General features: G+C 43.4%; 1 long non-coding RNA gene, 1 other non-coding gene and 1 pseudogene across 2 annotated transcripts; 1 reads left to right on the top strand and 2 right to left on the bottom strand.

Moving 5' to 3' along the window:
- The first annotated feature begins 12,463 nt into the window (after nt 1–12,463).
- On the top strand, nt 12,464–32,246 carry LOC139363567 (uncharacterized). Its single transcript, XR_011624211.1, has 3 exons — nt 12,464–12,597; nt 16,098–16,212; nt 32,195–32,246. It is a non-coding gene; the product is annotated as an uncharacterized lncRNA (long non-coding RNA).
- A 3,319-nt stretch (nt 32,247–35,565) lies between these two features.
- Nucleotides 35,566–35,755, bottom strand: LOC112426795 (U2 spliceosomal RNA). The gene has a single exon (XR_003018207.1). It is a non-coding gene; the product is annotated as a U2 spliceosomal RNA (small nuclear RNA).
- Nucleotides 35,756–44,286: 8,531 nt separating this feature from the next.
- On the bottom strand, nt 44,287–46,384 carry LOC105482358 (hsp90 co-chaperone Cdc37 pseudogene; annotated as a pseudogene).
- Nucleotides 46,385–70,062: the final 23,678 nt, after the last annotated feature.

The following is a 70,062-nucleotide window of genomic DNA, read 5'->3' as shown; positions in this document are numbered from 1 at the left end:
AAACCCACTTGGGGCCAGGCACGGTGGCTCACGTTTTTAATCCCAGCACTTTGGGAGGCCGAGGCAGGTGGATCACCTGAGGTCAGGAGTTCGAGACCAGCTTGGTCAACATGGCGAAACCCTGTCTTTACTAAAAATATAAAAATTAGCCAGGCATGTTGGCAGGCATCTGTAACCCCAGCTACTAGGGAGACTGAGACAGGCCAATTGCTTGAACCCAGGAGGTGGAGGTTGCAGTGAGCCAAGATCATACCACTGCACTCCAGCCTGGGTGACAGAGCAAGACTCCATCTCAAAAAAAAAAAAAACCAAAAAAACCCCCCCAAAAAAACAAATCTACTTGGATTTTTTTAATGCCTTAGAGACAAGGCATACAAATTTATTTAACCCATATACACAGGCACCTTCAGAATGAAGATCCACTCCACTTGGATTTTTATATTTTGAGATAGAATTTCGGTCTCCATCTCAAAATATACATTACATGCCTGTAATTCCAGCTACTCGGGAGGCTGAGGTAGGAGAATCGCTTGAACCCGGGAGGCAGAGTTTTCAGTGGGCCAAGATTGTGCCACTGCACTCCAGCCTGGGTGACAGTGCGAGACTCCATCTCAAAAAAAAAAAAAAAAAAAAAAGTAGATGTATGACTTTGACAAGGGATCAAATGAAGTCAGGAATTGCTCAACAGAGGAAAGTTAACTGGCCCAGAGGGATTAAACCCATAGCTTTGACCTCAGCATTACAGTATTGGAAACAGATGCTTCTTAGCTTGATTCAAGTAAAATTTGTTTGGTCAAAATTATATGCACAGTTTTGCATAATACAAAAAGAAAACGTTGATCTCTATTGACCGTGATTAGTGGAACACATCTAAAACTGACTGACCCCCTAAGAGGACAAATATGTGAGATTATCCCATTATTCCCTTGCATCTCCCTCCTTACCATGGCAGAAATCATTAATGGATCACAGCACTGTTTCTCAAAGAATGTGTATACAGGTACTGTTTTTGTTTCTTTTTCAGGCACTGTTTATTGATGAGTGGTGGCCCTGGGTGAGCTCAGTCTGCCTTTCTTGAAGTAGAGAGAATTCCTCCACCTTTGATTATGGGGTTGAGATAACCTGCAAAATACTTTTATGCTAAACTGTCAATCTTTGCATTCCAGTTACCTGAGTCTACTGGGCCAAGAATTTTTCATTTGTTTTTCCTACTCCAAGTCTATGGACAACTTTTTTTTTTTTTTTTTCCCCGGAGACAGAGTTCACCGTGGAGTACAGTGACATGATCTTGACTCACTGCAAGCCCGGCCTCTTGGATTCAAGCGATTATCCTGCCTCAGCCTCCTGAGTAGCTGAGACTACAGGAGCGCACCACTAGGCTCGGGTAATTTTTGTATTTTTAGTAGAAATGGGATTTCACCATGTTGGCCAGGCTGGTCTCAGACTCCTGACTGACTACAAGTGATCCGCCCCCCTCGGCCTCCCAAAGTGCTGGGATTACAGGAGTGGGCCACTGTGCCCAGTCAACAACTTTGGATTTGTACAAGAAGAAAGTGTTTTGGTTAAGGAGTTTTCCATATTGACTCTAACTCATCTCAGATTGGGGATTAAATCAAAATCAGTACAATAGGGGCATTAAGTAGGGTATAATAACTAAGTTGTGAGGGTTTTAAATTCAGGTAGAAGCCCTGATCCCACCTCCTATAGTGAAGCCTAAGGCCTTAGGCCTTTTGCTGTCTTGTAGGTGCAGCTGAGAGTGTATTCATTTTACTGAGAGCCCTGATGCTGAACCCACATCAACAGAACCTATAGTGAATTTACTCTCAAATCAAAGGGGATACATTCTGAAGTTCTCTGAAAGCCAGTATTTATAATTACAAGAGTGGTTACAACCAAACTAATGTTGATGTTAATTCCTTACTTTTGTCTCTCATTTTCCAGTCCAAATAACTTTATATCATCCATATCAATTATTCAATATTATATTACTTATTCACTATAATAGATGGAACTGAAATTACCCTTCTCCCTTTGTAAAGTCTCCTTTGGTTACATCATTTTACATATGATGTAACCAAAGTTCAAAGTGGCAGTAACTTGTCCAAGGTCACAGTTAAGTCTGCCTCACCAGGTAGAGTTAGGAGTTGAGATGAAGTCTCCTCATTGAATTTAATCTACTCTACTTTTTGCCCAGTCTGCCTGTCACCCTTTGAGGTCAGTTTTCCCACCACTGGTTTGCTATTTCAGCTGTTTCAGACCCACTGGCCTGATCCAATGCATTAAGGATACTTTTCTTTGTGCTGAGCCATACAGAACTAGTTTTTTTTTTTTTTTTGATTGCCATGATATTTGGAAGGATGAAAGACAGAGATAGAAGCCCTGGTAGGGAACAGCTGCTTCTATTACTGTTTATAGGATTCATTGAGCTGAAAATTGTGATGTATCTTTGGTTTCTCCTTTGTAATTGCTCTCAGAGAATAGATGCCACAAATTCTGGATCGTTTGGGAGGATAGGGTGCTTGATGGATTCTACTTTAGAGTTGTTGGGTTGAGATAAGGTGGCAGGGGTATGTCCTGGTGGAAAAGAGATGCAGATTTGGAGCTTAGGGGAAAGATCAACATTAAAGATACAGATTAATAAGGCATCTATATATAGGTGCATGCTTAACAGGGAATAGTAGCTGAGATAGTCAAGTGGAAATGTACACAGAGAGAGACTTACAGCTGGACCTCAGGGATGCTCACATTTTGGGGATTGAGGGAAAATCAGGACGAGCCAGTGGAGGAGGATGAAAAGAAATGGTGGGGAGACAACCAGCATCACTGCACTGGGACCCTGCCAGTTCCTGCTTGGCCATCAGAGGTTTGCACCTTCAGCACATAGGATCGTGACAGGCTCATAGTTGGTGCTCGAACAACTTTTGTTGAATGACCAAATGTGTGGAATCCGAGAAAGATTTTCTAGGAGGAACCTTAAGGTCAACAGTCTCCAATGTGGAAACAAGGCTGGAATGATGAGGGAAAATTTCATTGAGAAGGAGATTTTGGATCCGAGGACTAGGAAATCATTAGTAACTTTATGACATGCAGATTACAAATGCGTCACTACACACTTAGGCCATAAGAACTTGTGAAATGTTGCAGCCATAAAAAAGGATGAGTTCATGCCCTTTGTAGGGGCATGGATGCAGCTGGAAACCATCATTCTCAATAAACCACTGCAAGAACAGAAAACCAAACACCGCATGTTCTCACTCATAGGTGGGAATTGAACAATGAGAACAGTTGGACATAGGAAGGGGAACATCACACACTGGGGCCTGTCATGGGGTGGGAGGAGGGAAGAGGGATAGCATTAGGAGATATACCTAATGTAAATGACGAGTTAATGGGTGAAGCACACCAACATGGCACATGTATACATATGTAACAAACCTGTATGTTGTGCACATGTACCCTAGAACATAAAGTATTAAAAAAAAAAACTGAAAAAAAAAGAACTTGTGAAATGCAGACAATAAAACTTAATTCCTTGGATTAGCATAAAGATTCAGTGATATAACTAAATTGTATTAAATACTTGGCCCACCCCCTATTGCAGAGTAAAATGCTCATTCATTTATTTATTCAACTAATATTTATTGAGTGTTTACTCTGGGCCCAGGTATGGTTGTAATATCTGCAGATAGAGCAGTGCATCAGACAGAGTTTGTACTTTTGTGAACCTTATATTCAATATCAGGTGGGAGGAGGTAATAATAAACGAAAAATGTGTGATAGTGACAAATGCTATGCAGAAATGAGATGGTAGTAATTCTGATGGTGATGACTTGGCCACTTTAGGTAGGTTGGACAAGAAGAGTTGATATGGACTGTTATTGTTGTAATTATTATAAGTTCTCCTTCTTTTCTCTTCAATTGCTCACTGCATTACACACCATGTCATCACGTCACATCACATTTTCACACTCAAAACACTTCCATTCCTTCCCGAGTAACTTTGTAAGTTGTTATCTCCACTCAGCCAGCAGAAAATTATGACTCCCCTTTTAAAAACTGGCTTGCAGCTCCGTGAGGTGCTGTAGAAAAGGCATCCTTGCCTGAGGCAAAGGCATTTACACCTTCCAGGGAGATACATGATTAGAGAAGGCAGACACAGTGGAGGGGGTCGGTAGGAGGCTAACTGGAACTTCATCTATTAGAAGAGGAAAGGCCTTTGAAAAGTGAATTAACGATATTTATAGCTGCATCAGGTAAGTAGCTGGCGAGAGCTTGCTGATAATGAGGCCAAGGTTGAATTCCCATATGGACCAGAGAATTTTCTGTGGAGAAACTATGCTATTCAGTCACTGGCACTGAAACTTAAGCTAACACATAATCTCTCTGAACTTCAGTTCTCCAGTCTAAAATAGAGACGTGCATCCCATCTGCTTGCCTCACAGGATTATTATGAGGAACAAATGAGAATGGATAATAAAGTGCTTTTTAAAGTCATACATTTCAAATATGATCTATTATAATTGCTGATTACATTATATTTCAGTGACCATAAGTACCCTCTTTCCCCACTTCTGTAATGTATCAGTGTATCTGCTATCTCTCATAGCAGAGATTCAACTGCACCTTGAATGATGCCTTGTAAATCAATGAGCCTTTCAATAGGCTCATTATATTGCCCCTGAGTCAGGAAGATCTTCCTTTCCTTTTCTCTTTCTTTTTTTTTTTTTTTTTTTTGAGACGGAGTCTCGCTCTGTCACCCAGGCTGGAGTGCGGTGGCCGGATCTCTGCTCACTGCAAGCTCCGCCTCCCGGGCTTATGCCATTCTCCTGCCTCAGCCTCCGGAGTAGCTGGGACTACAGGCGCTCGCCACCTCGCCCGGCTAGTTATTTGTATTATTTTTTTAGTAGAGACGGGGTTTCACCGTGTTAGCCAGGATGGTCTCGATCTTCTGACCTCGTGATCCGCCCGTCTCGGCCTCCCAAAGTGCTGGGATTACAGGCTTGAGCCACCGCGCCCGGCCTTCCTTTTCTCTCTTTCTTTCTTTCTTTCTTTCTTTCTTTCTTTCTTTCTTTCTTTCTTTCTTTCTTTCTTTCTTTCTTTCTTTCTTTCTTTCTTTCCTTCCTTCTTTCCTTCCTTCCTTCCTTCCTTCCTTTCTCTCTCGCTCGCTTTCCTTTCCTTCCTTTCCTTCCTTCCTTTCTCTCTCTCTTTCTTTCTTTTTTTCTTTCCTTCCTTCCTTCCTTCCTTCCTTCCTTCCTTCCTTCCTTCCTTCCTTCCTTCCTTCCTTCCTTCCTCTCTCTCTCTCCTTCCTTTCCTTCCTTCCTTTCTCTCTCTCTTTCTTTCTTTTTTTCTTTCCTTCCTTCCTTCCTTCCTTCCTTCCTTCCTTCCTTCCTTCCTTCCTTCCTTCCTCTCTCTCTCTCCTTCCTTTCCTTCCTTCCTTTCTCTTTCTTTCTTTTTCCCTTCCTCCCTTCCTTCCTTCCTTCCTCTTTCTTTCTTTCTTTCTTTCTTTCTTTCTTTCTTTCTTTCTTTCTTTCTTTCTCTCTCTCTTTCTCTCTCCCTTTCTTTCTCACTGTCTCTCTCCTTCCTTCCTTCCTTCCTTCCTTCCTTCCTTCCTTCCTTCCTTCCTTCCTTCCTTCCTTCCTTCCTTCCTTCCCTCTCTCTCTCTCCGTCTCTTTCTTCCCTTCCCTCCCTCCCTCACTTCCTTCCTTCCTTCCTTCTTGCCTTCCTTCTTTTTTTTTTTTTTGACAACACCCAGGCTGGAGTGCAGTGGCGTGAACACAGCTCACTGAAGCCTCAACTTCCAAGGCTCAAGCCATCCTCCCACCTCAGCTTCCCCACATAGCTGGGACCACAGGAGTGTGCCAGCACACCTAGCTAATTTATATATTTTTAATTTAATTTAATTTAATTTAATTTATTTTGTATTTATTTATTTTTTAGACAGAGTCTTGCTTTGTCACCCAGGCTGGAGTGCAGTGATGGTCTCGGCTCACTGCAACCTCTACCTCCCGGGTTTAAGCTATTCTCCTGCCTCAGCCTCCTGAGTAGCTGAGACTGCAGGCACATGCCACCACACTCAGCTAGTTTTTGTATTTTTAGTAGAGACGGGGTTTCACTATGTTGGCCAGGTGGGTCTCAAACTCTTGACCTCGTGATCCACCCACCACAGGCTCCCATAGTGCTGGGATTACAGGCGTGAGCCACTGTGTCCAGTCTTAATTTTTTTTTTTTTGAGATGGAGTCTCACTCATCGCCAAGACTGGAGTGCAATGACGCAATGTTGGCTCACTACAACCTCCACCTCCCAGGTTCGAGCGATTCTCCTGCCTCAACCTCCCTAGTAGCTGGGATTACAGGTGCCTGCCATCACACCCGGGTCATATTTGTATTTTTAGTAGAGACGGGTTTCATCATGTTGTCCAGGCTGGTCTCGAACTCCTGACAGGTGATCCAACCTCCTCGGCCTCCCAAAGTGCTGGGATTGCAGGTGTGAGCCACCGTGTCCGGCCTATTTTTTTTTTAGAGAATGTGTTTTGCCATGTTGGCCAGGCTGATCTTGAATTCTTGACCTTGAGTGATTTGCCTGCCTCAGTCTTTGAAAGTGTTGGGATCACAGGCGTGAGCCACTGTGCCTGTCTATTTTCTTTTTTTTTTTCTCCTTTTTTTTTTTTTGAGATGGAGTCTCACTCTTTCACCCAGGCTGAAGTTCAGTGACACCATCTCGACTCACTGCAACCTCTGTCTCCTGGGTTCAAGCGATTCTCCTGCCTCTGCCTCCCGAGTAGCTGGGATTACAGGCATGCGCGACCACGCCCGTCTAATTTTTGTATTTTTAGTAGAGATGGGGTTTCACCATGTTGGCCAGGCTGGTCTTGAACTCGTGACCTCAGGTGATCCCCTTGCCTTGGCCTCCCAAAGTTCTGCGATTACAGGTGTGAGCCACCACACACCGACCTCCTTTTTTTTTCTGAGACAGGATCTCGCTTTTTCTCCAGTGACACCATCTTGGCCCACTGCAGCCTCAGACTGCTGGGCTTTGGATCAACCTGAGGGCAATCCTCCTACCTCAGCCTTCTTAATAGTTGGGACTAGAGGCATGTACCACTATGCCTGGCTAATTTTTGTATTTTTTGTAGAGGAGAGGGTTTCTCCATGTCACCCAGGCCGTTCTCAGACTCCTGGGCTTGAGTGATCCTCCCACCTCGGTTTCCCAAAGTTCTGGGATTATAGGCATGAGTCACCACAGCTGGCCAGGAAGATTTTTTTCGTAGAATGAATACAACATATATTCTCAAGTGCCATGCTTGAGCCTACTACTGCTAGTTCTGGCTAAATCTTGGTTTTACTTATTTTAAGTATGTCATATTCAATTGCAATGTTCCTAACACTCCTTGTGTGAATTTCCTGTGTTCCCCCCTCATTCCCCCCTACCCCATGTATAATGAGTCTAAGGCTGAGTTACCACTGAATTTTTTCTTTTTGCCTGTTCTGTAGAGAACTAGAAATTAGGTTATTTGGTATTGCTGATGACAACTATATGGCACAAGTACCTTCACTCCAATTCTCTGCTTATCATGGCCACTGCTAATTAATGATTGCACAATATTGTTGAACAGTGCTAATATGGTAACCGCAGGTCACATGTGGCTACTGAGCATTTGAAATGTGGTTAGTCCAAATTCAGGTATGCTACACAGATAAAATACATACCAGATTATGAAGACCTGGCACACAAGAAGAGAATGTAAAATATCTCATTAATAATTTTTTTGTATGGATTACAACTTGAAATGATAACGGTTTGGATATACTGCGTTAAACCAAATGTTGTTAAGAACAATTTTATGTATTTATTTTACTTTCAAAAAAGTGATGACTAGAAAATGTAAAATTCTGTATGTGGCTTGCATTCGTGGCTCAAGTTGTATTTCTACAGGACAGCACTGCCTTCAAATCCTACTTAAGACAGTTCCCTAGGCAGTCACTACCAACAAACCAGAAACAAAAGCAGTAGTATTTTATGGGAATGGGAGAGAGGTCTACAGATTTTGAGTTTTCAATCTTAGAATAAAAAAAAAAAGAAACTTCGGCTGGGCACGGGTGGCTCATGTCTGTAATCCCAGCACTTTGGGAGGCCGAGGCAGGCGGATCACTTGAGGTCAGCGTGGCCAACTTGGCGAAACTCCGTCTCTACTAAAAATACAAAGATTAGCCAGACGTGGTGGTGCACGTATGTAATCCCAGCTACTTGGGAGACAGGCAGGAGAATCGCTGGAACCCGGAAGGCGGAGATTGCAGTGAGCGGAGATCGCGCCACTGCACTCCAGCCTGGGCGAAAGAGTGAGACTCCGTGTCAAAAAAAAAAAAAAAAAAAAAAAAAAAAAAAAGGAGAAAAGAAAAGAGAAAAAGAACCTTTGAGTTTATCTAGTTGTTTCCCAAACATGTCTGTGCATTAGAAACTTCTGCGATCTTAAATTATGAAATTGCAGATTTCCAGGTTCCCTCCCTGGGGATTCTAGTTTAATAGATCTGGGACGGAGGCCCCGGATTATGTATTTTTAATAAGTAGCCCAGGCGTTTCTGATGTGCAGCCAGGTTTGAGAACTCCTGAGCTAAAACATTTTCACATTTCAAGGATGGGACTTTCCTGGGGTGACATGTTGTTATTGGCAGAGTTAGGACCCGAGCACATGTTCCTCCTGGATTATATTTTGTGCTACTGCGACCTAAGAGTCTTTGCAGAACTCAGGATGGAATGATCGTCAAAGTGCCTCTCAGCCTGCAGGCACAGTGCTCTTCCTTATTTGGAGAAAACTCAGTGTGTCTCAGCAGCCCCCTCTGCTGTCAAAAATCCCTAGCTCAGTCTAGCAGAGCGGGCTTTGGGGAAGCGAGCAGGGAGGAGAGCGAGCACAGAAGAAAGTGGCATGAAGAATGCTGCCATGGGGAAACCCGTTTGCAACCTGGAAGTGATTGGAAGAAATCTTGCAATAAGATCCTTAAAGCTGGATGACATGTGGAGGAAATCTACCTGACTGCCTCCTGGTCTGGAGGAGGGAATTTGTTTTGTTTTGTTTTGCTACAGGGTGTTGCTCTGTCACCCTGACGAGAGAGCAGTGGTGTGATCACAGCTCACTGCAGCCTCCAAATCCCGGGCTCAAGCGATCCCCCCACCTCAGCTTTCCCAGTAGCTGGGACTACAGGTGCCTGCCACCCCGCCCTGCTAATTTTTAATTTTTTTGGATAGAGATGGGGGCGAGGGAGATAGGAGTTAGGGCGGGGGGTGCTTGCCTTATTGCCATGGCTGGTCGCGAACTTGTGAGCTCGAGCAATCCTCTCTCCTTGATCTCCCAAAATGCTGGGATTATAGGCGTGAGCCACCATGTTTGGTCTAGAGGAGGGAATTTGAACAAATCATTTCACTTCCCTGGGCCTCAGTTTCCTCATCGGAACAAGGGCGATAATGACACGCTCGGTCCCTTTCCTTCCTCAGAAACTATTTTAATAGTCTAATTAAATAATGGGGATGGTGTTATCAGTGTTTTGGTCCAAAGATGCACAGCTATTTAGAGATAGAGCCAGACTTGGAACTCCTGATTCCCAGTTGAGATGTATCATACAATTTCTGCTAACCAAGGAGAGGCGTGTTCAGCTGCTTCCAGAGGGCCAGAGGCAAGAAAAACTTACAAGGGAGGTTGAGGCTGGCCTCGTGCCTAAATGAATTAAAGCCAGGTGGCCACTCTCCCATTTATATATTCATTCCTTCACTCATTTATTCAGCTTACTTTTATTGAGCACCTCTTACATGACTGAAACTGTGTAGGTAGTGGTGATATATGAAATTAGACATAGTTCTTCTTATGTCGATGGTTCTTGCTATGTTTCCCTGAATATTTCCTTTGCCAGAGATATCCTCAACTAGCTGTCACAGTGCACAAGTACTTTGACTGGGTGAAACAATAGTAGCTACCAGGCATTGAGAGTTAGCTATGTGCCAGATACGGTGCTAGGCTCTTCCCATGTGCTGTCTTGTTAAACCCTCAAACCACAATGAGATACTGTCTTTTTTTTTTTTTTTTTTGAGACGGAGTCTTGCTCTGTCACGAGGCTGGAGTGCAGTGGCTCGATCTTGGCTCACTGCAACCTCCTCCTCCCTGTAAAATTCTTTTTTCTTTTCTTTTTTTTTTGAGACAGACTTTCACTCTTGTTGCCCAAGCTGGGGTGTAATGGCATGATCTCGGATCACTGCAACCTCCACCTCCCTGGTTCAAGCAATTCTCCTGCCTCAGCCTCCCGAGTAGCTGGGATTACAGGCGTGTGCCACCACACCCAGCTATTTTTTTGTATTTTTAGTAGAAACGGGATTTCTCCATGTTAGCCAGCTGGCCTTGAACTCCTGACCTCAGGTAATCTGCCTGCCTCAGCCTCCCAAAGTGCTAGGATTACAGGCGTGAGCCTATGTAGATTATACAATTAACATTTTTTGACACTTGCTTTATTACCTGTCTTTCCATTCCTCTCTTTCTCCATCTTATTTTTTGATGTATTTCAGAGTAGGTTGTAGACATCATGTACTTTTCCCCAAATACTTCATCATGCACATTGTTAAAATTCAACATTGGTGTACTTTCTTTCCTTTGAGGTAAGATTTACTTATGATGAAACACACAAATTTTATAGGCCGTTTCATGGGTTCTGACAAATGCATTCACCAGTGCAATCCAAGCTCCTTTTCTTCACTTCCCCTTCCCTTTCCCTCTCTTCTGCTCCTCTCCCCTCCTCTCTCTTTCCTTTTTTTTTGAGACGGAGTCTCGCTGTGTCTCCCAGGCTGGAGTGCAGTGGCGTGATCTCCGCTCACTGCAAGCTCCGCCTCCCGGGTTCACGCCATTCTCCCGCCTCAGCCTCCCAAGTAGCTGAGACTACAGGCGCCCGCCACCACGCCCGGCTAGTTTTTTGTATTTTTAGTAGAGACGGGGTTTCACCATGTTAGCCAGGATAGTCTCGATCTCCTGACCTTGTGATCCGCCCGCCTCGGCCTCCCAAAGTGCTGGGATTACAGGCTTGAGCCACTGCGCCCGGCCTCCTCTCTCTTTCCTTTCCCTTCCTTCCCCTCCCCTTTCCTCCCATCCCTTCTCCTCTCCTCTCCTGGGGGGCGGAACGGGGTGGGGGTGGCTATCCCATATATCCCATAGGCAGTGTGCCCAAAGTAGCCATGTTCTAATTTTTTTTCAGCATAGATTAATTTTTCCTGTTATAGAACTTCATGTAAACTTCAGTGTGTAGTTTTTCTGCGAGGCTTCTTTTACTCAACGTAATGTTTCTGAGATATGCCCGTGCTGTTGTGTGTACGAATTATTTGGTCCTTTCTATTGCCGAGGGTGGTATGAACGTACCACTGTTTGTATTCCCATTCTCCTATTGATGGACACCTGAGCTATTTCCAGTTTTTGGCTTTATAACAAAGCTGTTATAAATATCCTTATGTAAGTCTTTTTGTGGGTGTATGTTTTTATTTCTCTTGGATAAATATCTAGCAGTGGCATTTCTGGAATTTCTAGCATAGAGGTAGGTTAAGTTTTGTGAGAGACTGCCAAACCTTTTCCCAAAGTGGTTGTACCCTTTTATACTGTCACCAACGAGGTAAGCAAATTCCAGTTGCTCCACATCCACACTAATACCTGATGGTGTCAGTCTTTTTTTAAAAAAGTAGCTATTCTCATGGGTATGTAGTGGCACCTCATTGTGAATCACATATTGTTTTTATAATCAGAACAAAAAGCTTTATAAAAAATAAAACAAATGATGCCAAGGAAAAGAAAGACAGGACCGGAAGTAAATGAAACAGGATTAACAGTTCATTTCTCTTGAATTTCTTTTTTGTCCTACTTTGCTTGTTTCCAAATAGTACAAACTAAACTTGCATGTCTTTTATGTAGAAGAAAACATATTTGTTTATTTAAAAATGTACCCACAATAGTTAATACATTATTCTGATATAATTCAGTGACATTTTAGTGGCTGGTGACTTTAATGTGACAACTTAAAAAGTGGTGGGTTTTGGGCTGAGTCTGGTGGCTGACACCTGTAATCCCAGCACTTTGGGAGGCCGAGGCAGGCAGATCACCTGAGGTCAGGAGTTCGAGACCAGCCTGACCAACATGGAGAAACCCCATCTCTACTAAAAATACAAAATTAGCCGGGCATGGTGGCACATGCCTGTAGTCCCAGCTACTCGGGAGGCTGAGGCAGGAGAATCACTTGAACCCGGGAGACGGAGGTTGCAGTGAGCCAACATCATGGCACTGCACTCCAGCCTGGGCAACAGAGCAAGACTCCATCTAAAAAAAAAACAAAACAAAACCCAAAAAACAAATACCCCCCCCCCAAAAAAAAAAACAATTGACTTAGTTTCATCCTGGAGCTGCTCCATGTATTTGACTGTGATTTTTCCCAAACTCAGGCACCAACTTCACTGAAATGTACAGGCTGCCCACTGAGGAATTTTCTGCGTATTAATTTCATCTATGAGGAGTTTCCTGTATTGTCCTGGGTTGCAGACTGAGACTTACTTTGATAACTACAAGATTTTCTCACTTTCAGAAGGTAATGAATACCCCTGCCATATTAATTCACCCTAATCAATTTCTTTCAAGGTTGTTTACCACTAGCAGGGTGGCATTAACTTTTCTGCTTAATTTTAGAAAGAAAGATTTATTTTCACAAAGCTAAAAATAAAGAGCAATCTCTTGGGTGATTTTACTGTCTGAGGGAAAGAAAAGAAATTAAAGGAAAAATCATGCTCCAGCTTGAATTTTCTTTTGCTCCTCAGCTGGACCACTGTAAGAAGTCTTCTGGCCGAGTGTGGTGGCTCACGCCTGTAATCCCAGCACTTTGGGAGGCTGAGGCAGGTGGATCACTTGACGTCAGGAGTTCGAGACCAATTTGGCCAACATGGTGAAACCCCATCTCTACTAAAAATACAAAAGTTAGCCAGGCGTGGTGGCTCACACCTGTAATCCCAGCTCTTCTGGAGGCTGAGGCAGGAGGACTGCTTGAACCCAGGAAATGGAGTTTGCAGTCAGCCGAGATTGTGTCACTGCACTCCAGCCTGGGTGATGAAGTGAGACTGTCTCAAAAAAAAAAAAAAAAAAAAAAAGAGGAAAGAAGTCTTCTGTCCCTGCACACTACACACCTGCCCAGACTTTGCAAAGAATGCTCATGTGTCAGCAGGAAGTAGGAATATTTAACTACGCAGGGGAAGGCTATTTTGACAGGAGGATTTTAATTTGGACTCATTCACCTCTTACGAGTAAACCTCTTAGGAAACCTCTAAATTTTCCAGAATGTTTGATTGTAGAAAAGAGTAAAAGGACTCTAGGATGCTATGAAGGGAGACTGTGAATCCTTCTCTTTTCTTTTCCCCTTCCCTTCCCTTCCCTTCCCTTTTCTTCCCTTCCCTTCTCTTCCCTTCTCTTTTCTTTCTCTCTTTCTCCCTCCCTCCCTCCCTCCCTGCCTCCCTCCCTCCCTGCCTCCCTCCCTCCCTCCCTTCCTTCCTTTTTTTCTCAGAGTTTTGCTTTTGTTGCCCAGGCTGGAGTGCAATGACGCGATCTCAGCTCACTGCAACCTCCACCTCCCGGGTTCAAGCGATTCTCCTGCCTCATCCTCCCTAGTATCTGGGATTACAGGCGCCCACCACCACGCCCAAATAATTTTTTGTATTTTTAGTAGAGACAGGGTTTCCCTGTGTTGGCCAGGCTGGTCGAACTCCTGAACTCAGATGATCCAGCTGCCTCAGCCTCCCAAAGTTGCTGGGATTAGAGGTGTGAACCATCACACCCAGCTCCCATCTTTATATATCCCTTAGGACCAGGGTAAGCTTCAGGCTGGGAGGAACAATTTCTACCAAGATCCTTCAATCCAAGGCATAGAAAACACAGAAGAAACATTGATGCATTCTTGTGCTTTCCAACACAAATTTATTTCATAGAGTCTTTGCTACTATAAAGAAATTCTTTGAAGGCAAAACATAAGAGAGCTTTGTTCATAGCAAGTCTTTTCTTCCCTTGGCTAAAGGCTCCTTGTTCTTTTGCTATCTCTACTCCCTGTTTGGACAGCTTTGTTTATATGACAAAGTCAATATTGTACTCCACTTACTGACACTCATTATGGTAGGGAAGATGGAGTTGTAACTGGTGGCCCCAAAGGCAATGTGGCTGAACAGAAATGCCCAGAACTTGGTCTGATGCCATGAATTCAGGTTCTGGTTTTGCTAATGACTCCTCAGACCTCAGCATCATCAATCATATCTAAGAAAAAGATTTTGCATTTCATAATGCACATGAAACATTTAATACATGACCGGTCATAGAGTTAGTTCCCAGTAAATTCTAGCTGTAGTGGACATGAAAGTTTGTTTTACCAAATGTTTTCTTCCTTAATAGGTGTGCATGGTAGGGGAACTGGACTCTTGTAGGAACATGAGAAAGATGGTTGCTGAAAGTGGGAGAGGATGTAGGAAAAACAGTAGAATTTTGAGGACAAACATTGGCTGGTTCTTTGTCTGAGGGCTGACTGTTTAGCTGTGGTCACTGTGTGATGTGATAGAAATGTAGTGGACTTCGAGGAAGACAGATTTGGGCTCTAGTTTCTATTCCGTTGATTTCAGTTGTGTAACTTTGTGTAAGCTTCTTAGTAATAGCTCTCTAATAAGCTTGTTGTGAAGATCAAATGAGATAATGTAGAAACAGATTTAGTAGAGGGGCTGAAGTTTCTTGTGCCCTTCTCAGTCTTCCACACCTGATATTCTGAGAGTTTGATTGGAACACTGGAAAGGACTCCATTCCCCGTGTGAAACCAACCCCTACAGAAGAAATTAAGGCAGTGTGAATCGTGAAGAAGTTGGCAGAAGCCTAAGAAACCGAAGAGGTGCTGTATTTGGGATTGCTAACATTCCTCACGATTGGATTATTCTATTCACAGATTAGCACCAATAGTAAATAAATCCCATTGAAGAGAATGGCTATAATTGGTTCCTAGTGGTTGCTTTGGGATAAAAATTGACCCATCTATTCTGAGAATAACCTATTTGAGGCAGTATCTACAATTTGCCCAAAGGAACTGATATATATGTGAAAATTCACTCTTCATCTTGGTTGTGGAGTCTGTGGAAAGCCCACTCAAGCAATCTGGCAGGTTTTTGTTTATGAACCCATAGAGTATTTTGGTACCATGTGAATACCAATTTCATGCACAGGTGTCCACATGCAAGAGTGTGTGTGTGTGTGTGTGTGTGTGTGTGTGTTGGGGAGAGAGCGAGATAGTGTGTGAGTTTGAGTTTAAAATCATGATGCAGCTGGGCGCAGTGGTTCTTTCCTGTAATCCCAGCACTCTGGGAGGCTGAGGCGAGAGGATCACTTGAGCCCAGGAGTTTAAGACCAGCTTGGACAACAAAATGAGACCTCTGTCTCTACAAAAAATTAAAGAATTGGCCGGGCCCAGTGGTGTGTGCCTGTGGTATCAGCTACATGGGGAGGCTGGGGGAGGAGGATCACTTGAGCCCAGGAGGTCAAGGCTGCAGTGAGCCACGATCACACCACTACATTCTAGCCTGGGCAACAGAGCGAGACCTCACAGGAAGTAGCATAGTCTCTGTCTTTATTTATTTATTTATTTATTTGATTATTATTATTTTTAAGACAGAGTCTTGCTCTGGTGCCCAGGGTGGAGTGCAGTATCATGCTAACGGCTCCTGCAGCCTCAACCTCCTCGGCTCAAGTGATCCTCCCAAATTGGCCTCCCAAGTAGCTGGGACTTAGACACATACCACCATGCCTGGCTGATGTTTAAAATTTTTTGTAGAGACAGAGTCTCATCATGTTGCCCAGGCTGGTCTTGAACTCCTGAACACAAGCGATCCTCCTGCCTTGGTCTCCCAAAGTGCTGGGATTATAGAAGTGAGTCACTACTCCTGGCCTCACTGAATTATTCAACTGGTGTTAACTGGGTACTGATGATGAGCCAGGTACTATGCTGGGATGATGTTAAACAGATCAGATGGTCCTGCCCTCCCTATCTTACAGATTTTTCTCTTCTTATTGTGGTAGGCAAAATCATGACTCTCCAAAGATGTACATGTCCTAATGCCTGAATCTGTGAAGATGCTATCTCATGTGGCAAAAGGAGACTTTGAGATGTAACTACATGAAGGACCTTGAGATGGTGAGAGGATCCTGGATTATCCAGATAAGCCTAGTGTAATCACAAGTGTTCTTATAAAGGAAAGGGGAAGCCAAGGGTCAGAAAAGGAGATGAAGCCAGATGTGGTGGCACACGCCTGTAATCCCAGCACTTTGGGAGGCCAAGGTGGGTGGATCACCTGAGGTCAAGAGTTTGAGACCAGCCTGGCCAACATAGTGAAACCCTGTCTCCACTAAAAATGTAAAAATTAGCTGGGTGTGGTGATGTATGCCTGTAGTCCCAGCTCCATGGGAGGCTGAGACAAGAGAATCTCTTGAACCCCAGAGGTGGAGGTGGCAGTGAGCTGAGATAAGATCCTGTCTGAAAAAAAAGGGAAAAAGAGAAAAGGAAGAAAAGGAGATGAGACAGGGGATGCAGAATGATAGGGAGAGTTGTAAACCAAGGCTGGCCTCTAGAAGCTGGAAAAGACAAGGAATGGATTCTCCCCCAGAGCCTCCAGAAGAGTGCAGGTCTCCTGGCCCCTTACTTTTAGTCCTATCAGACTCATTTGGGACTTTTGGTCTCCAGAACTACAAGAGAATACACTTATAGTGTTTTAAGCCATTAAGCTTCTGGCAATTTGTTACTGTTACAGCAGCAATAGGAAACTCATACACTCGCCTTTTCGCTTCAGCAGTTTTAAGTTGCAGGCCTTTTTTATTGTGAGTTTCCAGTGGTTGGTTCAGCAAACAGGAAATGGGAAGTTTTTCCAGATGACAGAATTGTGTTTGCTCCAGAAGCTCTGTCTGTTTTATGTCTTTGGGCCTGTGCCTGGACTTCCAATGGACTGTAGGAAGTATTTAATTCATCTCTTTTCTCACCTCCTGGCACCATGCTGGGTGCACTAAATGTCTAGCACTTAATTTAGGAGATGTACACTTGACTCAGGCCCTTTCTGCAAACAAGGTAACTTTCATGGGAAGTGGCTTGTCTATTACTTAATAAATTTAAATATGCGTAACTACTTTGTCCCTAGTAAAAATGGTTGCTACAAAGTGCTGGTGCTGTATTCACATGTGCCATGTGTACATCAATTTTTCTTAGACCCAGAAAAATGGTACAAATGTTGTATGCAGGAATCTTTCTTAGATTAGAAAGAAAATCTGACAATTCTAAACTCAATATTTACCTATTCTTGTGCTTGTCTGAAATAGTAATCCTTATCATTTTTGTTGGAAAATTTTCTCTTACGAATAGAGAATGCTGTTTCCTAATCTTTCTGACTTAATTCTGTGGCCTTTGTCTCTTATCTGCTGGGCAGAGAGAGGTCAAGACTGAGTGGGTAAAGGAGGAAATAGCTACCAGTCTTTGGAAGAAAAAACTTGAGCATGAGAAGGGGAGATCCATATTCTCTGACTTCTTGACCTAAGGCCAGAGAAAAACAGTTTCTTCCGTTCATCTGATGTTTAGAGATCCTCATAAAAGTGAATGTCTTGACCAGGCATGGTGGCTCATGCCTATAATCCCAGCACTTTGGGAGACTGAGACGGGAGGATCACTTGAGCCTGGGAGTTTGAGATCAGCTTGGCCAACATGGTGAACAACCCCACCCATCCCCTGCTGTCTCTACTAAAAATACAAAAATTAGCCAGGTGTAGTGGTGCATGCCTGTAATCTCAGCTACTCGGGAGGCAAAGGTTGCAGCAAGCCGAGACTGTGCCACTGCCCTCCAGCCTCGGCAACAGAGTAAGACTCTGTCTCAAAAGAAAAAAAAAGTGAATCTCTCTCTCTTTTTTTTTTTTTTTTGAGACAGAGTCTCTCACACTGTCACCAAGGCTGGAGTGCAGTGGCGCAATCTCGGCTCACTGCAAGCTCCACCCGCTGGGTTCATGCCATTCTCCTGCCTCAGCCTCTCGAGTAGCTGGGATTACAGGCACCTACCACCACGCCCGGCTAAGTTTTTGGATTTTTTGTAGAGACGGGGTTTCAATCTGTTAGCCAGGATGGTCTTGATCTCCTGACCTTATGATCCACCTGCCGCACCCTCCCAAAGTGCTGGGATTACAGGCGTGAGCCACCGCGCCTGGCCTGAATCTCTCTTTTTAAAAGGTGCTAGCTGAACATGTTGATTTCATGCTATTTTTGATATCTAAGGAATAGAAAGTTGAACCTTTTGAAATGGCTTACACAGCCCGTCGGGACCTGGCTGGCTCTTTTCCCTACCTGTCCAGCCTTATCTCTCATTATTCTGCCTCATACTCTTCCAGCCAAATTCAGTATGGAATTTTCTGTTTCTATAAAATGCTGAGTATCTTAAGCATCTTAGCCTATACCTGACTCAGCCTGAACCATACTTTCTTTTCTCCTTTGTCCCCCTCAGCTTTACCTTCTGACTCCTACACGAACTTCAGCTTAGAGGTCACATCCTTGGGCTAGTTCTCTGTGATACAGCACACTGAACTGTCCCCCTGCAACTCTGCTTTAACAAACTCTATCCCTGGTGCCCTCTTGCTGTCTTTCTCCCCTGCTAGACTCTAAGCACCAGGAGAGCGTTGCAAAGAGGCCCGTGTCTTTTTTGTTCATCGCTTTCCCCATCATGGCTGGCACTTCCTTCTAACAGACTGGCACTCTGCCCACAGGACAAATTTACCTCAGTCAGCCTTTTATACACCACCATTTGTTTTAATTGCACAGTTGTACATGACTGAGCAAACGGCGAACGGGTACCTGTAATCAAAGAGTCCAGAGATTTTAAGCACTTTCGTTCATTCCTGGAGCAGTCACTGAGCCTTGGCAATAGGTAATTTAAATTCTGGACAATGAATTTTCAAGCTGCTTCAATGGCTACATTTTGAGAACAGCAGAAAAAAACCTGACCCTTTGATAATTAGACAGAATCAGTTTTCATAATTCTACTTTATGCTCTAGAATGGTTAGCAAACTTCATTACCAGCAGCCTGATAAGAAAGCTTTTAGCTTCTAATATAGATCTTGTGAGTAATTTCGATTTGCAACCCAACTAAAGCCACTTTGCGTGGCAGTGTTTCTTAGACAAGATGATCTTATAGTTTCATCATTATAAATAATTTCAAAGTAGGTGCAGGAAAAAGCATGCAATTAGCATCTTGTCTATGTATGTTTGATCCAGAGAAAGGACAGCTGACTGTTGGAGTTGAAAGCAGCCACCATAAACCCCTATAACCTAGCAGCCTGCATTTGCTGAAATTGTAAATTGATATCTTTTCTTTTGCTCTGTATATCTGGAACATTGCCAGAACCCGAACAATGCTTAGTAATTAAGGAAAACGTATCTTTAAGAAATTTCCAGGACAGACATGTGACTTATTATCTGACAAGGGCTCAAAGCATCCTGGGCTTCTCCCTTTTCTAACACTCATAAATTACTTGTCAATGTCTCTCTAACCCACGGTTAAAGCCTGGAAGCTCCATCAAGACAGAGATCATGTCTGTCTTTGCCACTGAATCCCCAGCACACAAAGGAGGCACTTCATAAATATTTGTTGGATGGATAGCTGGATGACATGGATAAATGAAATTCCAAAGTGATATATTGGTATATATGCATTTTTATCTTTGGCAGCTCAACCTAACTCTGTTCTGAGTTAAAACTCTATTGCTTATTTGGAAAATTGCTCTGCATCTGCTTCAGTTACTATGAATACATAATAAACCAGCCCAAAACTTATGGCTTAAGACTCAACAACATCTTTTTTTTCCCCCCCTCACAAATGTGTGCAGTCTGAACTGGGTTTGGTGGAGAAAACTCATTGCTGCTCTTCTTTGTGTTGACTGGGGTAGGTAGGAGAATGGAGAATAGAAATATTTGAATGCTGCTCCTAGCCTAGGCTAGGAGCCTTGAATGGCCAGGGACTGGATCAAGTAGTGCTCCTCAGACATCTTTCTCGAGCTTTATGTGATGTCGCTAAGTACTCTCTCCAGAATGGTGGCTTCAGGGTAATCAAACTGCTTACATGATGACTCAGGGCTCCAGAGATATGTGTACTAAGGACAGAGAGAAAGCCACATGGAATTTGCATTTCTTTTTTGTTTTTTTGAGACAGAGTCTTGCTCTGTCGCCCAGGCTGGAGTGCATTGGTGCAATCTTGGCTCACTGCAACCTCCACCTCCTGGGTTCAAGCAGTTCTCCCTGCCTCAGCCTCCTGAGTAGCTGGGATTACAGGTTCCCACCACTATGCCTGGCTAATTTTTATATCTTTAGTAGAGATGGGGTTTCGCCATGTTGGCCGGGCTGTTCTGAAACTCCTGACCTCAAATGGTCCGACCACCTCGGCCTCCCAAAGTGCTAGGATTACCAGCGTGAGCCACCGTGCCTGGCCCTTTTTTTGTTTTGTTTTGAGACAAGGTCTTACTCTATTGCCCAGGCTGAGTGCAGTGGCACGATCACCGCACACTGCAGCCTCGACTGCCTGGCCTCAAGCAATCCTTTCACCTCTGCCTCAGAAGTAGCTGGGACGACAGGTGCACCATGATGCCCAGCAAATTTTTTTTTGTAGAGATGAGGTTTCACTGTGTTGCTTAGGCTGGTCTTGAACTCTTGGACTCAAGCAATCCCCTTGCCTCAGCCTCCCAAAGTGCTGGGATTATAAGCATGAGCCATCATGCCTGGCCTGTATTACTTTTTGTGATAAGCCTCTTAAGTTGCATGTCATCCTGCCGTTGCCTTCTATGTCTTTGAATAAGTCATTGTGGCCAGCCCATAATCAAGGGGAGGTCAAATTGGACTCCACCTTTTGTGGGAGCAATGTCAATGAACTTGCAAACATGTTTTAGAACCTTCACTCACCCAATCACTGTTCTGGAAATTTGAAAGAACCTGTAATCAAGTTCGATAAAGTTGAGACTTGAATCCTTATTCTGAATGAGACAGGAACTGCTGCAGAGAGGAAAACCTGTTAGGTTGGCACAAAAATAATTGTAGTTTTTGCCATTACTTTTAAGGGCACAAAACCCAATTACTTTTGCATCAACCTTTAGAATATCATTGTCACTTCTTACATACAGGGATGAAGATAAGGGTTTGAAAGAGGATCCTTCTCACAGCAATGTAAAACAAAGCATTACAAGTCCTCAAAAGGGCAGAATTTTGAGCTGCATTTCTGTTCTTTGAATGCGTGCAAGTGGGAATCTTGCAAAAGGGAGGAGACGTAACAGATGATGTCAATATGGACATGAGTCGATACACGCTTTGCTTGTATTTCAAGCTTGTGCCCTCATTGCTTCTTCACTCTGTTCTGGCTTGTCCCCTCTGAGGTCAAGCTGGTTAGAAACCTGCCACTGATTCTCCATTTGCCATTTTTAGACCTTACTTCCTTAGCTCCTCCCACAATTGTGTAAAGTATCATTTCTATCATAAATTTAATAAACATTTTATTCCATAATACTGGTAGTGCTTTTGTTATCTGATTGAATTCTGACTAAGAAGAAAACAGCCGGCCAAGCGCAGTGGCTCACCCCTGTAATCCCAGCACTTTGGGAGGCTGAGGTGGGTGGATCACCTGAGGTCAGGAGTTCAAGACCAGCCTGGGCAACATGGTGAAGCCCTGTCTCTATTAAAAATACAAAAATTAGCCGGGCATGGTGGTGGGTGCCTGTAATCCTAGCTACTTGGGAGGCTGAGGAAAGATAATTGCTTGAGCCCGGGAGGTGGAGGTTGCAGTGAGCTGAGATCACGCCACTGCACTCCAGCCTGGGGACAGAGTGAGACTCTGTCTAAAAAAAAAAAAAAAAAAAGGAAAACAGCATCATATTATTTTAGAAAATATTCTTTTTTTGGCATATGTAGCTGGAATGGTTGTTCGCTATCTGCAATATGAAGCTTCAACTAGGATGGCAGCTATAAGCCATGGGATGATTTAAAACCTAATGGTGCTTCCAGAACACTTTGCAGTGACCACTATTAAAATAACATTAAGCTGGGTGTGGTGGCTCACGCCTGTAATCCGAGCACTTTGGGAGGCTGAGACAGGCAGATCACCTGAGGTCAGGAGTTTAAGACCAGCCTGGCCAACATGGTGAAACCCGTCTCTACTAAAAATACAAAAAAATTAGCCAGGTGTGGTGGCAGGCACCTGTAATCCCACCTACTCAGGAGGCTGAGGCAGGAGAATTGCTTGAACCCAGGAGGCGGAGGTTACAGTGAGCTAAGATCATGTCACTGCACTCCAGCCTGGGTGACCGAGCGGGACTCCGTTTTTTTTTTTTTTTTTTTTTTTTTTTAAAAGGCAGGGTGCGGTGGCTCACACCTGTAATCCCAGCACTTTGGGAGGCCGACATGGGGGAATCACAAGGTCAGGAGTTTGAGACCAGTCTGGCCAACATGTGAAACTGTCTCTGCTAAAAATACAAAAATTAGCCAGGCGTGGTGGCGGGCGCCTGTAATCCTGGCTACTTGGGAGGCTGAGGCAGGAGAATCGCTTGAAACCTGAAGGCGGAGGTGGCAGTGAGCTGAAATCGTACCACTGCACTCCAGCCTGAGCGAAAAAGCAGAACTCCATGTAAAAAATAAATAAAAACAAAAAACAAAATAACATCTAAAGATGAATAAAGTATAGGTTAATAATATGCAGTATAACATATGTTTTTCTTCTGCTAGACCAGGAGCTGGCAAACTTTTTCCAAAAGGGGCCCAATAGTGGACATTTCAGGATTTGAGAGTTTGTTGCAAAGCCCTAAAAGTGACATTGTAGTTTGAAATGAGAGACAATGCCTGTGTTGTTGAAAAGAGTCAAACTCTGTAAAATATTTGAAGAGATTTGTTCTGAGCCAAATATGAGGACCGTGACCTGTGACACAGCCCCAGGAGATCCTGAGAACATGTACTCAAGGTGGTGGGCCTACTGCTTGGTTTTACTCGTTTCAGGGAGACATAAGACATCAATCAATACATGTAAGGTGTATATTGGTTCAGTCTGGAAACATGGGACAACTTGAAGGTAGAGACTTCCAGGTCATAGGTGGATTCAAAGATTTTTGTTTTTTGAGACAAAGTCTCACTCTGTCACCCAGGCTGGAGTACAGAGGCACAATCTTGGCTCACTGCAACCTCTGCCTCCCGGGTTCAAGCAGTTCTCCTGTCTCAGCCTCCCAAGTAGCTGGGATTACAGGCGTGTGCCACCACACTTGGCTAATTTTTGTATTGTTAGTAGAGACGATGTTTCACCATTTGACCAGGCTGGCCTTGAACTGCTGACCTCAGGTGATCTGCCTGCTTGGGCCTCCCAAAGTGCTGGGATTACAGGGGTGAGCCACCATGCTGGCCTCAAAGATTTTTTAATTGGCAGTTGGTGAAAGAATTATTATCTAAAGACCTAGAATCAATAGAAAGGATGGGTTAAGGTAAGGAGTTGTGGCGTTTGAGGTTTTATCATGCAGATGAAGCCTCCAGGTAGGAAGCCAGCTTTAGGGCTCTTATCAGACCTAAAAAGGTGCCAGGCTCCTAGTTAATTCTCTTCTGAATCAGGGAAAAGACCTGGAAAGGGAAGGGGATTCTCTATAGAATGCTGATTTTCCCACAAGAGACAAGCTTTACAGGGCCATTTCAAAATATGCCAAGAAATATATTTCAGGGCAAAATACTTCAGTTTCTTTCAGGGCCTGCTACCTGTCATGTGATGCTATACTAGAGTCAGGTTGGAATTTGGTATCTTATTACTACAAAGAGTCTGTTCTGTCTGTCTCCAAATCTCTGTTTTAATGTTAATGCTGGTCAGTGTTCCCTGAATTCCAAAGGGAGAAGAGCATAATGAGGCATATTCCATCCTCCACTTCCATCATGGCCCAAACTGGATTTCCAGGTTTACTTTGGAATGCTCTTGGCAGAGGGTGGAGCATCCGTCAGTCAGTTGAGGGGCTTCGAATTTTATTTTTGGTTTATACCTGATTGAATGAGTGAGGCTATATATTCCAATGTAACTTTATTTACAAACACAGGCTCTGGGCAGAATTGGGCCTGTAGGTTTTGGTTTGCTGACCAGTGCTCAGAGGCTAGCAGGCATTCTGCAAACGCAGACCTGAGGGAGGAAAAATCTGTGCATTGGAAGCAATGACTTTCTGGAAGAGCAGAGAGGGTAAATCAAACAAGCAAGTGTGTGAAAGAAATAAGAGCTGACCTGCCTGAAGTGTAATATTATGCAATAGGAAAGATGTCAGAGAAAAAACAGGAGGAAAGAGGAGAAAATGTTAATATCTAAGAAACTGAGATTTAAGTAAAATTGTGTGTGATTTTTTTTTTTTTCTTTTCTGTGGTGGGAAATGTGTGCTGCAAAAGGTATGATTGTTTTATGTTGGAGGGGCACGAGCAATGTCATGTTTTTACGCTATTTTAAAAATAGTAAATCTGGCTCAGGCTTCACTTGCCAAGGTTGACAAGGTAGATGCAGTCATTTGTGTGTTCCCATGAGCCAGGGAGGCAGGGGTTCCCTCTCATTTCCTAGTTTGGTTTGAGATCTCACGGTATTGTAGGAGTTATTATGACATTATTTAAGGCAGATAGAGAGGAAAAGGGGGTCCTTGGGAAGTTTTCGTGTTTTAAACATCTCTGGAAATTTTCTTCTAAAGCCCTGGCTCTTAAAGCCAGGCAGGCAACCTTTGATATGTAAATACAGGCCAGTAGAAACTGGGTCCACTCAAACGTGGTGACTTCCCCCTCTTCTTGTCCTTGCCCCACATGTAGCTGGCAACATGACCGCCCCTACATATCCCCACGTGTGTAGAACATCATGGCGCCCTTCATTTGCATATTAAAAGGCTAGGGTGGAAGGGCCAGCTTTTTCTCGGGCTACGTGAATGACATGGCTAGTCAAACCAATCCCCTGAGCCCTGTGCAAATAAAACACCGCCTCCTCCAGCCTCTATATCTGCGGCAGGTGGGCTTCCCTCTCTCGGCTTTGGAATCCCACTCCCTCTGTCTCTATACAGGGGAGCTTTTTCCTTCTCCTTTCCTTCTTGCCCCTTCTTGCCCATTAAACTCTCCACTCCTTAAAACCATTCCACGTGTGTCCATGTTGTTTTATATAATTCAAGGTAAGACAAGAGCCCTGGTGTTCCTCCACTCATTGGAGGCTTATCAATGGCTTACACAGTCCAGGAAAATGGCGAAGGTTTCTGGCACTCAAGGCGAGATCACTATGGTGTCCACCTCTACTGTGGGATTGTTGCTAAGGCTTCTGAAGCCACAGCCCTTGGGACTGAGGCCTCAGCCACTTCCCCTGGGTGAGGAGGCACCAACTCTCAACCCGAAGCCTGAGGAATCTTACCTCAGGTTACCCTCAAAGCACCAAAGCACCACCCAGCCAGTCCTCCCCACTCTGGAACAACATAGCTAGTTGCAAAGTAGTTGTTCCTAGAATGTTTTGCCCAAACCCCTCTGAGCAGCCAGCTGAATATGGCCCTATTTAGAAAGGACGTATCTCCACTAAAAGCGTGACTCCTGGGCAAGTCCTTCAGGATGCCAAGTCCTATTTGGGGATGTAGTCAGGGTGTTCTCTTGGCCCCACTGCCGTCAGCTTTCTTTTTTGACCCTGGAACAAATGCCCCTCGGTGAGAGACAGGACTAACTGGATTTCTTAGGCTGACTAAGAATCCCTGAGCCTAGCTGGGAAGGTGACCGCTCCCACCTTTAAACACGGGGCTGGCAACTTAGCTCACACCCGACTAATCAGATAGTAAGGAGAGCTCACTAAAATGCTAATTAGGCAACAACAGAAGGTAAAGAAATAGCCAATCATCTGTTGCCTGAGAGCACAGCGGCAGGGACGATGATCGGGATATAAACCCAGGCGTTCGAGCTGGCAACGGCAACCCCCTTCGGGTCCCCTCCCTTTGTATGGGAGCTCTGTTTTCACTCGATTTCACTTTATTAAAATAATCTTGCAACTGCACTCTTCTGGTCCGTGTTTGTTACGGCTCATGAGCTTTTGCTCGCCATCCTCCACTGCTCTTTGCCGCTGTCCCAAACCCGCGGCTGACTTCCATCCCTCCGGATCCGGCAGGGTGTCCTCTGTGCTGCTGATCCAGGGAGGCGCCCATTGCCGCTCCTGATGGGGTAAAGGCTTGCCATTGTTCCTGCATGGCCAAGTGCCTGGGTTCGTCCTAATCGAGCTGAACACTAGTCACTGGGTTCCACGGTTCTCTTCCGTGTCCCACGGCTTCTAATAGAGCTATAACACTCACCGCACGGCCCAAGATTCCATTCCTTGGAATCCGTGAGGCCAAGAACCCCAGGTCAGAGAACACGAGGCTTGCCACCATCTTGGGAGCTCTGGGAGCAAAGATCCCCGGTAACATCAGGATGGGGCAAATATCATTAATTCCTTCCTGATAGACAAGAAGAAATAGGCACAAAAATATTGGGAGAGTTTCCTGCTACTGTAAATTCTCAATAAATCTTCATGCTACATATGTAAAATACCTTTTGCTGTTAAAAGAAACTGATTAGAGGCCTGGGCGTGGTGGCTTATACCTGTAATCCTAGCGCTTTGGGAGGCTAAAGTAGGTAGATCACCTGAGACCAGGAGTCTGAGACCAGCCTTGCCAACACGGTGAACCCGTCTCTACTAAAAATACAAAAATTAGCCGGGTGTAGTGGTGCATGTCTGTAATCCCAGCTACTTGGGAGGCTAAGGCATGAGGATCGCTTGAACCTGGGAGGCAGAGGTTACAGTGAGCTGAGATCATGCCACTGCACTCCAGCCTGGGTGACAGAGCAAGACTTTGTCTCCAAAAAAAAAAAAAAAAAAAAAAAAAAAAAAAAACCCTCATGAGAATCAAGTGAGATTATGTATGGGAAAGTTTGCTTTCTTTTTCTTCTTCACTGTCTGTAAAGCACGGATGTGAAAAATACTCAATTTTCTTGATGGAGAATGTTCACAGAAAAATGAGGAGAGAGCAAATGGGTTTTCTTTTCATTTGTTTCAGGATGGGAGGAGTTAAACAGGAAATAGTGCTCTCTTGCAGATCTGTGAATTTGCTGACTTTTTTTTTTTTCTTTTGAACTTCTAAATATGGTTAGTTTCTTGAGTCCCTGAAAATGGGCCAGCAGTTTGTTTATTTATTTATTTTTTGAGACGGAGTCTGGCGGTCTCCCAGGCTGCAGTGCAGTGGCGTGATCTCGGCTCACTACAACCTCCACCTCCTGGTTTCAAGCAATTATCCTGCCTCAGCCTCCCGAGTAGTTGGGATTACAGGCGCACACCATCACACCAGGCTAATTTTTGTATTTTTAGTAGAGATTGGTGTCAGGCCTCTGAGCCCAAGCTAAGCCATCATATCCCCTGTGACTTGCACATATACGTCCAGATGGCCTGACGTAACTGAAGAATCACAAAAGAAGTGAAAATGACCGGTTCCTGTATTAACCGATGACATTACCTTGTGAAATTCCTTCTCCTGGTTCAGAAGCTCCCCCACTGAGCACCTTGTGACCTCTGCCCCTGCCCGCCAGAGAACAACCCCCATTGTAGTTTTCCACTATCTACCCAAATCCTATAAAATGGCCCCACCCCATCTCCCTTTGCTGACTCTTTTTTCGGACTCAGCCCGCCTGCACCCAGGTAAAATAAACAGCCTTGTTGCTCACACAAAGCCTGTTTGGTAGTCTCTTCACACGGACAATGGGGTGACAATGGGGTTTCACCATGTTGGCTAGGCTGGTTTCTAACTCCTAACCTTGTGATCTGCCTACCTCATCCTCCCAAAGTGCTGGGATTACAGTGGCGTGAGCCACTGCACCTGGCCTGGGCCAGCTGTTTGTAAAGAAATCAAGATATTGTTTCTAAATTCTGATGATCGCCTCCAAAATGGAGGCAGAGAAGATTCAGGAGCTAGGCTGGAGTGGTGGCTCATGCCTGTAATCCCAACAATTTGGGAGGCTGAGGTGAGAGGATCACTTGAGCCCAGAAGTTTGAGACCAGCCTGGGCAAAATGATATGACCCAGCCTCTATTAAAAATGAAAAATTAGCAAGTTGTGGTGGTTGCACCTGTGGTCCCAGCTACTCGGGAGGCTGAGGCAGGAGAATTGCTTGAGCTCAAGAGGTTGAAGCTACAGTGAGCTGTGATTGTACCACTGCACTCTAGCCCGGGTGACAGAGTGAGACCCTGTCTCAAAAAAATAAAAGCAAACAAAACCAAAAGCAATTCCAGGAGCTGCCAAGTTGACACCATAGGTGTGCGATTCCTTGACCTATCTCCTCCTTAAAATACTGTTCCTAAGGTTCAGCCTAGAAGAGCCTGGACGGTAGGACGTAACAGAGTGGAGATTACATGACTGGACCAGACCCCCTCTACAATCTGCATGTTCTGCAAAGGTGGGGATGCAAAATAGGGTTGTGGTTTTTTTTTTGTTTTTTTTTTGAGAGGGAGTCTCGCTCTGTCGCCCAAGCTGGAATGCAGTGGTGCGATCTCGGCTTACTGCAAGCTCTGCCTCCTGGGTTCACGCCATTCTCCTGCCTCAGCCTCCTGAGTAGCTGGGACTGCAGGCGCCCACCACCACGCCTGGCTAATTTTTTTGTATTTTTAGTAGAGGCGGGGTTTCACCATGTTAGCCAGGATGGTCTCGATCTCCTGACCTTGTGATCCGCCCGCCTTGGCCTCCCAAAGTGCTGGGATTACAGGTGTGAGCCACCGCGCCCGGCCTAGGGTTGTGTTTAAGAGCATAGGTGAAAGGGGAAGTTTCCTTCTAGGTCTTCTCTTTATTAACTGTATGAACTCTGTGCCAGGGACTCACTGTCCGTAAGCTTCAGGTTCCTGTCCCTAAAATGGAGGTAGTGAGAGCATCCTACCTCCTGTGATTGAGTGTAGTGTGGAGCAGTAGTGAAGCATGGATGTGGAGCTGGACTGACTGATTCCCAAGCACTGCTGGCTGTTTTTTCTTTCTTTCTGTTTTTTTTTTTTTTTTTTTTTTTTTTTTTGAGATGGAGTGTCAGTCTGTTGCCCATGCTGGAGTGCAGGGGCACGATCTTGGCTCACTGCAACCTCCGCCTCCTGGGTTCAAGCAATTCTTCTGCCTCAGCCTCCCGAGTAGCTGGGACTACAGGTGTGCACCACCACGCCCAGCTAATTTTTGTATTTTTAGTAGAGACAGGTTTCACCATATTAGCCAGGCTGGTCTTGAACTCCTGACTGCATGATCTGCCCACCTGGGCCTCCCAAAGTGCTGGGATTACAGGCGTGAGCCACCGCACCCAGCCCTACTGCTGGCTTGATTGCCTATAAGCTCTGTTTCCCCATATGGAGAATGAAGGTAACAAGAAGACCTAGCTCTTAGTGTTGCTATTTTTTTTTTTTTTTTCTTGAGGTGGAATCTCACTCTGTCACCCAGGCTGGAGTGCAATGGCTCAATCTTGGTTCTCTGCAACCTCCACTTCCCGGGTTCAAGTGATTCTCCTGCCTCAGCCTCCCCAGTAGCTGGGATTACAGGTGCCCACCACCACACCTGGCTAATTTGTTTTTTCTTATTTTTAGTAGAGTCGGGGTTTGACCATATTGGCCAGGTTGGTCTTGAACTCCTGACCTCAAAGGATCCGTCTGCCTCGGCCTCCCAAAGTGCTGGGATTATAGGCATGAGCCACGGCGCCCAGTCAATAAATTAATAAATTAATAGAGATAAATGAGGACAGTGCCAGGGACCTAGTAGAGCTCAGTAAATGTTAGTTCTTTATGCTGTTATTAGAAGCAGAAAAGAAATTGGAGGAACCAATGTCAAAAGGCCTTAGTAGGCCTTTAGTGATACCCAGCATCCTGGTGAATATGAAGGAAATGCAGGGTACAAGACAATCTTACAAGGCATGACTTCTTTGCTAGGAAAAGTCCCTTGAACAGACATCTATACTCCACTTATAGACGGGTGCTGGGAATCTAATCATTAGAGAACAAATTCATCAGTTTAAGACAATATGTCTTGATTATCTATTGCTACCTAAAAACTACCCCCCACATTTAGTGACTTTAAATAACAACCGTTCATTTTTCACAGTTCTTTGGATTGTCTGGGCAGTTCTGCTTCACGTGGTGTTGGTGGGGACTGCAGTCACCTGGGGGGCTCAACTGGGTGGGACATTCAAGAGGGCTCACTCACAAGGCAGGCAGTCAGTGCTGGCTGCTGGCTGGGAGCTCAGCTGGAGCTGCCAAACGGGCACTTCTGTCCTCCTCTCCATACCCTCTCCATGTGGCTTTGGTTGCTCACAGCATGTGTCTGGGTTCCAAGAGGTAGCTAGCTGCCAGTTCTCTTAAAAGCTGGGCTCAAAAGTCCCAGAATATCACTTCGGCCGCATGCTATTGTTCAGCCAGCCACGGGGCCAGCTCAAATGTAAAGAAAGGAAAAATAAGCTCCGTCTCTTGATGTGAGGAACAGTGTGTAAGGACAGGAAGGGGCCATCTTAGGAGACTAGCTACCTGTATTATTTATCTATTGCTGTGTAATAAATTACCCCCACATGCAGCCAGTTAAAACAATAAAACAATGAACATTTATGATCTCACATGGTTTCTGAGGGTCAGGAATCTGGGAATGGTTAGCTGAGCGGTTCTGATTTCAGAGTCTCTTAGGATGTTGCAGTCAAGCTGTCAGCCAGTGCTGCAGTTTCTGAAGGAGCTGGAGTATCCGCTTCTAATCTCACTCATGAGGCTGTTGGCAGGAGCTTCAGCTGCTTGCCACGTGGTTTTCTCCATAGGGCTATTCATGACGTGGCTTTCCCCAGTGGGAATGGTTACCTAAGAAAAGAGAAAGAGAGGGAGAGAGACAAAGAGAGAGAGACAAAGAGAGGGAGAAAGAGAGACAAAGCCCTTAAGATGAAAGCCAAAATATTTTTATAACCTAGTCTTGGAAGTGATGTATTATCACTTCTGCTCTATGCTATTGGTAATACAAATCAAACCAAATATAATGTGGGAGGAATCAGATCAAACCAAGTATAACGTGGGAGGCAGCTGCAAAAGAGTATAGCTTGGGGATCATTGGCAGTCATTTTAGAGGCCACTTACCACACTGCTACACAGCGGTGCTGTGCATAAGAAGCTTCCCAGGTTGGGCTTGGTGGCTCACTCCTGTAACTCCAGCACTTTGGGAGGCCAAGGTGGGAGGATCACTTGAACTCACGAGTTCACGACCAGCTTGGGCAACATGGCAAAATCCCGTCCCTACAAAAAAATACAAAAATTGGCTGGGTGTTGTGGCGCACACCTGTAGTCCCAGCTACTCAGGTGGCTGAGGTAGGAGGATACCTTGAACTCAGGAGGTTGAGGCTGCAGTGAACCTTGAGCATACCACTGCACTCCAGTCTGGGCAACACAGCGAGATCCTGTCTCTAAAAAAAAAAAAAAATCCCAAGAGCTTGTTACATATGCAGATTTCTTGGCTGAGATTCCAGTGTGGACCATACTTTGGGAAACTTTGGCCATACCGAGGCTTTAGTCTTATTGACAGTCTGGTGCCCAAATGGCTGCTAATTGTTTGCTGTGAGCACACGTTTACTTCAGTGAGTAGAAATGGGTTTTTCTTCTACCTCCCAGTAGGTTTTGATGCCTACTAAGCATGAAGGCTACAGCATTCTGGATTGTTTGGAGAAGATGCCACTGACAGTATAGATTTGGGGTTTTGGGTTCTTCACATATTTTTTATTTTTCCTAAACTGCAAATTCAAGGGATTGATTAGGTTACATGTTCCCAAGGTAAGAGTCCATATCAGTGGCTACCTACAAGCAGAGGCATTTCATCATATGCATATATATTCGATGATGTCACTGCCACCGGATTTCATGAACATCCCCAGTAAGACACTAAGTTCTTTCTGGTTTGACTCATCACCATGACAAATGCCTCTAAAATGTATTTTGATTCATCCCTCCCTTCTCACCCTCCTTCTTTCCTTCCCTCCCTTCCTTCCCTCCTTCCTTTTCTTCCAACAAAATACTTATGTTGGAGTCACCTTTTGGTCTGTCTGCTTAAAGTCATGATGATTCTCCCTTCTTTTCTGCTCCCCTTCCCAGTGTTCCCCACTAATTGTGTTTGAACCACATATCCCTGGACACCTGAACATAGCAAATGGGATCACTGTGGACACTCAACTCAAGCTGGGCAATTCCATTTCCTCCCTGGAGTTTGGACTTGGGACTGAAGGGGAGACAACAAGAGATTGATCTTTTTGCATCACTGGACTTGCCCTATGTAGGTGCAAAAATTGTGGTGAAACTCAGTCTCTTCACCACCACCCTGTTCCTTTTGTTGTGTTGTCTATAGTTTAAAGAGTAAAACAGATGTTAAGAAGATTGGTTATAGAAGATGGGAGTGTGGCCAGGCATAGTGGCTCACACCTGTAATCCTAGCACTTTGGGAGGCCGAGGCGGGTGGATTGCCTGAGCTCAGGAGTTTGAGACCAAATTGGGCACCATGGCGAAACCCCGTCTCTACTAAAATACAAAAAAATTAGCTGGATGTGGCGAAGTGCTCCTGTAATCCCAGCTACTCAGGAAGCTGAGGCAGGAGAATTGCTAGAACCTGGGAAGTGGAGGTTGCAGTGAACCGAGATGGCGCCACTGCCCTCTATCTTGGGTGACAGAGTGAAACTCTGTCTCTAAAAAGAAAAAAAGAAAGAAAGAAGATGGGAGTGTGATTTAGATTCCAGATGGCTTTCCATGTTTTTTATCAGTCTTTTCCTGAAGCTTGGCTTGGATTCCTTGAGATTCCCATGTAGGCTTGTAATAATATGCCTCCCTTTCTGTCTTTGAATTTAAGTTAGCTCCCATAGGTCTCTGTTACTTAACTACTAGTACAATCCATATATACAAGCACTGTGGCTATATCTTTTGTTTTCTTTCTGAGATGGAGTTTTGCTCTTCTTGCCCAGACTGGAGTGCAACGATACGATCTCGGCTCACTGCATCCTCCGCCTTCCGGGTTCAGGTAATTTTCCTACCTCAGCCTCCTGAATAGCTGAGATTACAGGTATGCGCCACCACGCCTGGCTAATTTTTTGTATTTTTAGTAGAGACGGGGTTTCCCCATGGTGGTCAGGCTGGTCTTGAACTCCTAACCTCAGGTGATCCACTCGCCTCGGCCTCCCAAAGTGCTGGGATTACAGGTGTGAGCCACCGCGCCTGGTCGCACCGTGGTTCTATCTTAACCTGGTGAGTTTAGGTGCTGGAAGAGAAGATGCTTGCTGAAGTCACATGTAGAATGGACACATGCACATAGGGTGATGAGAGTGTTGAGCAGGGATTTCTACTTCACCTGGGAGTGCTGGCAAAGGTTTTGCAGGGCAGGTGATATTTGAGCTGAGGTTTGAAGGCTTCTAGGAACAATATCTTTAGTAAATTTTCTAGTAAACAATTGTTTACTAGAAACAATAAGGGTATAAGTCTGTTGTGGCTAGGCTGGTGTGTAAAAGCACAAGAGAGAGCAATCGTAAAAACCAGAGATATAATTCAGTGTCAGAAAGGTCAAAAGTTTCTCATTCCATGCTATAAATAATAGGACATATTTTCAAAAGAGAAATGAAGATAATCTAAAAGCATAATTTGGAAACAATCGGTTTGGAATACCTCCTCATTACAGATTCATTTGCTACGTACTGTGATAGCGCTGACCCTTGTATATGCATTTGAAATTCAAATGACTCTCACATATACCTTCCATGAGGTTTGGTGTATACTTTAGAGGAAGCTATTGGAAACGATCAATAATCTTTCATTCTGGTTGCAATATTTCTGTGGCATGTAAATAGCATTAAGAAAAAGACCTCCACCATCACATTTGATTCAGGCATATGTGAATTACAAACAAAAGCAATTTGAAGTTAATTTAATGGTAGTGGGAGATTCATTATTTACTGTTCTTTGGCTATACACAGTGTAGTAAGGTGGATTTCTATATTACTATTATTTTGCCTCATATTCTCTTTGTCTTTCACAGTCATGGTTTAATGTATTTTCTGGGATCCTGGCTCTCTCATTTTCATTTTTTCCTCTCATTTGCTTTTTTTTTCTTATATAGTTATGATTGTATTTGAAATTTAATTCTTTTCTTCATTTGTTTGTTTTTGCATGCTGTAACTATACATCTCTCATTTTCTTTCACGTGGGCAAAGTTAACTGTGAATTAATTCTTCATGGATTTGTAACCAGATTACTGGGTCACATGGACCCTTAGTTTTCCACCTTCTTCTTCCATTTGCTGCTCACTGACATATCCATTGGTAATTATCCAGGGATGAAGGAGGAAAAAGAACTGGAATAGTTAAAAGTTGGTGATTTTTGAGCAAATTTGATGAAAAATTAGTGAGAAAAGGATTTGAAACTCCTGGCTATAAGAAGAACTTTGATCATCAATGGAGTTGATTTATTTGGGAATACTGACTTTCCTGATTAGAATACTAGGTTGTGGAGGGAAAGGCTAACAGGATTCTAAAGACAAACCCAGTTTTGGGTAAAACTTGTGTTTTGCCCATACCTAAAAGAGTTTTGGACCCTGGGGTTCTTTTCTGAAGTTCTAGCAAGCTGTAAGGAAAAAGTCTTCTTTTAAGAAGATGGGTCTGGCTGGGTGTAGCGGCACAAGCCTGCAGTCCCAGGTATGTGGAGGCGGAGGGAAGAAGATTGCTTGAGCCTGGGAGTTCAAGGCTGCAGTGAACTGTGGTTGTGCCACTGCACTCCAGCCTGGGCAACAGAGTGTGACCCTGTCTCTAAAGGAAGAAGAAGAAAAGAAGAGGAAAGAAGGAAGAAGAAGGAAGAAGGAAGAAGAAGAAGAAGTAGAGGGGGAGGAGGAGGAGGAAGAGGATGAAAAGGAGGAGGAGGAGGAGAAGGAAGAAGAAGAAGAAGAACAACAACAGTCTAATGGGGAACCCTAGACCACACCTCATGGGATAGCTTGCTTCTCATTTGTGAGAGCAGGACAGCCAGAGTTCCCACTCTCTTTACTGAAAGTTGAAGGTAGGTAGCATGACTTTCAGGTCATGGATGTGTGTCTCCACTTTGCCACATGGCTAGCGTTATCACATAGCTAGTGTTGGATCACTAGCTATGTGATAACAACGAAAGCAATACAAATAATAAAAACAATACTGGTGATTTATTGTGCTATTGTTATATGGCAGACATTTTACTTATATTTTCATACTTTGTTTTTGCAAAAAGACTTAGGATATAGGGAAGTTATCATGTCTAGTGTCTACATAGGAAACCTGAGTCAGAGAGATTAGTGTGCCAAGATTACCTGGTGAGTAATGGGCAGAAGGCTAACTCTGAAGCCTTTGTTTTTAACCACTATGTTATACATCTGCTGGGGCTCAGAAAGTGGTACTTCAAAGTATGGCACTTTGGCGTGCTGAGCACTTTAAAATTAAAGGATTGAAAATAAAAATCTCCTGGAGGGGTGCATCATTCCTGGAGGTACTGCAATACCAATCAATGTGTGGAGTGGATGGAGCAAGCTCCTATTCTATCTCCCTGATCCAAAAATCCATTTAATATATTGCCCTTGGATAGAGGACATATCAAATATTAAACTGATAAGAACAGCTACTACACTTGATCTTAGCCAAAAGGTCGAGAAGCAATAAATTAAAGGATGTCAGAAGGCCTCAGAAGCAACCTCAGAACCAAGGTCTCTTAGATTTCCTGCCTTGCTGTCTCTTACCGTTCATTTTGTCTTGAAGCAAGTCAGAATTCCTCTTCCCCAGGGTGGGTCATAGAAACTAGAACTTCTCCTTTCCAAAGCCAGCCATAAAAACTAGAATAATTACTATAACCTTTCTTTACCATTCTGGCTAGGAGCTGGCCATAAAGAAATTCTCTGGCTTATCCTTGTGCAATATTAGGTCAGAAGACTGTCATTCCAGAGGGGTCCTGCCTCATCCATACCTAGGAGGAAGCAATGCTACAACACAGAGGGCAAGAAGAATCTGCATAGGCCTTGTTGGGTTTCCCATGCAGTCTATTAGCATTGGGTCATACTCTTTTAGTTCAATCATATTTCTACATGGCTGTCCATGTTTCATCCAATCTAAGCATAAAAATGGACAGCTGGCCAGGTGCGGTGGCTCACACCTGTAATTAGAGCACTGTGGGAGGCCAAGGTAGGCGGATCACCTGAGGTCAAGAGTTTGAGACCAGCCTGGCCAACATGGGGAAACCCTGTCTCTACTAAAAATACAAAAATTAGCTGGGCGTGGTGGTGGGCCCCTGTAATCCCAGCTACTCAGGAGGCTGAGGCAGGAGAATTCTTGAACCTGGGAGATGGAGGTTGCAATGGGCTGAGGTTGTGCCACTGCACTCCAGCCTGGGCAACAAGAGCAAAACTCTGTCTCGAAAAAAACAAAAACAAAAACAAACCAGACAACTTTCCCTGTATCTTTGGGCGTTCATTCTAAAGGCTCCTGTGTCACATAAAACTTTGATGAAATAAATTTGTTATGCATATCTCCTGTTAACCTGTCTTTGTTATAGGAGTGTCAGTCGTGACCCTTATGATGGGGGAGGAAAAATATCACATCTTTCTGTCCCTACACTTTTCTCCCAGAACTCAATTGCCTAGTCTTCCTTTTTACAAAACGAAGACTCGTGATTGTTCTGACACCCTCCTTCTGTTTGAGAGGATCAAATGAGATTATGAAGGGGAAAATGTCTTGAAGACTATAAAGTAGCAGAAAAATATAAGCAATTATTAAGATGGACATGCTGGAAGAAAGAGAGCCAGAGAGAAGGCTCCCTGGAGTGAGAATTAGACTTTGACCTTCAACAAAAGGGCTGCCCTGCATGTGCTGACAGCCCAAGCTGGGAACCTGGGTCCTTCTTCCACAGCTGTCAGAATGGCAGGGACAGGGGACCGGCGCCAGGCCTGGGCATCCAAGCGTGAGTGGCAAGGCACTCTTCACTAGAGTCTCCGGGCAGATTCACTCAGAGCTTGACCTTTTGAATGTAAAACACTTGTCAGATTGCCAAGTGCCAGCCAGTCAGGGAATGGATTCAGCCAGGATAATAGTATTTCTGTGGCTTTCTCAGGGATGCTTGCTCTGTGACTATGGTCTACAGGGTCTCTTTTGGAGAGAAATGACTTCTACCAAACTCAGGGTATACCTGCAAACAGGAAACTCTCCACTATCTGGTTGGTGTTTCTCTCTCCCTCCCTCTATGTATGTGTGTGTGTGTGTGTGTGTGTGTGTATACATATATTTTATTTTTATTTTTTATTAAAGAGACAGGGTCTTGCTCTGTCACTCAGGCTGCAGGACAGTGGCATGACCCTAGCTCACTGCGGCCTTGAGCTCATGGGCTCAAGCAATCCTCCTGCCTCAGCCTCCCAAAGTGTTGGGGTGACAGGCATGCACCACTGCACTCGTCTCTCAATTTTTAAAAACCTTGTCTCCATTTTATAAATGTCATGCTTTCTATAATTTGTATTAAAAGACATAGTTATATGTTTTTCATTGACTAACTATAAAATTTTGTGGTTTATCTGAATAAGTATTCACAAATGATATTCCTTACCTTCCCCTCCTCTACCCCAATTCTAGAAAAATCTCTCTGGGTACGACCACGGGACAAGGAATGCTTATTCTCTTGGGAGTCATTAATATAAATACTATGCTTATAGAAGTGTCTTAGTTGATGCATTTGGACAAGAGAGTTCTGTGAAAAATAAAATAGGGGACTGTTCTAAGAACTGTTTTTTTTTTTTATTTTTTATTTTTAGTAGAGACAAGGTCTCACTATGTTGCCCAGACTGGTCTTGAACTTCTGAGCTCAAGCAGTCTGCTTGCCTCCATCTCCCAAAGTGTTGGCATTACAGGCATGAGCCACTGCCTCTGGCCTATAAACTTGTTATTCATGGAAAGTTTTCCTTTAGGAGCCAAGCCACAGAGGCTAGCATAAGTTAGTGATTTTCAGTTATACATGTACAGCCACTGATTATTGCCTAGACTATGAATTCATATCATGGTTGCTTAAAGGTTTACAATTCAATTGTAAAATGGCTATAAATGCCTCCCATCTTGGATTACACTCCCTTTTGCCTCCTGACTTTGCTCTTCCTTCTATCAAGTGCTTTGGGAGGCTGAGGTGGGAAGATCAAGATATGAAGGTGGCCCACAACTGTAATCCCAGCACTGTGGGAGGCTGAGGCAGGCGAACCACTTGAGGCCAGGAGTTCCAGACCAGCTTGGCCATGGTGGTGAAACTCCACTAAAAACAGAAAAATTAAACGGATGTAGTGATGCATGCCTCTAGTACCAGCTACTTGGGAGGCTGAGGTATGAGAATCGTTTGAACCTGGGAGGCGGAGGTTGCAGTGAGCTGAGATTGTACCATTGCACTCCAGCCTGGGAAACAGAGCAAGGCTCTGTTTCCAAAAACAAAACAAACAAATAAACAAAAAACAAACAAACAAACGATGAAGTTTAGTTTATCTACTTCTTGAATCTTGAATCTGGGCTTGGACATATGACCTGCTGTGGTCAAAGGAACATTAATGGGAGTGAAGCCACCCTAAACTTTCCAGTCCTAGTCAAGCTTCCAACTGACAGCACAGATTTGCCAAGCTGACCCAGACCAGAAAAACTGCCCAGCAGACCCATAGAATCAAGAGACTTTGGCCGGGCACGGTGTCTCACGCTTGTAATCCCAGTGCTTTGGGGGGCTCAGATGGGAGGATCACTGTAGGTCAGGAGTTCCAGACCAGGCTGGCCAACATGGTGAAATCTCATCTCTACTAAAAATACAAAAATTAACCAGGTATGGTGGTGCATGCTTATAATCCCAGCTACTTGGGAGGCTGAGGCAGGAGAATCTCTTGAGCCTGGAAGGCAGAGGTTGCAGTGAGTTAAGATCCTGCCACTGCACTCTAGCCTGGATAACAAGAGCGAAACTCCATCAAAAAAAAAAAAAAAAAAAAAAAAAAAAAGGAAGAAAAAGAGAGAGAGAGAGAGAGGGACATAATAGACATAATATGTTTGTTGCTTTAAGCCACTGGGTTTTGCAATATTTTATTATATAACAAAGCAAATTGATTTAAATTCTAATTAAAAAAATTTTCAACTCAAATTCTTAGTCTGCTAGAAGGGTTGGGAAGCTAAGGCCATTGGACTGGCTCTCTGTTTTTGTAAATAAAGTTTCATTGAAACGTGGTTGATCTGTTATGCATTTTCTTTCACTACTTTTGAACAATGATTGAGTAGTTGCAAGAGAGGTTGTATGGACCTCAAATACAAAAATATTTGCTATCTGTCCCTTTAAGAAAAAGTGTGGTTATCCCTACAGAGAATTGTTTGTGCTTTTGTAATTGTTGTATAGGAGTTCTTTTTTTTTTTTTTTGAGACAGAGTCTGAGTTCAAGCAATCCTCCCACCCTGGCCTCCCAAATTGCTAGGATTACAGTTGTGAGCCGCTCTGCCCAGCCAAAACTTTCCTTATATTTTTTATTTAAAAGTCTTGTTTTGACATTTATGTCTTTATTACATCTGAAGTTGATTTTTGGATATAGTGTGAGGCAGGAATCTAATTTCTCCTTTTCCAAATGGATTACATTTTTAAAAGGTGCTTCATTTCTTGAAGTTATTCCTTTCCCCAGTGATGTGACATGCCACCTCTGTTGTGCATCAACATTATGAAATGTGTGGGTTTGTTTTGAAGCTCTCCATTCCATTTCATTCCCTTCCATTCCACTCCATTCATCCCTTTTGTCAATTTATCCGACCTTGCACCAATATGATTATATTGCTATAGGTTTATAATAATTATAAAGTATTACTATAGGTAATTACTATAGGCTTATAATACTGAATTGCTAATTACAATAGGTTTATAATAGTTAATAAAGTCATAATTAGTGTAGGTTTAGTATAATTCCTGATAGCTTGTGTGGCAAGTCCTCTGCCCTGCTTTTCTTTGGAGGATCCTAGTTATTCTTTGTCCTTTCCTCTTCCATGTATATTTTGGAATCATTTTATCAACTTCCATGTAAAACCCTATTGAAGTATTGTGTTGAATCTGTAGATGAATTTGGAGAGAATGCATATCTCTACAATTTAGTCTTTCTACCCATGGACATAGTATATTTCTCCTTCTATTTAGATTTTAATATCCTAATAAAGTTTTATACTTTCCTCTGTAGTTCTGACATATCTTTAGTTCTTTTTTCTATGTAGAAAAAAAGTATTTTCTTAACTATTGTAAACAGATTTAAAAAAATTATACTTTATAATTGTTTGTTTCTGGTATATGGAAATACAACATAAAAATATTGATTCTACAATAGAATGGAGGCTCCTCAGAAAATGAAAAGTAGAACTTCCATATGATCCAGCAATTCCACTACTGGATATACATCCAAAAGGAAGGAAATCAGTATATCAAGGAGATATTTGCACTCCCATGTTTATTGCAGCACTATTGACAATAGCCAAACTGTGGAATCAACCAAAGTGGCCACCAGTGAATAAATGGATAAAGAGAATGTGGTATATGTACACAATGGAATATTATTCAGCCATAAAAAGAATTAAGTCTTGTTATTTGCAGCAACATGGATGAAACTGAAGGGCATTATATTGAGTGAAATAAGCCAAGCATGGAGAGATTCATATGCAGGAGCTAAAAAAGTGCATCCCATAAAGATAGAGAGTAGATTGGTGGTTACTAGAGGCGGAGAAGGGGAGGTAGGGTGGGGAGGGATGAAAGGGAAAAAAGAATATAAATGAATTTATTACCACTGAACTGCACACTTAAAGATGGTAAAAATGGTAAATTATATATGTTTATTTTACCTGAATAAAAAAATTAAAAATGTGAAAAGAATCCTATAACCAGGCTTCTTGCTAAACTTTAATTCTCATAGTTTGTCTATTCTATTGAGTTTTCTTTTTAAACAATCATTTAATATACAATTTAGTATGGATTTATTTTTTCTTCCAATTCCTAAAACTTCAATTTCTTTCTTATATCTATATTGGCTCAGACCTTCACAATGTGAATAGTAGTGGTATTAATGGGATCTTGTCCCATTCCTGATTTTAAAAGGAAATATTTTAGCATTTCCCTATTTAGAATAATGTTTGCTCTAGATTAATTATAGATACTTCTGTGTCTTCGTGGTATGTTCTCATCATTCTTTGAGCCCTTCCTTTCTTTCTGGAACAAAAAATGTTTCAAGTTTATCTTGTATTTCCCTACCTAGCCCTGGAGTCTGCCATTTCTCCAAAGAGCCTTGATTTTCTTTAGTGGGGAATGGTATGTAGGAACCAAGATCTGGGCACTAGGAGTACTCACTGGTACTGGTATGTCATGCTCCTAGGCCATCTTAGTGGATAGAATGGACACATACACACATATATATTTATTTCTCTTTATATTAAAAACCACAAGTCCACACCAATATCTCCAATTCCAATTCAACATCAGATTTATTTTTGTCTTCCTCTTTTCCATATTTGTAACTCCCTCCAGTGAGAAACCTGGTTCCCATTATCTTAGATGTATTCAATTATTTGCCCAATTCTCCCTGTATGTAGTCAGAGTCTTGTAGCATAGGTCAGAAGCCCATGAAGGGGAGAGGAAGCAGAAGGAACAGGGAAAAGAAACAGGAAGGAGGGAAGAGAAGAGTTTTCTTTTTTTTATTTTAATCTTTATTTTACAGAACCATCTTCCCTCACCTACAAATATGGAAGAAAAAAAGATGCAGGGCATGGGACAGGAGAAGTGCCCCAGAAACAGTCCAGTTTAATCTCTGCAGCTTGGAGTGGAGCTGAGTGCCTGGTGGCCAGTTCGCTCTTCCTCTTGTCTCCTAGGTGGCTCCTGACAGCTTTTTAAACCTTAATCTCCTTCGTTGTTTAAGAAAACCAGAGCTTGGCAGTAGTTAAAGTGGTAAAAACAGATTTTGTTCAGTATTGCAATAGGGAAAAAAAGCCTTCAGGATAGAATTGGGTTGAATTCCAAATACAGCAGGGGGAAGTGGGAATTTATAGCCAAGGAACGGGGACAGGGGGCAGTCAGTGGATGGAAAATTACTAAGGGAAAACATCAGTGATAAGGGAGATTCTGACTGTCCTGACCTAACCAGGCTTCTTGCTTCAGACAGACCAGGTGATCAGACATCACCTGGGGGATAGTGGAGGATGAGAAAACAGGTTAGATATCAGGGGTGATTAGGCTGGGTGCGGTGGCTCACACCTGCAATCCCAGCACTTTGGGAGGCCGAGGCAGGCAAGTCATGAGGTCAGGAGATCAACACCATCCTAGCTAAAATGGCGAAACCCCATCTTTACTAAAAATAAAAAAAATTAGCCGGGCGTGGTGGCGGGCACCTGTAGTCCCAGTTGCTCGGGAGGCTGAGGCAGGAGAATGGTGTAAACCCAGGAGGCAGAGCTTGTAGTGAGGCAAGATCACGCCACTGCACTCCAACCTGGGTGACAGATTGAGACTCTCTCAAAAAAAAAAAAAAATAGATATCAGGGGTGATTAGACATGCAGGATGGGGATTTCTGATTTCTGTCTAAACCAACTTAGCAGGATTCTTGCTAAAACTGGACAATGTAGAGATGGACACGGGAGTCCAAGAGTCAGGCCTAGGTGAAAAAGAGTTCAGGGGAGCCTGAGTAGAGGTTTGTAGAGAGGATCTTTGTCATGAGTTTGGAGGCAATACTTTTGAAGGCCAGGGAGGTTCCACTCATGCGTTTCCACTGAACTCTGAGAGACTGCGGTGGGAGTTTGCACACCTCCACCTTCCGCTGCACAAAGCCCTGCTGGCCTGGCACACCATGTATGCACAGCAGCACCATTTCTTATTCAGCTTGCCCTGAGAGCTGTTTGTGTTGAGCACCTTGCCAAATTCCCACATCATCTCATTGGGCTCCATGGAGCCTGAGATCTTCATACTATATATAAAGTGTAGCAAGTGTGGCTCGGCCTCTTCAGGTTTGAACATCTCCACTCAGTTTTTTTAGGTTCCTTTTGGCAAACCTGAAACAAAGATGCCTCTGTATAAACTTGAAGGAGAACTTGCTGTTTGTGGAGCGGGCTCCAGGCTGCATGGGGGACTGGCAGGCACATTGGCTGTGCCCCTGGCTTCTGCCCCATCTCCAGAACCTCTTGAGGATCCGCCTTGGTCCTCTGAATGTTCTTAGTGCAGCAATTTTTAAGGACTGAATTGTGACCCCCATGTCCCCAACATTCATATGTCACAGCCCTAATCCCCAGTGTGACTGTATCTGGAGATAAGGCCTTTGAAGAGGTGATTTAAAATTAAGGCCTGTAAAGTTTTTTTTGAGACAGAGTCTCACTCTATTGCCCAGGCTGGAGTGCAGTGGCATGATCTCGGCTTACTCTGCCTCCCAGGTTCAAGTGATCCTCCTGACTTAGCCCCCCTAGTAGTTGGAATTATAGCCACCACCCCCAGCTAATTTCTGTATTTTTAGTAGAGATGGAGTTTCACCATGTTGGCCAAGCTAGTCTTGAACTCCTGGCCTCAGGTGATCCACCTGCCTTGGCCTCCCAAAGTGCTGGGATTACAGGCGTGAGGCACTGCGCCCAGCCAGGCCTTTAAAGTTTAAATAAGGGCATAAGGATGGGGTCCCAATCAAACGGGACTGGCTTCCTTATAAAAAGAGGAAGAGACACCAGGGATGCATGGGCACAGAAAAAAGACCATGTGAGGACACAGTGAGAAAACTCTGCAAGACAAGGAGGGTGGCCTCAGAAGAACCTAACCCTGTTGGCACCTTGATCTTGGACTGCCAGCCTCTAGAACGATGAGAAAATAATTGCTGTTTAAGCTTCCAGTTTGTGGTATTATGGCAGCGCTTGCACACTAATACAGCAGTTAAAGGTGGGAGTGGTAGGCTCCCTGAGACTCAAGCTTGGAGCTGGCAGAGACCCTGCGCTGTACCTTGTGGCATGGGAAAGTGTGCTGCTGTTGGTCAGATCTGCCAAAGGCTGGGGATGCAAAGGGATGGTACAGACTCCAGCTTGGACCTCTTGTAGCCCAAGAGCAGATCGAAAGGCATCACCTTGTTGTACCTCTGGCCCATTACAAGTCTTTTTTTTTTTTTTTTTCTCGAGCATCTGAAATCCTTTATTGGAACATAATCGCTGTTTGCCAAATAGAAGACACAGAAAGCAGACGACAGTGAAAGCAGAGCCCAGTGACCAGAGCCAGTCCCTTGGTTGGGGACCCTCCCCTACTACCTGGTGGACCAGCCTGGTGACCTCTGTCCCTCCCCGGACCCCCGGGCCTTTGGCATAATGCTGATGAGGGGCTGCAGGCAGTAAGCCCCTTGATTCAAAGCAGAGACTTGAGTGGGCACTGGAGAGTGGGGGCAGTGGAGAGGCCAGGGAGGACTCGGCGGGTCCCCCAGCTGGGCCAAGGCTAGTGGAGGAAGCCAGGAGCGGGCGAGATGGCGTCTATCTGTTTTCTGAAAAGGAGCGTGTAGGGGCCTGCAAGCAGGTGGCGGTGGCGGCTGGGACGGGTCACACGCCGACATCCTTCTTATCACCCGTCTTGGGAACAGTTTCCAGCAGCGGTTCCCCGGGACCCGCCTCCATTCCCACCTTGGCCTCGCTGGCCTTAGAGTTGGGGACTCAGAGGCAGAGTCAAAGCAGCGCTGCATGTGGTACTTCGTGTCGGTAGGGTCCATCTTGCTGATGGCGTCTTGCAGCATCTGCACGTCTTTCACATCAAAGCACTTCTGGAGTTCCTCGGGGAGGGGAGGGACTCGTAGACCTCGACGGGGTCCAGGCCGCCAGGGCCGAGCCGCTTCTCGCCCTCCTCCTCCTCGTACTCCTTCATGGCCTTCTCGATGTGCAGCTTGGTACGGACCCGCACATGCTCCTTGAAGGCTTCCAGTTCGTCGTCGAAGCCCTCCATGTACTGGCGATCGGCTGTCTTAGTCTTAGTGAAGAACTGCCGGAAGCAGGCCCGGGGGTCCACCTTCAGGCTCTTGGCCAGCTCCAGGATAAACTGCATGACGATTGTCTTGGGGACTACCTGCTCCATGAGTGCACATTTCTCCTCCACCTCTAGATCAATGCATCAGATGACCAAGTAATTGGCTGTCTCCTCGCACACCAGGTGGACGTTGTCTGACAGGTACTCTTGGCTGTCATCCCAGTGACGAGCATGCCGAAGTGCTTGGTCTGTTTCTCGTACTTTTCTACGAAGGTCTTGTGTTTCTGCTCCCTCACCTCCTCTGAGTCCTCCTCCACTTTCTCGGGCTTGGTGTTGACCATGCTCTTGCTGAAACCGTCTTTTCTGAGCGTGTCCACGTTCCAGGGCATGCTCTTCTCCTTCTTGTGCATCTCCTCCAGCTTCTGCTCCCAGCCCCGATCCTCCTTGCGCAGCTGCTGCGCCTTGGCCTGCAGCCGCCCCAGCTCTGCCTTGCCGCCCTCGGCCACCTCCAGCTCTTTCAGCTTCCTCTGGCACTCGGCCACCTTGCACTTGCACTCGTGGCAGACCCTGTCCAGTTCCTCCTTCTCTTTCTGGAACTGCTCCATGTGCTGCCCCCGGGCCTGGTGCTGCCAGTGGAAGAGGCTGGCCCTGTCGATGTTGGGGTGCGCCTCGTCTTCTTCATTAGATACCTCTATGTGGTCCCACATGCTGTAGTCCACCATCTTGCCTTGGCGGCCCAGCCCACTCTGGCTTGGGTGGCGGCGGCAGCAGCGCTGGAGACTCCCAAGGCAAGTCTTAAATCTCTTTATGTGTGGAACCTACGGACACCATCAACTCTGTCTGTTGCCACGTGAGGGGGAAGGTCCTTGTAGTCATAAAATGGCTCCACATAGGGTTTAGTTCATCTTTTTGAGGGATATGGAATACATTCATCCATGGAGCATTGATTATTTGCTCCAACGAGTCTCTCTTGCTGGAATTGAGAATGAGAAATTTCTTAAGCAGGTTTTCACCTTCCATGAACAAGTAGAAGTGAATGTGATACATTCCACTCTGTACTTCATCCTACAGCTCCTTGAAGTTCTGTCCATCAAAGGCAGGCATCCATTGACCAGTATATAGAAACTGACTCCCGAAATCCATGGTGGGTCCGTCATACTTTTGACCACGAAGAGTTCCAGGGGAGCAAAAGGGATAACTGGAAGGAAGACAACCACCTTGTTGACAAAGGTGAATGTGTTGCCGATGCCAAAGTCTGCAATCTTGATGTTCATGTCAGCATCCAAGGGCAGGTTTTCTGCTACATATTTATGTGTATATATATACGTGTGTGTGTATACATACATACATACATATATATATATGTATATATATATATTTTTTTTTTTGAGACAGAGTTTCACTCTTGTTGCCCAGGCTGGAGTGCAATGGTGCAATCTCGGCTCACTGCAACCTCTGCCTTGCAGGTTCAAGTGATTCTCCTGCCTCAGTCTCCTGAGTAGCTGGGATTACAGGCATCCTCCACCATGCCCGGCTAATTTTGTATTTTTAGTAGAGATGGGGTTTCTCCATGTTGGTCAGGCTGGTCTCCAACTCCCGACCTCAGGTGATCCACCCATCTTGGCCTTCCAAAGTGCTGGGATTAAAGGCATGAGCCACTGTGCCTGGCCTGTATATTTGTTTGAGACAGATTCTTGCTCTTGTCACCCAGGCTGGAGTGCAGTGGCGTGATCTTGGCTCACTGCAACCTCTGCTTCCTGGGTTGAAGCAATTCTCCTGCCTCAGCCTCCCGAGTAGCTGGTATTACAGGTGCATGCCACCACGCCCAGCTAATTTTTGCATTTTTAGTAGAGACAGGGTTTCACCATGTTGGCTAGGCTGGTCTCTTCTCCTTCTTGTGCATCTCCTGACCTTAGGTGGACTGCCTGTCTCAGCCTCCCAAAGTGCTGGGATTACAGGTGTCAGCCACCATGCCCAACCATCTGCTTTTGAGTCTCTATGAAAAACAAGCTTCTGGTGACAGTAATGCACAGCAGATCCTATCTGGCAGAATTTGACTTGGTCGTCTTGTTACCGAGCAAAAGGGGCTCACTGCTCAATGTGCTGCCAGCCAATACAATGACTCCAGGTTCTGGGGAAAAGCAAAGCTTTTTGTTGCAGGTTGACCAATAAGGAGACAGGAGTCCAGCTCAAATCTGTCTCCCTGTGCTGGCTTTAAGGCAATATTATTAGAAAAGGTTTGGGGGTGAATTCTGAGATTAGCAGGTGGTTGGTGGAAGGAAAGGGGAGGTCTGGGAAGTCCTCCAGCATATGCAGGCATCTCTTCATGCTTCCTCATGGGTCGCATGTGCAAATTTGGGAGGAGTTAGTATGAAACATCTGATGGAGATCCAGACTGTGAGGTAAGAAACTTTGTTTTCCACAGATTCCATTTGGCCATATTGGTTCCAACCAATTTCGGTCAATTTTTAAATCTTGTAAGCAGAAGGAATTTCAGCAATTCAGCAAGTTATTTCTTATCTGCCATGCTGAAAACTCAAGAATTTCTGTTAGTCACTGGTTTCTTGAACTCTTTGGGTCACGGTTTCACTCTTTTTCTTTCATACTTCCATGAGGCAGGAGGACTCTTCTCCAGTGGTGTAGTCTGTGACAAGGAATCTTGTTCTCAGTCTCAATCCCTTCAAATAATTTCACTGTGATGGGATGATTCTAAGCCTTCATGATTTTTACTTCGCAGGATCGGCTCTGGAAGCTAGAGGAATTCTGTTGAGTCTGGTCAATGATGCTCATGGCTACATATTTCCCAGTAAGGATGTGCCAGGCCAGCTTTGATAGGCAAAGGTACCCTTGATGATGGTGTTGAGGAGCTGGTGTTTGCTGACATGGGTGTTCTCAGCTGAGATGGACAAGAGGCCCTGCCGTACGTTGGACTTAACTGCTGGGCTTGAAGGCAGAGTGCCCCAAAGTCAGCTTAAAACTGAGAAAAGCTAGAGAGAAGCTTGGTCTAGATCACCTCAAAAGAAAAATCACTCCCAAAGACCACCTGACCAACTGATCTTTATAATGGGATCAACACACAATGCTAAAGTAAAAATAAAAATCAGATACTAACAAAATTTTTTTTAAATGAAGAAAAGAAGGGCTGGGCGCGGTGTCTCACGTCTGTAATCCCAGCACTTTCAGAGGCTGAGGTGGGCGGATCACGACGTCAGGAGATCGAGACCATCATGGCTAACACAGTGAAACCCCGTCTCTACTAAAAATACAAAAAAATTAGCCAGGCGTGGTGGTGGGCACCTGTGGTCCCAGCTACTTGGGAGGCTGAGGCAGGAGAATGGTGTGAACCCGGGAAGCGGAGCTTGCAGTGAGCTGAGATCCAGCCACTGCACTCCAGCCTGGGCTACAGAGCGAGACTCCGTCTCAAAAAAAAAAAAAAAAAAAAAAAAAAAAAAAAATCCCTTAGGTCATTGAAAACCAGCGTCCTGAGCTAGAAAGCCTGGAAACCTAAGCACAACCAAGGACTTATACAAGTGCCTGGAATTCTCTAACAGTGGCTTCTTATGAGGTCATAGCAAGAAAGGGACCTTTCATGGTTGATGATAATCCACAGTGGTTTCCTCATTTTTTGGTCTCAAGAAAGCCTTACTCTTAAAAACATTTTGAGAACCCTGAACAACAACAGCTTTTCCTTTATGTAGGTTACAGATATTGCTATTTGCCTTATTAGAAATTAAAACCCATACAGTGCTTCAGTGGCTTTTTCATTTCTAGCTCGAAAAGCTATAACATTTTTTGGCTTATTATGTTTTTAAATGTTCAAATATGGAGTGATTTTTAATTTATCTTTTTATTAGTTTTTAAATTTTATTCGTATTTTAGTGTATCTATAATAAAAGGACTCTGTATAAACAAAAATAACTAAAATACCATCCTAAAAACAATAATTCCTCAATGTTAACATATTTTCAGTGTTAAAAATTTTAACTGTCCCATATATTTTCAATTAAAAATTTTTATTTTATTAAAATTATTTATTTATTTATTTATTTATTTTTGAGATAGGGTCTCACTCTGTCATCCAGGCTGGAGTGCAGTGGTATGATCTCTGCTCACTGCAACCTCCACCTCTCAGGTTCAAGCCTCCTGAGTAGCTGGGACTACAAGTGTGTATTTTTTGGTAGAGATGGGGTTTCACTGTGTTGGCCATCTTGACCAACAAGTTGACCTCAAGTGATCCTCCCGCCTCGACCTCCTAAAGTGCTGGGATTACGGGCGTGAGTCACCGCACCTGGCCATTTTGAAATTTTTTGTTTTTCAGATTGTCTATTTGAATCAGGAACCAAATAAGGTCCATATATTGTGATTGATTGATATTATGTCCTTTAAAAGGCTTTTAAAACCTATCAGTTTCCACTCTAATCTCCTTTATAATTTATTTTTGAGAAATCCAGATCGTCAGCATCCTCCTGTTTTGAGTTTGCTGGTTGTATTCGTGGTATAGATTAGCCAGTTTCTCTGTATTTTCTGTACATTGATAGTTGAATCTTGAGGTTTGATCAGATTTAGATGTGAATTTTTTTGGTAAGACTCCTTCACAGGTGGTGCTCTGCTTTTTTATTGGGAGACACATGATGTCTGATGAGCTCTCTTTTTGTGATATTCACAGACTTTCATTCTAATTTCCTAGATCTATTAAATCATGATGAGTAACATGATGGTTAATTTTAGGTACCAACTTGAGTGGGCTAAGGGATGCCCCAATAGCTGGTAACATATTATTTCTGCATGTGTCTGTGTGAGTATTTCTGGAAGAGATTAGCATTTGAACTAGTAGATTGAGGGTCTTAGTCTGTTTGTGCTGCTACAACAAAATACCTGAGACTGGGTAATTTTTTATTTGTATTTTTGTATTTAATTATTTATTTGTTTTTGAGAGAGAGTTTAGCTCTTGTTGCCCAAGCTGGAGTGCAATGGTGCGATCTCGACTCACCACAACCTATGCCTCGCCTCCCTGGTTCAAGTGATTCTCCTGCCTCAGCTTCCCAAGTAGCTGGGATTACAGGCGCGTGCCACCATGCTGTACTAAATTTTGTATTTTTAGTGGAGACGGGGTTTCACCATGTTGGCCAGGCTGGTCTTGAACTCCTGACCTCAAGGGATTGCCTGCTTTGGCCTCCCAAAGTGCTGGATTACAAGTGTGAGCCACCATGCCTGGCCTATTTTTTTTTTTTAATAGAGATGGGGGTCTCATTACATTACCCAGGCTGGTCTCGAACTCCAGGGCTCAAGCAATCCTCCCACTTTGGCCTCACAAAGTGCTGGGATTACAGGCATGAGCTGTCGCACCTGACCAAAATACCTGAGACTGGGTATTTTATAAAGAACAGACATTTATTTCTCATAGTTCTGGAGGTTGGAAAGTTCAAGACCAAGGCTCTGGCAGTTGAGGATGTTTGGTGAGGCTACGTCCTCTAGACAGGTGGAATGCTGTGTCCTTGCATAGCAAAAAGGCTAAAGAGCAAGCTAAGACCTAGACAAATGCCATAAAAAGCCTTTTTCATAAGGGCCTTCATCTCTTTCACAAGAGAGCAGCCCTCGTGGTGTAATCACCTGTTAAAGTTCCGTCTTTTAATACTATTACCTTGACAACACCTGGATTTTGGAGGGGTTGTCACATTCAGACCGTAGCACTGAGTAAAGAAGATCCCCCTCCCTCATGTGGGTGGGCAACATCCTAGCTGCTGAGGGCCTGAATAGAACAAAAAGGCAGGGGAATTGTGAATTCAATCTATCTGCTTGATTTGGGACATCCAGTGCTCTTGCTCTGCAACGTTGGAACTCCATGTTCCTAAGCCTTCAGACTCAGGCAGGGATTTTCACCATCAGATCTCCCACTTCCTGTTTTTGGACCTTGGCACTCAGACTGGAGCTTATACCATCGGCTTTCTGGCTCCCAGGCCTTCAGGCTTGAACTAGAACTAAACTGCTTGCTTTCCTAGGCCTCCAGTTTGCAGATGGCAATTTATGGAACTTCTCAGCCTCCCTAATCATGTGAGTTAATCCCTCATAATAAGTCTCTTTCTTTTTTTTTTTTTTTTTGAGACGGAGTCTTGCTCTGTAGCCCGGGCTGGAGTGCAGTGGCCGGATCTCAGCTCACTGCAAGCTCCGCCTCCCGGGTTTACGCCATTCTCCTGCCTCAGCCTCCGGAGTAGCTGGGACTACAGGCGCCCGCCACCTCGCCCGGCTAGTTTTTTGTATTTTTAGTAGAGACGGGGTTTCACGGTGTTAGCCAGGATGGTCTCGATCTCCTGACCTCCCAAAGTGCTGGGATTACAGGCTTGAGCCACCGCGCCCGGCCATAAGTCTCTTTCTATATATCTCTATATATCCTATTTGCTTTGTTTCTCTGGAGGACCCTGACTAATACAAATAGCAAAATAAGGCCAGGTGCGATGGCTCATGCCTGTAATCCTAGCACTTTGGGAGGCTGAGGGCTGAGGTGGGCAGATTGCCCGAGCTCAGGAGTTTGAGACCAGCCTGGGCAACATGGTGAAACTCCATCTCTACTAAAAATACAAAAATTAGCTGAGCATGGAGGTATGTGCCTGTAGTCTCAGCTACTTGGGAGGTTGAGACAGGAGAATTGATTGACCCCAGGAGGCAGAGGTTGCACTGAGACGAGATCGTGCCACTGCACACCAGCCTGGGTGACAGAGCAAGCCTCCATCTCAAAAAAAAAAAAAAAAAAAAAAAAAAAAGGCAAAATAATAAACCTATCATCCCTTCTTTAATTATTGGCTGGAATACTTTAACAGAGAGAAATGTGTCATCTATTGTTATAAACTTCCAACTCACTTAACTTGGGATGAGAGATGATTCCTGTTCTTGCAATAAAAGGTATTTTGAAAGGTTCCAAATTAAGCTAAAGAAATAAATCGCCGAGAGAGGAATTTTGGCATCAGAAACATCACTTTAAATGCTTGAGGTCCTGAGAATATTTGAGGTCTTATTATGGCTGAAATAATATAAAGTGAGTAATCTACAGTGCTACCCACAGCTCTCAACAATGTGCCCAACCCACAATACACATTCAGTACATATTAGCCATTATTAACATCATATAATCTAACCATCGCATTTTAGATGTGGAAAATCCGGGGTTATTCATTTGTTTGTTCACTCAACAAATGCTTACTGAGCCCTTATTAAACTCTCTGAGGAGGCACAGTTCTAGGGGCTGGGGAAACCACAAAACCACGTCTCTGAGTTTGTTGTGCTTTGTTGTGAGTTGTGGGAAATCTAAGAGGGTGATAAATGATTTGAAGGAAATAAACAGGGTGATGTGTTAGTCCTAGTGGGTGGGGCATTACTTTAGGTGGGGTGCTAACATTGGGAGAAAGGAGCCCAACAGGTAGAGGCGTAGAAGAGGATTTTCCACGCAGGGGATACTGCAAGTGCAAAGGTTCCGAGGTGGGAATAAGCTGGACATGTTCCTGGAGCAGAAAGGCAATCAGCGTGGTTGAGTCTGAATGAGCAGGCAGAAGGGTGGTAGAAGGTCCCTGTAGAGAGACAGGTGGAAGCAGAGATGAGAATCCCGTTTTCCTGGGGGCTTCTGCATTGGTATATTTTGTATATCACTTTGTACGATTCTGGGGCCCACTTTGTATGATTTGCAGCTACAAAACACAGTGTTTTCAAAATCACTTTCCTCCTCCTGCCTGTTTAGACCTGTGCCTTTTAAGAGCCAGTTCTGAAGCAGACAGCAGTTCGGGGCTGCAGCCCAGGTTTTCCTTCCCGCGGCTTGCAGCCCCTAGTGTTTTCAGGGACCGCTGGTGAGAGCTGCTGATTTGGAGTTGAAGAGCCAGCCCCCTGGGCCATTCCAGCTTTGTGCTCTGCCCTGACCTCTGGTGGAACCGGCCTGTTAAGACATAGACCAAGTGGGAATCTGGCAGTCCTTGCCTCCTTCTCCCATTTGACTGGGAGTATGCGCTGTATTATGAAGGCCTCCAGCTCCTCAGGTCTGCCTCAGGTTTCCAGGACTTTTGGAGGGACAGGATTTCAGACACTGCCATGGGATGGCCCAGTGACTTTTGACCATCCAACACCTCTTGGCCTAGGGATTGGCTCAGAAAGGGCACATGACCCAGTCTGGGCAAGTCAGGTCTTCCCTAAGCATTGGTACAGGGACCTTGGGAGACAGAACATCTTTTTACCTGGGATTTGGAGTTATAATGTCCTTTTATACTTGGACTGACAGTCTCCATCTCTGTGGCCACACAGGTGGAGGCTTCCTGAGAATTTAAATCAATACTAAGGAGGAAGGTGGGGTCTGCAGATGTGATGGGAGGCATCGTTTAAGCTCCTGCTTCGGTTTGGGCTTAGCCTGAGCCAATAAATAACTTTTTCTCTTAAGCTAGTTTCAGTTGGGTTTCTGTCGTTTGCAACTGGAAATCTCCTAATTACTATGTCAATCAGTGCTAGCCATCACTATTAGTAGTGGTAGTAATCAAAAGTAAGTTTGAAGTAGATATACAATGGCACTCTATGGCACAAACCACATTTGTCACTATATAGTGATCTGTTTTTCTGTTTCTAAATGTTGGTCTCTCTCATTCCATAAAGGCAGGAACCATATTTGTTTTGCTCATCAGTCTAGCTCACTGTCTAGTTGAGTAAGGCCTCAGTAAATACTTGTGGAATGAATAAATAGTTGCATGGCAATGTTTACTGATGTGAGAAGGTAACTTACATTCTCTAATACTGTTGTAGCCATCTAGGGGAATGTGCTTATTCTTTAGCTCGTCATGCTGAAGGGTTTATGGGCAAAGTTGGATGATATCTACTGCAACTTAGTTGGTTCAGGAAAAAAAAAAGTGTATCTGTATGTGTATATCAATGACACAACCACAGTGTGAAAGTTTAAGAGCTTTTAGCACTCACTACAGCCCCATGCCCCCATCACTCACATTAAATAATGATCTGATGAGCCATCTTGTTTCATTTCTACTTCCACTACCTTCCTCTCTCAATAGACTTATTTTGGAATTATTTACTTTGAAATAATTTCAAGCTTGCAAAAAAATTGCAAGTATAGTTTAGAGAATACCCAAATACTCTTTATTTAAATTCACTGTTTTTTAACATCTTGCCACGCTCCCTCATGTGCAATGTGTGTGTATATATATCTGTATGTGTTTACAGATATATGTGCATGTAGACATAAAATCGTTAATTTTTGGACTGAGAGTAGGCTGCATGGCTAAGGTCTCTTTATTTGATGTATGTGTATATGTGTGTTGAGAAAGAGAGAGTACAAATACAGCAAAATGTTAATCATTATTGAAATTAAGTGGTGGCTACAGAGGTATTCATTGTACTGTTCTTTCAATTTCTACATATTTAAAAATTATCAGAATTAAAAAATAGGAAAAGAAAAAATATTACCATTGTCTTGATGTGTAGTCGTGATCACCCTATTTTTAAGAAATTTCCAATCATGGCCAGGCATGGTGGCTCATGCCTGTAACCTCAGCACTTCAGGAGGCCCAGGTGGGCAGATCACTTGAGGTCAGGAGTTCAAGACCAGCCTGGCCAACATGGAAAAACCCCGTCTCTACTAAAGATATAAAAATCAGCTGGGTGTGGTGGTGTGCACCTGTAATCCCAGCTATTAAGGAGGTTGAGGAAGGAGAATTGCTTGAACCCAGGAGGTAGAGGTTGCAGTGAGTCGAGATCATGCTACTGCACTCCAGCCTGGGGGACAGAGTGAGACTCTATCTCAAGAAAAAAAAAAAAAAAAGAAATTTCCAATCCCCGAATTATAGGACAAATATTAGGGAAAAACTATTTGCATTATAAAGAAATGTTCTTTTTCTGGGAAAAATATCTCCTCAAGTCTTCTTCAAATAGTAGCAATTAAAATGATCCAATGAAGGCATAGAGTTCAGCTGCAGAGGAAATGAAATTAGCCCAAGAGAACAAATCTTTTCTTTCCCTTTTCCCTTCCTTTCTTCCTTCATCTTTCTCTAGTTTGCTAAAATTTTTTAAAAGCTCTTTTGTTTTTCGATTATAAAGTCACTGTAAAAAAAAAATTCAGGCAATAATGAAAGAGGTAAAGAAGACATTAAAATTATCCACGATGTTCCATTCTAAAAATAATAGTGAAAACAACACAAAACACTGTTCTAAACACATTCATACTTTACTAATAGCCCAAGGAAGTAGTTTCTACTGTCATTCACATTTTACAGGTGGGGAAGTTGAGGCACAAAGGGGTTAAGTAAATTTCTTAAGATGAATGTCCAACTCCACCTAAGAGTTGGAAGAGCTTGAATTTGAACTCAGGCAATCCGACTCTAAAACCGTGCTCTTCACCACTATCCTACCCCACCTTGCTGAGAAAGAGGCACTTCAAACCCTTTGGTAAATAGTCTTTTGTACAGATATGCACTCTTGCTCACATACGCACAAGTGCACACATACACAATAATCACGCACATGATCTTATGCATATACACAGATGTGCACATACATGTCACAAACACACATATAAGCACATCCACATTTTACAAAACAATCATTTTATTTATGGCGCTTGACATGATTAGGCTTTGTGTCCCCACTGAAATCTCATCCTGAATGGTCAAGTTTGGGACAGGTGGAGGTAATTGAATCATGGGGGCGGTTCCCCCATGCTGTTCTCGTGATAGTGAGTGAGTTCTCACGAGATCTGATGGTTTTATAAGTGTCTGGTATTTCCTCTGCTTGCATTCACTCTGTCTTGTTGCCCTGTGAGGAAGGTTTCTGCTTCTCCTTTGCCCTCCGCCATGATTGTAAGTTTCCTGACGCTTCCCCAGCAATGTGGAACTGTGAGTCAATTAAACCTTTTTCCTTTATAAATTACCCGGTCGCAGATATTTCGTCCTGGCAGTGTGAGAACAGACCAATACAGTGCTTCATGATTCACGTTTTACATACAAAAGTAGGCAGGAGAGTTTGATGAACCCTTGTTTTGAGTGAAACAATCAACTTTACTGTCTCCAGCACCTGAGAGGCCTGGACAGAAGAGGATCAGCAAGGGGACTACCGGATTGGGTTCCTTTGTGGTGGCCTTGCTATCAAGGGTCAGGTTGCAGGCATGGCTTCAATGACGCAACCACAGTGTGAATGTTTAGTTTTTAGCACTACAACCACACGTGCCAATCACTCAGATTCAATAATAATTTGATGACTCATCTTATTTCATCTCTACTTCCACTGCTTTTTCCTCTGTATAGATTTTTTGGAATTATTTACTTTGAAATAACTTCAAACTGGCAGGAGTATTACTAGTATAGAAAATACGCAGCTGGGCCGGGCTTGGTGGCTCACGCCTGTAATCCCAGCACTTTGAGAGGCTGAGGCGGGTGGATCACGAGGTCAGCAGTTCCAGACCAGCCTGACCAACATGGTGAAACCCCGTCTTTACTAAAAATACAAAAAAATTAGCTGGGCGTGGTGGTTGGTGCCTGTAATCTCAGTGACTTGGAAGGCTGTGACAGGAGAATTGCTTGAAACCGGAAGGCGGAGGTTGCAGTTAGCTGAGATTGCCACTGCACTGTAGCCTTGGCAATAAGAGCAAAACTCCGTCTCAAAAAGAAAGAAAATACCCAGCTGGGCATGGTGGCTCATGCCTATAATCCCAGCAGTTTGGGAGGCCTAGGCAGGTGGCTCACCTGGGGTCAGGAGTTTGAGACCAGTCTGGCCAACATGGTGAAACCCTGTCTCTACTAAAAATACAAAAAATTAATGGGGCGTGGTGGTGGACACCTGTAATCCTAGCTACTTGGGAGGCTGAGGCAGGAGAATCGCTTGAATCTGGGAGGCGGAGGTTGCAGTAAGCTGAGATCTCACTACTGCACTCCACCCTGGGTGACAGAGGGAGACCCCATCTTAAAAGAAAATACCAAATGCCCTTTTTCCGAATTGACTAATTTTTAACCTCTTGCCACATATGCTTTATAATTCTCTCTCTCTGATTTGCTCTATATATGTGTGTGTGTATATATATATATCTGTATGTGTATATACTTGTATACATATATATATATAAAATCATTAATTTTTAGGCCATCTGACAGTAGGCTGCATGGCTAAGGCACCTTTACTTCATACTTCAATATCCGTTTCCTGAGAACAAGGATATTTTCCTACACAGCCGTAGTAACTAAATGGAGGAAAGTTAATTGGTAACAATACTTGTATCTACGGTTCATATTCCAGTATTGTCAATTGTCCCAATAATGTCCCTTATACTTTTTTAACCCCTAGTCCAGGATCTAGTCCAAGGTCATGCATCACATTTGGTTGTCATGTCTTGTTGGTCTCTTTTCATTGGAACTGTTCTTTAGCCTTTCTTTGCCTTTGATGACATTGACATTTTGGAAGAATAAAGGCTATGTATCTTATAGAATGTTCCTCGATTTGGGTTTATCTTAAGTTTTCTCTTGGCTATGTTCAGGTTAGGTCTTCCTGGTCAGAATGCTACTGGGCCAGGACATTGTGTCTGTCTCAGGAAATCACATCTGTGGGTACACAATGTCCATTGATGGTGGTAATTTTCATCACTGGGTCAAGGTATTGTCCAGTTTCCCTGTGGTATGACATGCTTTTAAACATTACGTATGCTATTTTTTTTTTTTTAAGCAAGAAAAGTAAGACCTACAGTATTGTTTTTCACGATGACGGTATTGCTACCACCGTTATCACCATCATCACTATCACCATCATGCAAGACTTCTGTGTTGGGTGCTGTATAAGTGCTTTACCTGCTTTACTACGAAATCACAACTGCTCTGTGAATAAGAGGCACATGTGGCTGAGAGTGATTAAGTAACTTGCCAAAGGCTGAATAGAGCTCAAACCTGGCTGGCTGACTGTGATTGTTTTTTATGCAGTTCTCTAACTTTATATGTTTTGCTTATTTCTTAGTCTTAACCTTTTATAAACATTGCTGCAATGAATATCCCAGAAAACGTATGTTTATGAATTGTCAAAATCCCAGCCCTTAGGCCTCTAGACTCCATCTCTTCCTGAAATGTTAATGAGATAGATATTCTTAGGTAAACAGAAATATATATCCTCAGCAGTAGGTCATCTTATAAAGCCACGCTGGCTGTGAATTGGAAGGGAGTCATCAGGTTGATCATTCTATCCTGGGCAAGAAACTTCTCTACCGGTGACTTAACAACAGAAATAGTTACCATAGTAATAACACCCCTTGAACACCTCCCTATATGTGAAGCACGTTTCCTTTGTGATTTTATTAATCTTTACAATAACTCTGAGGTAGATACTATCTCCCCACATTCAGATGACAGGAAACACCTGGTGGCATCCCTGACAGATGGACGTAGTCACTGCTACCAAGTATCTGTGAATGGGGAACTCTCTGTAAAGTAGACCGAACCACTCATTCATCACTCTAATTGCTTACTTCTGTAAGTAAGAAATCACTTAAAATCACTATAAAATTCATCATGGAATTTACTAACTCATTTTTGCATGAGAGCTTGCAATGTTTCAATACTAACAATGAACACAGCTGCCATGTGTTGAGCATTTCTAAGAGGCCAGCATTTGTTCTTGGTGCAAGTTTTGCTGGTATAACCTCATTTCTGCACAATGACCTTGTTGGGAGTGCTCTTATTACCTCCATCTTATATATGACGTGACTGAGGCCTGTCACTATTAAGTAGAGAGGCCAAGATAGTTACATGTCACTGCAGGTACTTACCTGGTGACTTTAGAAACTGACCTCCCTAGAAACATATCCAAGGGGCTGGGCGCTGTGGCTCACGTCTGCAATCCCAGCACTTTCAGAGACCGAGGTGAGCAGATCACCTGACGTCAGGAGTTCAAGACCAGTCTAGCCAACATGGCGAAATCCCATCTCTACTAAAAATATAAAAAATTAGCCACATGTAACAGTGGGCACCTGTAATCCCAGCTACACAGGAGGCTGAGGCAGGAGAATCACTGGAACCAGGATGTGGAGACTGCTGTACGCTGAGATCGTGCCACTGCACTCAAGCCTGGGTGAAAAAAAAGAAAAGAAAAAGAAGCCCAAGGATAGAAGAGTGAAGCTGGTCAGTGGGGTCACCATAGAAAATGATCCAACTCAGAAAGACAGAAAGCAGCTGGCCAAGTTCCTTTCCAAAGGTTTTCAGAGTTTCATTGTATGTATGTGTGGGTTGGAACAAGTAAAATTTAGATTAAAATCTAGCAAACATTAAGGATCATATGAACAAATGTATCTCTTCGCATCTATTGATGTTATAGAGGCTTACTGTTAAAACCTAACAGTGGAAACTTTGCTGTGTGCAAGTTTACTTTGGAATTTATTCTACACACACCTCTATTATGGGTTGAATTGTGTGCCCCTGGCCAAATGTATTTAAGTCCTAATACATTAAAAAAAAAGTACAGTTCTTAAACCAGCTTTACCTTATTCAATACCTTTGTTAAAACCTAAATATAGGATGTCTCATTGCTCCTGTTAAATGCTACTTTGTTTTCGCTCCATCTCTGTTTCTTTTTTTCTCCTCCATCTTGTTGAAATAGTCTTGCTCCCGTGAGGGCAATTTCTTACTATGTATATGATCTCCAAATATCATAAGTAATTTTGCCTTTTAAAAATATTCATTAAGGGCTAGGTGTAGTGGCTTATGCTGTAATCCTGAGGCTAAGGCATGAGGATTAGTTGAGTCCAGGAATTTGAGACCAGCCTGGGCAACATGGCAAGACCTCATCTCTACAAAAAAAAGTAAAAATTAGCTGGGCATGGTGGCGTGCATCTGTAGTTCCAGCTAATCTGGAGGCTGCATTCTTAAATATGTGGAAGTTCCTCTCATCCTCCAAGTTCATAAATCACAAATTTCCCCAAGTACAACATTTTTTGGCCTTCTCACAGCCATCACTGACTAACCTTATAAGCGTTTTACGAAAATCTAGTTGGTGAGGGCTGAGTGCTTTTGAAGTTCTGTTCATAATCTGGAAGTACATACTTCCCTTTAGTTATTAAATGACCAAAAAATTCACATTTAATAAGCGTTTTAATAGGAGATAGCCCACATTGATCCCATTAAACACAGACCCGTTGGGCTCATTTGTCATTAACTGGCACCCACATCAGACAGGGTGGGTCTCGGGGAGAAATGGAGGAAGTCATCTTTCTTGCTGGTCCCTACACCAACCAGGGTCCAAGACTTTAGTCCCTAAACACCCTCGGAAAAGGGACCCTGTGGATATGCAGATGATAATTTTACATGGTGAATGTTGGTTTTTTCCTCACATCAGTGGCTATCCACAGCAGTTCTCTGGGGACCCTTTCAAAAGCCAGTTTGAACATTTGTTCCTTAAAATACAGATTTTTATTAATAATGAGAACACATTACAATTGCCAAGTTGTTGATGGGAAAGCTCTCAGCAGCCTTTTAATAAACTCGAGTGAGTATAATATACATCTACAAAATAGAATTAGAGCTTTAAATTTTTAAAAATTGATTTTAGACAGAAGTCTCATTGAAATGTAAAAATAAAAAAGCATGCAAAATGTTTAAAGTATTCTCTTTAAAAATGTCTTAAATTTTTAAAAAAAGCATGTTTAAAACATGCATGTCTTTTATTCATTTTAAATACATAATTGACAAAGATTTTATATATTTAAGGTGTACAGTATAATTTGATTATACATTGTGTAATGATTATAACCATCAAATTAATTAAACACACCTATTACCACCCATGCTGTACATTAAATCTTCAACTTGTTTTATAACTTAAAATTTGTACCCTTTGACCAACATCTCCCCATTTCTCTCATTCCCCAGCCCTGGTCACCACCATTGCACTCTTTGCATCTGTGATTTTGACCTTTTTACATTCTACATGTAAGTGAGATCATCCGGTATTTGTCTTTCTGTGTTTGACTAATTGTACTTAGCATAATGTCCTCCAGGTTTATTTATGTTGTCACAAATGACAGGATTTCCTTATTTTTTTATGGCTGAATAATAATCCATTGCATATATATTATAATATACATATTATATATGTGTATATGTGTGTATATATACACACAATGAAATATTTTATGTATCACATTTTCTTCATCTGTTGATAGACACTTAGATTGAAGGTGCAGATATCTCTTTGAGATACCGATTTCATTTCCTTTGGATATATAACAAAGTGGGATTGCTGAATCCTGTGGCATGTCTGTTTTTCAAATTTTGAGGAACTTCTATACTGTTTTCTGTAATGGCTCTCCCCATTTACATTCCCATCAACAATGTACAGAAATTCTCTTTTTCCACACCCTTGCCTTATTATCTGTTGCCTTTTTGATAATAGCTACTATCAAATCCTAACAGGTGGAAGGTGATAGTTCATTGTGTTTTTGATTTGCATTTCCCTGATGATTAGTGATGGTAAGCACCTTTTCATATACTTGTTGGCCATTTGTATGTCTTCTTTGGAAAAATGTCTACTCAGAACCTTGCCCATTTTAAAATCAGGTTATTTGGTGGTTTTTGTTTTTTTTTTTTTTTTTTTTTTTTGCTGTTGAGTCGTGTGAGTTCCTTATATATTTTGGATCTTAACCCCTTATCAGATACACTATTTCCAAATACTTTCTCCCATTCCATAGGTTGCTGCAGAAGCACCCACTCTTCTGGGTGCTTCTCATTTCATTGTTTCCTTTGCTGTGCAGAAGCTTTTTAGTGTGATGTAGTGCTGCTTGTTCATTGTTGCTTGCTTACCTGTGCTTTTAGTGTTATATCCAAACAATTGTTGCCAAGACCAAATGTCAAGGAGCTTTTGCCCTATGTTTTCTTCTAGGAGTTTTACAGTTTCAGATTTTTACATTTAAGTTTTTAATCTATTTTAAATTAATTTTTGCATATGGTGTAAAATAAGGGTCCAATTTTATTTTTTTGCCTGTAGATATCCAGTTTTCCTGACACCATTTATTGAAGAGACTTTCCTGTCCCCATTGTGCAATCTTGGCATCCTTTTCAAAGATCAGCTGGCCATATATGCTTAGATTTATTTCTGGGCTCTCTATTCTGTTTCATTGGTTTATATGTCTGTTGTTGTATGCCAGTAACATACTGTTTCGACTACTGCAGTTTTGTAATATAGTTGAAATCAAGAAGTGTAATGCCTCTAGCTTTGCTTTTTGTTAAGATTGCTTTGGCTATTCAGAGTCTGTTGTGGTTTTATACAAATTTTATGACTGTTTTTTCTTTTTTTTTTGAGATGGAGTTTTGCTCTTGTTGCCCAGGCTGGAGTGCAATGGTGCAATTTTGGCTCACCACAACCTCCGCCTCCCGGGGTCCAAGTGATTCTCCTGCCTCAGCCTCCCGAGTAGCTTGGATGTGCCACCACCCCTGGCTAATTTTGTATTTTTAGTAGAGATGGGGTTTCTCCATGTGGATCAGACTGGTCTCGAACTCCTGACCTCAGGTGATCCACCCACCTCAGCCTCCCTAAGTTCTGGGATTACAGGTATGAGCCACCATACCCGGTCTGTTTTTTCTATTTCTATGAAAAATGCTGTTGGAATTTTGATAGCAATTGTGTTGAATCTGTAGATTACTTTGGGAAGAATGGACATTTTAACAATATTAATGCTTCTAATCACAAAAGGTGATATATCTCTCAATTTGTTTGTATTCTACAATTACTATGCCAAGACTTGAAGGGTCAAAGGAAAAAGTGTGATATAGCAAGCTACTTCAGGAAGCTATCCAACAGAAAAACTTCTGTGTATTCATAGTATACACTTAAAAGAGGTCCATCAAGACCTTGTATGTAATGGTAGAAAATTAGAACCCTTGGTATGCAACAAGATTAAAAAATTAGCATCCTAATATCATTTTGAAGGGGGATCATAAAATATGTTTGGTAGATTCATACAATGTGATAATAGAATGTCATTAAAAGAAAAGAGGTAGATCTTCAAGAAGACCATGAGAAAAAACATTCTCTAATGTGAAGAATGCACGCTTCTGAACAATCTCTCTTTCATCATTGTGTCTCAAGCTTCTGCTGAGATATTCATCTATCCGGTTTATCACTCTCTTTTGATGACTTCTCCTGAGCTGTTTGTATTAATTTTGTCCCAAGAAGATGTTTTGTCAATAGTGCCGTTTGCTAAATATGTCCAGTTCTCACTCTTCTGGGTTCAAGGTAGGATTTGGCCCTGTTATTATTAATTGAAGCTAATACGGAAAGGCTGGGCTCCTGGCTGAACCCCACCCTCAAGCCTGGAACCTCAGCACTAAGTGAAAACAGCTGACCCTGATACAGAAGGGCTGGGCTCCAGGCTAAACTCCACCCTTAAGGCTGGAACCTCGGCCCTAAGTAAAGACAGCTGACTTCATTTTTCCACCCAAATGATTGCCTGTTTGGCCTGCTACACCCCTATCCTGTGCACATAAAAATACTTCAGCTGGCCGAGTGATAAAACGAGGCTGATGCAAGCGATCAGTGATACGCGCTGCTGAGTGTTGAAGACTATGGATAGACGTGGCTAACTTCAGATGGTGCAGCTTCAGGTAAAGGTCTTCTTCCCACACCATCTCCTTTCTAATTCCCCATCCCGCTGAGAGTCACTTTTATTGCCCAGTAAAATCCTCTGCATACACTGCCCTTCAAATAGTTCATGTGACCCGTTTCTTCCCAGAAACTGAACAAGAACGCGGGTGTCAAAAAGGGCAGGTGCAGGAGGCTGTCACCCTGACCCTTCACTGAGCTGTTAACACTTAGCCATCCATGGACTAAACATTTAGTTGCTGGTGACCCCCTCAAGAGCTCTTTCTCTCTGCACAGTAAGTAGCAGTGTTCAAGATGGCAGCTACTCCATCAGCTTGGGTCTCTGAGGGATTACAACGAACAGAGTTCTACCACCCACTCATGATGTACATGTAACATGGGTATGAAATATACTTTTGTTGTTTTAAGCCACTGAAATTTTGGGATTGTTATTGCAACATAACAGCCTATTCTGACAGTGTCTATGGTACATTCCGTTATGATGCCCATTTATTACTTATTTTTTATTTGTTTGTTTTTTTGACGAAGTCTTCCTCTATTGCCCAGCCTGAATGCAGGGAGGGACTGAATGCAGTGTTGCTTCCCAGAGATGGGGAATCTAAGGCCATAAAACTCAAGTGCCTCCCCCAATTATGGAACTGGGACTCAAACTCTTCAGAAGCTTCCATATTTCTTGCATCCCTTCTAACTCTTCACCCTGCCCCAGCACAGAGAAGTTTTTCTTCTCTCTTTGTGTCAATAAAAAAGCAACCAAAGAATACACCCCTCCCCAAACATTTGTTTATGTCAGGATCTTTGCTTTTGGAAAGTTAAAGGTGAACTTTATTTCTCATAGTGTTTCTTCTGTCACCATCCTTCCCTTAGACAGTAAAGGTTAAGGTCTTGTTTGAACAGAAGAGTAAAAAAGGGGAAAACATCAACCTTCTGACACAGAGAAACAAAAATAAAATGAAACACTTCACTGATTAATTCTTCAACATTTTATCTTGCCATAAAGTGGACAAATAAAATGATTCTTCCTGCTTGGCTAGGTCTTGGCTCTCTTCCTATCTCATTGGTTGTTCCTTGTCAACCTCTTCCAGTCATTCCTCTCCAGAACCTCTTCTTGGATGGCCTCGGGCTATCTTTGGCCCTCTTATCAATCTCTACTTCTCCTCTAGGGATTCTTGTTCAATCTCATGGCCTTAAAGTACCTTCATGTGCCATCAACTCCCAAGTTTATATCTCCTGCTCAGGACCTCACCTCTGAAGTCTTCTATTTGGCATCCTCATCTGGTTATCTAATAGACTTCTCAAACCCAATGTGTACAAAATGAACTGTTGATCTTCCTCCCATAAACTTGCTACATGTATATATTCCCCAATCTTCCAGTTGCTTAGCCATAAACATTGGTATCATCCTTGATTTCTTTCTTTATGCCATACCCTACATTCAAAACATCAGCAAATCTTGATGACACTATCTTCAAAACCTATCTAGAATCTGACCACTTCTCACCACTTCCACTTCGACCACCCTGGTACAAGCTGTTGTCATTTCTTACTTACATTATTGCAAAAATCTACCAATTGATCTCTCTGCTTCCAGTCTTCCTTACCCTAAAGAGCCTATTCTCAAACAGCAGCTAGAGTTGTCCTGTTGAAACATATAAATTAGGTTGTGTCACATTTCTGCTCAAAATTCCCCATTGATATCCCATCTGACCCAGGAGAAGCTCAAGTTTTTATAATAGCTTACAAGGCCTTACCTAATCTACACTCCTATTTCCTGGCTGACCTTTCCTTCTACTCTTCTGTTCTATCATTCTGCTTCAGACACACAAACTTCCTCTCTGTTCCTCAAAATGCCAGTCACACCTGGAATGCTCTTCTCTCAGAAATCTGCAAGGCTCACTTCTTCTTTTCTGCTAAGTCTTTGCTGAAATGAGACCTACCTTGACCTTTCCACTTAAAATTGCAAACCCTTCCCGATTGCCTTCATTACTCCTATCTGTTATTTTCCATAGCACTCATCACCATCTAACACACCACATGATTCATTCATCACTCCTATCTGTTATTTTCCATAGCACTCATCACCATCTAACATACCACATGATTCATTCTTATATTTATTGTTTACTATTTGTCTCCCCATAGTAGAATGTAAGCTCCATGAAAACAGGTAATTTTGTCTTTTTTGTTCATTGTTGTTTCCATAGCACCTAGAATCCTGCCTACACATAGAAGATGGTCAATAATGATTGTAGGGTGATCAATGAATCGGAATTATCTAGACTTATTGTTCTTCTCTGATGTTTTTATTATTATTAAAATATTTTCCTTTCTTTTTTTTTTTTTTTTTTTAAATTGAGACAGAGTCTCACTCTGTCGTCCAGGCTGGAGTGTAGTGGTGTGATCTTGGCTCTCCGCCTCCTGGGTTCAAGTGATTCTCCAGCCTCAGCCTCTAGAGTAGCTGGAATTATAGGTATCTGCCACCACGCCTGGCTGATTTTTGTATTTTTAGTAGAAATGGGGTTTTGCCATGTTGGCTAGGCTGGTCTCGAACTCCTGGCTTCAAGTGATCCACCCACCTGAGCCTCTCAAAGTGCTGGGATTACAGGCATGAGCCACCGCACCCGGCCAGCCTTCCTTCTTTTCTTAATATTCTCCGCTAGGTTCATTCTATATGAACTCTGTTTGAACTGGTCTTCCATCCGTAAGAGACTTCTGTTTTCTCATATCCCAATGAGCTAGAGCTGTGCTTCTCAAACTTTAATGTACCCACACATTATCCGCATGTTTGTTAAAACGCAAATTCTGATTCAGTAGGTCTGGGTGAGGCCGGAAATTCTGCATTTCTAACAAGTGACACCATTACTGCTGCTCTGTGGGCCACAAGGAGTAGCAAGGAGAGGACTCTGTTTAAAATCTGTCTTAGCACTTTTCTTGCTGTTTTCTGGAAGCCTGGCTTGAATAGGGCTCTCGTCACCAACCATATCCATTGCATTAAACATCGATATAATTCTCTATTGTCTTTTCCTTCCAATTTTGTATTTGACTTATGTTTTTGGTTTTTCTCCCTATTGCTTCTCTGGTTGTCAGGAGCTGGGGTTGTGCCACTGAGAAAGGGTTGCACGTGTAATTCATTATGATAATGAAATCTTTCATCATTGTGCAATTAAGAGTGGGCATCTCTGGTTTTACTCTGGGACAACTAGTGAAAAATATTAACAGTGAAAAATATAAGTAATACAGGGTTGCTGGTAAGCAAAATCCCGTTGTGGCACATGTGTGTCTGTACATGTTATGCCCGACAGTGACAACTGTAGCAATTGTTCCCAGTGTTGATTTGCTGGCTGTCACCCATGCTGATTTCTGTCTGTTAGTGAGGTGGGTGTGGAAGGAATAATAACCATTATGCTCTTCAAAGATCCCTTTCTCTATAGTGCTGAGAAAGGTCTTGGAGGTCTGGCAGGGATAGTAGATAAACATAGTAGCTAGGGACCTTGAGTTGATCATCGAAGCTCCCATTAGTGCAAGGGGTGGAACTTTCCTTAATAGAAATTACTGTAAATGGATAAAGGAGTCATGGGGGTAATTGACTAACCAAGGCATAAGCATGTTTGCGGAAAGGAAAAGCCACAGAACAGTATGCCTTTGCCCATTAGCCCCAAAATAAAAGTGAGTGGCAATTGCTGGCAATCCATCTCGGGCCAAGAGTAGAGCTCTTTAGGATGTCAAATTGCGTGGAAATTATAACAAGGATGCTAATGTTTATTGAATCTGGTGGACTGTGTCTTTTATGAGTTGGGTGATTTTCCAAGAAATTATAGTTTACTTATCTTCAGCTTTCTGTGGTTGAACCGTCTTGGTGATACACCTTGGAGGAAGCTGTCTTCTAGAGCTCCTTTGAGAATGCTCTGCTATTGTTTTTACTGCTGGGTTTGAAACTTGACTCAGCTTGGTGGCCTGGAATTTTACAATGTAAACAATAATGCTACCCAATCACGTCTCAACAATCTTCTGATGGAGAAGTAGATGGAATGTTCTTTCAGGAAATCAACTTCATGAAGCTCAGCTCTATGCTCAAATGTGGTTCCCAGGCCTCTTGGGTCGTGTCTGACTTTCAGTGGAGAACCAGGTGCTCTGATTCTTGTTGTCATCGGTGGAGGTGACTTTGATAAAGTTCTCTATCCTTACTGAGCCAGAATGATGTTTCTCTTGAAGAATGGAAAATTATACCTACTATGTTCTGCTAGCATGAGGATTAGGCATCACCATTTTTGGAAAGCAGGGGCTTGGGGTTTGAACACAAAGCATTGATTTGGTATCGCCTCATGAAAACACCACAGTTTGAACATCTAGACCATTTTGCCACCATTAAAAAATCCCATCCCCAGACCGACAACCCTGCATTAAGCAGCAGGCTTTGTGCACTGGACCCTGTACAACTCGAGTTCTTTATTTTATTTTATTTTGAGACGGAGTCTCGCTCAGTTGCCCAGGCTGGAGTGCAGTGGCGCCATCTCGGCTCACTGCAAGCTCCGCCTCCCAGGTTCACGCCATTGTCCTGCCTCAGCCTCTCTAGTAGCTGGGACTACAGGCGCCCGCCACCGCGCCCGGCTAATTTTTTGCATTTTTAGTAGAGATGGGGTTTCACCGTGTTAGCCAGGATGGTCTCGATCTCCTGACCTCGTGATCCGCCCGCCTCGGCCTCCCAAAGTGCTGGGATTACAGGCATGAGCCACCATGCCCGGCCCTCGAGTTCTTTAAATATTTACAGTTGGAACCCAGATGTGGCAGGCCTCCTGGGGCTGGCTGGTGCTCAGACCGTTCCCTAAGGTCTTTGGGACTGAACAAGAATGGATTTTTACTGAAGATTTCAAGAGAAAACAGGGAATATGGTTGGCATCATAGACCACACAGTAGAAAACTAATAAAGCTCTCATCCCTGTTCTGTCCTCTGCCTGCCACCTGTCTCTTAATCCAAACAGACTCTCAGGACTCTCTTGTCCAGGCTATTCAACTTGTATTTGTAACTTACATACCCCGTTTAGCTAAACCAAGCCCTGGAATTAGCCCTAGAGTGATGATCAAGTGCCTCTGGGAAATCTCCTCCCCATTGTAGCTTCTGATTTATTCACCTAATTAACTTTATTGAGGGTGAGTGGGATCACCTACTAAGTAAAGATTTACTCTATGTTGTTATATACCCTGTCCATTTCTACAAAAGACTGAACCTTTTTAAGCGCTCCAGGTCTATGTAAAAACAAACCTGAATTGCATAGCCTAATACTAGGCATCCTTCAGTTCGTTACTGACCATCCTGTTGCCTTCTGGTCTCTCCCTTAAGAGACTCCTTCAGTCACCCTAAAGTAGGGAAAAATGGTTTTGTGTTCACCTCACCTTTCTTCAACCTGTTGGTAGCCCCCTTCCTGTTCCCCTGTTGAGCCACATCAGCTAGCCTTGTTCTTCCGGGAAAAAGTCCCTCAGATTCTCTCCCTTTCCAGGATTTCTTCACGCCCACCCCCAGCCTTGCTGTGGCACTTGAAAGGTGATAATGAATGACAATGATGTAATGTGTCACTGCTACAAGGCTATTTGCATTCAAATAGGGGCTCTGGCAGTTGCACGATCTGGACCCAAAAGAATGACTCCTTCTTAGGGATAATTGTAGTCTTTGGGGCAGGCCAATGAGGCCAGTGTTTGGCAATGTCTAACCAACATTGTATGTGGATGCCCTTGCACCTCGGTGAGGGCTAGATGCACTGTGTGAGATGGGTGGATGAGGGAGCAATGAAAAAACACATTTGACATTACAATATGATTCTGTGTTAAATGGCTTTTATGAACTGCTCTGCAATCACAAGGTGCAAATACCGTCACATCTCTTTGACTACCTTGTCCGCTACTGTATCCTTAATGTTTTAAACAGTGCCTGGCACATAGTGAATGTTCAATAATTATTTGGGAAATGGATCGAGGGATGGATCGATGGATGATTTAATTTTCCAACAGATTGCTTAATCTCTTCCTCACAAACAGGGACTCCAAATATAGTTCTCTTGAGACTTCCAGTCCTGAAAATGGCTATGAATTTTAGATTCAGGGGGTATATACCTAGGTTCGTTATAGGGGTAGATATTTTCTTAATCTCAAAGAACTGGATGGGGCAGTCAGTCTTCTTTTGATAGCAGGGGAATCGGGAGAAATCCCTATGCTGTCTTGGCTGTTTCTTTCTTGCTGCCAGAGGGTGTCGCTGGTGAAGCTGAATTCTGCACAGTCCCGTAGGCTCGTTCACCTGAGAGGAGCCTTCAGTGGTTCTCCAGGGAGGACATTCCACTTATTGTGGACTAGACTGGGCCATGAGTACTGAGAGATCTGGCTGCCAAAACATCAGATTTGAGCCTCTC

The sequence above is a fragment of the Macaca nemestrina genome, chromosome 6, assembly GCF_043159975.1.
Source record: "Macaca nemestrina isolate mMacNem1 chromosome 6, mMacNem.hap1, whole genome shotgun sequence".
Classification (NCBI taxonomy): Eukaryota; Metazoa; Chordata; class Mammalia; order Primates; family Cercopithecidae; genus Macaca; species Macaca nemestrina.
The sequence above is the reverse complement of the archived record's forward strand: the minus strand, read 5'-3'. Positions and strand labels throughout refer to the sequence as shown.